The following is a 72,089-nucleotide window of genomic DNA, read 5'->3' on the forward strand; positions in this document are numbered from 1 at the left end:
GGTGCCAGACTGTCGGTGGCCTCCTGGCAGTCAACATATCAAGTATCTAGATATAATGCTGCTAAGCAACATAAAATGGAAGATTGCTTGTATGGAAAGTGAATGGTTGACTTCAGTTGTTTGGAGAATTCTAGAAAGATAGATCTATAAAGAGGAATATGTACAGAACACTTGTGGTACCCATTATTGAATACTGTTGGTGTGTAGGGATACATACAAGACCAGAAGATGCTGAAGCAACTCGCAGCTTGCTGCTAGATTTGTCACCGGGAGATTCGATCAAAATGCAAGTAATACAGAGGTGCTCTGTGAACTCTTTTCATGAATAAATATTCAGATAGTTGAGAGAACCAAAATTTGTTACAGACTGCACAACAGTCCTAGTACCACCACCATCCATCTTGCGTAAGAACCACACAGACAAGAGAAATCAGGGTATGTATGAAGGTGTATTGACTTATTTTTCCCTCACTCCTGCTAATGGAACAGGAAAGGGAAATACTAGAAGTGCTATAAGATACCCTGTTACATGCACCATATGGTGACTCCCAGAATATACACAGAATTATTCTTATTAACATTTAAAATCCCTCAAAGCAACATAGATGATGCTGAGACAATAATTAAATGTAAGACATATGGGGTCAAAAATGCTGGGCAATATCCCAAGAAGGGATGAGACACTGAACATGGGCGTGAAAGGATGATACTTCTATTCGAACAAACTGTGCAAATTTTGAACATGTTTTGTAAATGTGATCTGTTATAAATGTAAAAGTTACAAAACTATTGTCCTCACTGTAACCAAGTAAATGATGTTCTTATTTTGTGTTTCTTTCCTTTTGTCCCTTTTTTTGTTTACAGACACTATTTAGCAAAGAAAATGTAGGTCATGAACAGGTAATGATGCAGTTCGGAAGCTTATACTCATTTACTTGTGACAAATTATGGTAGGCTTTTGTTGTACTGTACTTTGCAGTAAACCAGTGGAGAAAGCGAGACCGGCAAATAAAATAATTAATCTTACTTTACTCTGAACACACAGTTGTCTAATGCAATGAAAAAATACTGCCTGCCAGACACAAGACTCGAACCCTGAGCTCCATCCACTAAAGTCATACATATGATCCTAACTGACATGAATACTTGACTTGGGATGGGATGATCAGCTGCAACAGACCGGTTGACTCAATTGATGCACGCATGGTGACATACATCATCTGCTGCCACATCACATGTTCAACGTTTGTGATCCACTTTCGGGATATTCCCCAACATTTGCGACCCCACGTGTCTTACTTTAAATTACTTCTCTCAGTACTGTCAATGTAGCCTTTGAAGTTTTTAAACATTAATAAGAATTACCCTGTATTTAGATTTTGTTAGATCCATTTAACCAAAAACTGTGCCGATTGGTTGGAACAAAGCAGAGGTCACATCCATCTACAAGAATGGTAGCAGAAATAATCAACAAGGTGACTGTCCAGTCTCCCTGACATCCGTTTGTTGTAAAATCTTACAACACATTGTGACTTCAACTATAACGAGGTATCTAGTTTAGAATGACCACTTCCAACGAAACCACATGGATTCTGAAACTGGAAATTCATGGTAAGTTCCTAAGGGACCAAACTGCTGAGGTCATTGGTCGCTAGGCATGCACACTACTTAATGTAACTTAAACTAAATTAGGACAACACACACATCCATGCCCAAGGGAGGACTCAAACCTCCGACAGGGGGAGTCGCACGAACCGTAGCAAAGCACCTCAGACCGCGCGGCAGGATTCTGAAAAATTGTTCACGTGAAACCATACTCTCTTTTTAAAATGACATTACGAAAACCATGTATCAAGGCAATCAAGTAGATGTAGTATTTACTAACTTCTAAACAGTATTTTACTCAGTACCACAGCAACAGGTAGTAACAGGAGTATGATCACAGAGTGTTTCAAATGTTTGCAGCCGGAGTGAGGAATATTATCCTGGATGGAAAGTCATCGACAGAAGTAGAAGTATCTTCAGCTGTGACTCGGGGAAATATATTGGGACCTTTGCTCTCCATATTGTATATGAATGACCTGACACACAATATAGGTAGTGGTATGTGATCTGAGCTTTCCTGGCATTCATGCTGCTTCCACAGTTCTTGGGTGGTGTACAGCCGTATGCAGTCGTCGAAGGTCCCAATATTTTGGCGAGTGGTGTTGTCATTAGATGGTGTTGGTGGCTTGATGTGTCTTCTGCATGCTGGCAGTCTTTATGCCTGTTGATCCAGAGCCTGGGTCTCACCAGCCCCATTTGCTGCCCATTGTTGGTGAGGAAAGCAGGTGGCATGCAGCTGCAGTAGTGGGACGGAGAATCTCAGTTGGCTTCTGCCTACTGACCCCGTTGCATCACACATCCAGTCACGTTCTGCTTTGATGGAGCTTAGTCCTGTCTCCCATGCCTTGCTCAATGGAGCTTAGTCCTGTCTCCCATGCCTTGCTCAATTTGAAGCCCATGTCATTGTTGGTTAAATTATGAGTCACATGGATTTCAATTGCTTCTTTGAAAATGGGAGTCCCAATGTTTATTCGTGGTAGCCAAGGCTTTCGTTTGCTGGAAATTGATTTTGTGTCCATTTTAAATGCAGTGATCTGCTATTGCAGATTTGATGTGCTGAAGTAAATGGGTGTGCCGCTCATGTTCTGTACACTGATCTTCGATTGTGTGGATCATTTGTCCAATACATGTTTTATTACATTCACATGGAACTTGGTACACCCCCACTTTTTTTGACACCCGTGTTATCTTTCACTGTCCCTAATAAAGCTTGTATTTTGGCTGTTGGGTAGAAAACTGACATTTGGTGTTTTCAAAGTAGTCTGCCAATTTTTGACAATACATTGCCAGAAAATGGTATGAAAGTGCTCTTCCTATTGTCTTCTTCCATGTTTTCAGCCTCTGTGTCATTATTGGGGCTCTTTATCACAGGACATCTGAATCTGTCGGTTGCTGTATCAATTCTTGTGGAGGATGGATGGCAGCTATTGTAGCTCTGCCATCAGACATTGTTCATTCAAAATGTACTTGAGTGTTGAGCACACTGTTCTTCTGTGAGGAATGGTGGCAACTGGAAACACAGAGACATTAATCTGTATGCATTGGCTTGTGGTATGCACTATGGGCATGCAAATCATCGGCCCTACGCTGAACTAGAGCATTGAGAAAAGGAAATTTATCTTCTTCTATGTCCATGGGAAAATGCTTGTTTTCAGGGATGGAACTTGGAAATTTTAAGAATTTCTATTGTTTTTTGGGTCCATATGGTGAGTGCTGTTGACATACCGAAAGAAACTAACAGGTTTTAATTTGGCAGTTTCCAGTGCTCTGTCCTTGAAGTACTCTCTGGACAAATTTGATACACCTGGCAAGAGGGGGCTACCCATGGCTACACCATCTGGCTGCTCATCACATTGTCCACTGAAAATAAAATAAGGCAGTGTCAGAACATACCTATAAAGCTGTATCAGTTCAGGGTTGAACTTCTCATTGAGTAGTTTTATGGAATAAGTGAAAAGTTAGCCAACATCAAAGCTAACCATAATGTTGGACTCTCACAACCTTAGCTCCTTCAGCTGACCAATGAAATCACTCAAGTTTCAAGTGTGATGTGTACACTTGCCAACATGGGGCCCTACAAATATGCCAGATGCTTCACCAGGGGATATATTGATGCCCTAATGTTTTTCGCTAATGATTGAATGCCTTCTTTGTGGGTCTTTGGCAGGTCGTACAGTTTACAGCAGTGCACTGGTGAAGTGATTTGGTGAAGTCATCATTGAATGCCCTGTTCTTTAACAGAATGCAGGTGGTTTTCTGCACTTTCTTAGTTTGATCTGCTGCTGCTGCAAGTTGCTAAGGGCAATGCCACACTTCTCCTTCAAAGTAAGGACTATGAGAAGAAAATGTTAGAAATACTGGACTAGCCAGCACACTGGAAAACAGCAGATCCACCCAAGAAAGTGCAGCAAAGCACCTCCTCTCTGTTAAACAATGGGGCACTCCGTAACATCATTGCCAAAGCACTTCGCCAATGAACTGCTGTACCACATAACCTGTATGGCCTGTCAAAGACCCTAAAAGAGGCATTTGACCACAAGTGGGCAAAATTGGAGCACCAATATATCCCCTGGCAAAGTATCTGGGTTATCTGTTGGACCACCATGCTGGCAAGAGTACACATCACATATGAAACTCAGGTGGTTACCTAAGACTGCAGGAGTCTGACATCACACAGCTCTGATGTCGCCTCACTTTTCACTCAAGTCCCCTTGCCAGACTCCATAAAACTAATTAACAAGAAGTTCAGCCTTAAGCTCACACAGCTTTGTAGAAATGATCTGACACTGACCTATTTTATTTTTAATGGACATTACTATGAATGGACTGCTGGTGTAGTCGTGGATAGCCCCCTCTTGTCAATTGCAGCAAATTTGTTCATGTAGTACTTCGAGGACGGAGCACTGGTAACCACCAAACTAACACCTGTGTGTTTCTTTTGGTATGTCACTGACATTTTTGTCATCTGTTCACATGGACCCAAAAAACTACAGAATTTCTTAGAACCATCTGAATTCCATCCATGAAAACATCCATTTTACCATGGAAATTAAAAAAAAAAAAAAAAAAAAAAAAGAGGCACACTTTCTTTTCTCAACATCCTTGACAACTTACTTGCCCACAGTGTATACTGCAAACCAATGTGTATGGATTTATATGTCCATGCCTCCATCCCTCCAGAAAAGCAGCATAGTCAACACTCTAGTACACAAAGCATGCCCCATTTCTGACAAACAAAGGCAGAGCTGAACCACCTGGAATCTGTCTTCCATGAGAATGGGTACAGCAGTGAACAGATTCAGATGGCCTTGCAATGCGAAAGCCCCAAGAAGGACAAAGAGATCAAAAACACAAGACAATAAGAAGACTGCTTTCATCTGTTTGCTGGCAATGTACTGTCAAAAATTAGCAGACTACTGCGAAAACACTAATTTTCCACCTACCATCGAAAACTGAGCTTTAGAAGGGAAATTGAAAGACTACCTCAGTCTCAAAAATGCGGGGTTGTATCAAATTCCGTGTGAATGTGTGAAAAACTTATGTTGGACAAACGATCCACACAATCAAAGATCGATGTAAAGAACACAATCACCACACCCACTTACTGGAGCCCATCAAGTCTACAATAGCAGAACACTACACTGAATATAGGCATAAAATGAATTACTGGCAAATGAAAGTCATGGCTACCACCAATAAATTTTGGGACTCCATTTTCAAAGAAGCGATTGAAATCCAAGTGATAGGTAATTTAATCAACAGGGGCTAGGGCTTCCAACTGAGCAAGGCATGGGAGCCAATACTACGCCAGAGAACCTTGGAAGCAATATTGATAGTAACCTCAGACTTTATGCAGATGGTGCAGTTACTAGAAACTAAGTACTATCAGTAAAAGAAAACTTTATAGATATCTACTCAAATCTCAACATTTCAAAATGGGAAAAAGATTGGAAATTTCCTTTGAATGTACAAAATTTTTAACCTGGGCACTTCACAAAACAGAATGGTAGTTTCCTGTGATTAAAATATGTCACAACTGGAATCAGACAATTCATACAAAAACCTGCATTACAAAAGACAGTTGGGTTATGAAACACAATGATCACACGGGCTGTCGTTAGTAAAGCATGTATGAAAACATTGGTTCACAGTAGGAAATAGAAAAAGCTGCCACTCAAAAAATGAGGCTGCATACAAAACAGTTACCGTAGTGTCCCGTTAATCCAAACTAATTGGGACCGGACCTTGTTCAGACCACCGATTTGTTCAGATTAGCCGGAATTATGGTGACGAGTTTCTAGAATGAAGTATACCAAGCAGATAAGTAGGTACACCATGGTAACAAATGGGAACAAGTATGGGAACAATGGCTCACTCTCCCTCCCTGCCCTTGTTGAGGCCTCTGTAGTGTCTGAGGTAAGTGCACTGCCAGTCGGCTCGCACAGCGCTTGGTTATGTTACTTATCGATTGCTGGCACGCCTAACAGTTGTATTGTATTCATTCGCATGTAGTGGTGTACGTATTTTCATCATGAGTAAATGGAAACATACAATGTTAACTCTCAAAGAAAAACTGAATGCTTTGAAGCGGATAGACAATGGTGAGAATGTATCTAAACTGGCAATGGAACTGGGTGTTGGTAAAGTAACCATTTGTGATTGGAAGAAGGACCAAGTGAAGCTGGAACAGTTCTGTGCAACACCTTCGGGAAAGACACTAAAAATTCGGCACTTTGAAACAGTCCCGTTCGATAAAGAAGATGAAGCTCTTTTCCTTTGGTTTACACAGGAAAGAGAAAGGGGAACTCCTTGGAGTGGAGCACTGGTTCAGGAGAAGGCCATTTACCTGAACAAGTTAATGAATGGTGATGAATCTCTTAGTGCGAGTATGGGTTGGTTGGACAGATTCATAAAACATCATGGAATCCATCAGCTAACAATTACTGGAGAGAAGCTTTCTTCTGACCATGATGCAGCAAAGGAGTACTTGGGTGAGTTTGAAAAAATGATAAGAGAGGGAAAGTATTCTCCCCAACAAATTTATAATGCTGTCGAGACTGGCCTTAATTTTTGGGCATTGCCAACAAAAAGCCTGGCATCAAAAGCAGAAGACCACGCTCCTGGTTTTAAAATGTGCTAAGATTGTGTGACTTTATTAGTGTGCAGCAATGCTGCTAGTAATCACAAGCTGCCTTTAATGCTGATTGGCAAATCTGCTAGGCCCAGAGCTTTTAAAAACTGCAACATGAAGTCCCTGCCCATATATTATCGCAACCAGAAAAAAATCATGGACGGATGATAAGCTGTTCAAAGAATGGTTTCATGGCCAGTTTGTTCCCTCTGTTCGATGGTTTTCTAAGGAAAATCATTTGTCTCCCCGTGCAGTCCTTTTGGTTGATAAAGCGCCATCTCACCCCAACACTGAAGAATTATGTGATGGAGAAATTGTGGTGAAGTTTTTGGCGCCAAATGTTACATCACTTCTACAGCCAGTGGACGAGAGCTTACTGCAAACATTAAAATTGATTTACAGAAAACAATTTTTAAGAATGCTGATCCAAGATGATACCATTCCTTTAGTGGACAAAATAAAATAGACCAATGTGAAGGATGTTGTTTATTGGGCTGCTGAGGCATGAAAAAATAATTCAGAAAATACTCTGAGAAAATGGTGCAGAAAACTGTGGACATCTCTTGAAATTCAGGACAACCTTGTTGAAAATGAAGAGGAAAATCTACTACAAATGATACAGACAATCCCCGGATGTGAAGGAGACGTAGATGAGTGGATGGCAGCGGATGAGACTTGTGTGGAGAGCCTTACTGACGTTAATTTGGTTGCTGCTGTGACTCAAGACCAGGAAGAAGTGGACTGCTGTGAAGAACGTGACAATGAACTTGAAAGGGACAAAGGAGAGCTGGTACCACACAGTGACGCAGCAGAAGCCCTTCACCTCGCACTATGTTATTTGGAGCAACAGCCCACTGCTACACCTGCTGATTTGATGTTTATGAGATGATGCCACAACTAGGCATCAATAACAGACTCTCTTCATTACGTCAAAAAACAATGACTGAGTTTTTGTCATCTAAAAAGCAGTGATAAAATGTCCGCTGTATTTTAGTAAGTTTGACATCTTTTCTTTCATTGTTATGCATTGTTTAAACCTAATGTTTTCTTGCCAGTTTTTCTAATACATGTTAACTCTACTGTGTAAATTAAAATACTGTGTATGTACAGCACTTTACCGCACAGTTTTTCGTACTTAGACTAACATTTTTCATGTTCAGATTAACAGAATGTTCGGATTACCGGAGTTCAGATTAGCGGGACTCTGCTGTATAGTACTGTTCATTCATATACAAACACCAAAAAAAGTTTTACATCACTTTGGTTCCAAAAGTTCCGGAACCTATACAGAAAATTGGAATGTGTGAAAAACTTGTATTGAACAAATGATCCACACAATCATAGATCGCTGTACATTTCTGCCCTTTTTATTGCTCATGAAAACAACACATTTCATGTTGCACCATCATACAGCGAGACCTTCAGAGGTGGTGGTCCAGATTGCTGTACACACCTACTCACCAGTACCTCTAATACCAAGTAGCACGTCCTCTTGCATTGATGCATGCCCGTATTTGTCATAGCATACTATCCACAAGTTCATCAAGGCACTGTTGGCCAAGATTGTCCCACTCCTCAACAGCGCTTCGGCGTAGATCCCTCAGAGTGGTGGATCGGTCACGTCATCCATAAACCCCAATTTTCAATCTATCCCAGGCATGTTCGATAGGGTTCATGTATGGAGAACATGCTGGCCACTCTAATTGAGGGATGTCATTATCCTGAAGGAAGTCATTCACAAGATGTGCACGATGGGGGCGCAAATTGTCATTTTTTATGCCTCGCCAATATGCTACCTATATGATAGCACTATCGGTCGGAGGATGGCATTCACATATTGTACAGCCATTACGGTGCCTTCCATGGTCACCAGCGGTGAACGTCGGCCCCATGTAATGCCATGCCAAAACAGCAGGGAACCTCCACCTTGCTGCACATGATGGATAGTGTGTCTACGGCATTCAGCCTGATCGGGTTGCCTACAAACACGTCTACAACGATTGTCTGGTTGAAGAAATATGAGAAGAGAACATGATGCCAGTCCTGAGCGGTCCATTCGGCATGTCGTTGGGCCCATCTGTACTGCACTGTACGGTGTCATGGTTGCAAAGATGGACCTCACCCTGGATGCCAGGAGTGAAGTTGTGCATCATGCAGCCTATTGCGCACAGTTTGTGTCGTAACATGAGGTCCTGTGACTGCACAAAAGGCATTAGCCAACATGGTGGCATTGCTGTCAGGGTTCGTCTGAGCCATAATACGTAGGTAGTGGCCGTCCACTGCAGTAGTAGCCCTTGGGAGGCCTGAGCGAGGTGTGTCATCGACAGATCCTGTCTCTCTCTATCTCGTCTATGTCCGAACAACATGGCTTTGGATCTTTCCAAGATGCCTGGACACTTCCCTTGTTGAGAGCCCTTCCTGGCACAAAGTAACAATGCAGATGCAATCAAACTGTGATACTGACTGTCAAGGCATGGCTGGTGTACATCCTTCCTTGTGGAATGACTGGAACTGATTGGCTGTCAGACCTCCTCCATCTAATACGCACTGCTCATGCATGGTTGTTTACATCTTTGGGCAAGTTTAGTGACATCTCTGAACAGTCAAAGGGAGTGTGTTTGTGATACAATATCCACAATCAACATCTGTCTTCAGGAGTTCTGGGAATCGGGGCAATTGCAAAACTTTTTTTGATGTGTGTATGTGAGACAAACAGGAGAAAAAGGGGATATTGAATGTGTACGAAAACAGCGGCACAAATGGTCAAGGCCTATTTGACTCACAAGATAGCATAATGGAAATGCTGAAAAAAAAGGAACTGGCTGTCACTTGAAGAACAGCATCTCTTATCAAGCGAAAGGCTACTTCCAAAGTTACAATAACAAGTATTAAGTAACAAGTATTAAGTGAAGCCTCAATGACTATATACTATCTGATCAAAAGTATCTGGACATTGCTGTGTGATTTGGAATTGACACTAGATGACATGAGAGGTGAATCCGCCAATAAAAAAGGTGGTGGTAAGTATTGTGTTGCCAGGGCAGAAGTGCTAACAGCAGAATGGTTTGGTCAGGAGAGCTCAGTGACTTTGAATATGAATTAGTCACTGGGATTCATCTGAATAACAAATAATCAGGGTCATTTCTATCGTTGTAAACCTGCCTAAATCAACTGTTGATGATTTGATTGTGAAGTGGTAGTGCAAAGGAAAAACCGCAGCTAAACCAAGACCAGGCAGAATTCATATACTGAGAAACAGTGACCATGGTGCATTACAGAGCATGTCTGTAATAAATCGCATCAAAACAGTAGAAGGTATTACTCGAGTGCTACCAGCAGTCCAGCTAGCATAATGACTATGCATAAAGAGTTGAAAAAGAATGGGATGCAAGGACGAAGCACCTCCTCAGAAGCCACACATTTCTGCAGCCACTGCTATGTGACACACTGAAGAGTGAATGAATGGAAACAGGTGATTTCGAATGATGAATAACACAATGCCCTGTGGGAATCTGGTGTAAGGATTTGGATTTGGTAAAGGCCTGGATAACTAATCTGCCATCGTGTTTAGTATCAACCAGTGAAGAACAGCAAAGATGGTGTTAAGGTATGTGGGTGTTCTTTGTGGTTAGAGTGATTGCGCTTAAGAGAGATATTTAAGCAGACATTTTTCTCTCTCTCCATACATGAATGGAATGAGATGAAGCCATAACGTGTCTTAGAATGCTTAGTACCCTCAGCCATGTGCTCCATAGAATATGTATAAATGTATGTAATTGTAATTTAGCAGTTCTCTCATGATTACAAACACAAACCATTACCAGAGGTGAAAGAAAATCTCTGAGGACAATATGGAGACTCAATGTCAAATTTTTAGGTTTGTAGTCTAGCACTTACCCAATGAGCTACCAAGCCACAGCACAGATGTTTATGAAATGCCATGTTTTCAGAGTGCTCTTGTTTGTAGCACTTTATATCAAAAAAATAGAAAAGCAGCAACTGTTCAAAGGTCATTAACCAGACAGACTGACAGAAGAATAGTGTCATTTACGAACAAGCTATCTGTCCTTTACTGTGTCCTCCTAGGTACTTCCTTGTAACACACGATGTATTCCTTTAGCACAGGTACGTCAGCAATATTCTTCTCAGCAAACTTAATCACAGTAAACTTCCCTTTTCCATGAATTTAAGTTCCTTCATATGTGTTTTGAAATGAGTAATATTTTATTGCCACATGGACACTATCCTATTCACGACACAGTGTGGGTTAATTTTTGTCTTTCAAACATCCACTATTGGTGTCACAAAAACGAACAGGACAACTAGTGACTTGTGTGTGCAAAATCCACCAACGCATCATATTTTTGAGGGAGAGGGAGGGGAAGGGGGCAGTCCTGGGGCAACATAGCTACATGTGGGTATATTATTGTTATTGTTATTATTATTATTATTATTTTGACTCTGAGGGACAACATCAGTCAACAACTTGGTTTAATATGTTCAGTAATGATAACGACTTCAGCTGTATATGTTAGCTTATATTTACACTACAGCATTTGACAAGTTTTATGTGATTGACACAAGAGGAACACAGTTCTCAGCAACCCTCCGGCGAAATGTACACAAACTGGTCACAAATAAATACAAACTAATACATACAGCTAAAGGTATTATCATTACTGCACATAAACATAGCACCTGTTGTACCAATACCCACCAGAAGATGGATGAACATAAATAGGGCCAGTATTTTTTATGTGCCTGTAAACTACTCAATTATATGGTGTGATGTTACCTTTACTCATTCCATTGTGTTCCACCCAGGTTTTTCTAGTACATACTCATAACTGTATAATTACTAGAATATAGGATGGCTAGCTTGTACTTATGATCACTATGCAAAATTATTAGTGCTGCCCATAAAACTGAATAGAAAATGATAATCCTAGCTTTTGGAACATATATATTACTTCTTCAGGGACGAAAAATGCATCAGTTGCAGTAGGTGGAAGTAGGGCAGAGAGGACGGTACAGGTACACCAAAGACCGATTTGTGTAAATTGTGTTTATTTGATTGTAAACCTCTTTCACAATAAACTTTTGACCACAAGAAATGGCTACATGCAGCTATCAGAGAAGAGGTGTGTGTGTGTGTGTGTGTGTGTGTGTGTGTGTGTGTGTGTGTGTGTGTCAAATGTTCACTTTATAGGAAGGATTTTTGTTCTGTGAACCAGTGTATGTACTATGTAAATAACTATTTAAAATATTAAATACTGAAGTGAGAGGTCATTCCAACTGATGACCATAAAATGATGGTGATTTACTGACTTTTAAGACTGACTTATACCTGCTCACTGCAGTGACAAATTTCATTTGTAACACAAAATGTCTATTAAAAACCAACTTTATAAGTATTTCAATTTGATTTGAAACTAAATAAACTGTTTGATGGTGCTTTAATTTAGTGATGCTATGCCACAAATAAAAGTTAATTTTGACTAATTTCTTCTCCAATAACTTAATTCTGACTTTGTTAAAGACTGACTACCACTATATTTGGTGATCACAGGGAACAAGAACAGGTGGGAAAAAACCCTCCTTAGTTGCAAAAACAATAAAAGCCAACATGTCTGCAAGGTAGTCACACATGTTTTATCATGTTTGCTGATGACACATGCATACTAATCCTGAGTCCAAACTCTACCTTACCAGACAGATCAGGTGGCCTATAAGTGGTGTTCAGCAGTTGTCTAAAGCTGACAAAGATGTCACATAATTTTAAACATGCAGTAGACACTAACAGTCACACAACAAATGAAACACGGGTCAAAGAAGGTAAAAAGTTGAGAAGGGGACAACACATACATAAGCTAATTAAAGATTCTGTTGAGTGTGTCTTGTCTGTGGAAGTGTCATCTCCCCTTGCACTGACCTAAAGAAAAGATTGTTGGCTTATTCTGAATATTATCATACCCTCCCATCTGTGGAATTATTTTTTGAACGGCAGTGCACAAAAAGTATTTATTCAGTAAAAGCAAGCAGTAAGACTACTGAAGTCAAGCAGAATATTCAGGACTAATTGTCAGCTTTGATTAGCGACATAATATTTATGGCTGCTGTGATATCTTTCTGTGCATGTTTTCACACTTTGGTTGTTAGTTGGTGAAGCTGACCTTGTAACAGCCAGGATGTTTACAACGTTTGTCGCATGTTTCCTAAGTAACTTGACAAAGCCAAATAGTAGTACTGAACATCCCTCTTTATCAAAATATTGTGTACAGAAGATAACCTGATGTCTTATAAAGGCTTCATATGGACCTCGGAATTCTTCCATTCACTTTGCAGTACATTTACTATCTAATGGTTTTTGTTGCTGATAATAAAAAATCAGTTTCAGATTAACTGTGATCTGCACAATCACAATCACAACAAAGCAAAAATTATTTACATGTAAACTGCCTCATTGCCTATGCTCCTGAGTTGAGTTATTTACTCTGGCAGAAAGGTATCAGACAAACTCCCATCTAACAAAAAGAAATAAATTTGGAATCCCAACCAATGCAAAAGTAAATTAAAAAAACATACCTCATTAGCCACTTTTATGCATTATCTGAATATCTAGATTCAAGAATTGAAATGATCTGTTAGCTACATGGCAAGTAGCAGTGTTCAATGTATAGCTGCTCGGTATGTAGTCCTATACTGTAAATAGGGTGTTATATTTACAGATGTAGGTAACTATCTCCTTTGAAAGTGATTGTGTAACCAATTAAGTATTAAGCTTCCAATATGACAGAAATTAAGCTATTTAATATAACTGAGGAACCAGCAGGTTTTCAGCTTTCCTTGTAATTTACAAGGGCATATTTTGTTGCTATGAATATAAATAGCACACCACAGTTATTGCTAGTACAGTGTACAAATGGAAACCTTATCAGATTCTACATGGAATTTGTGGCTGAGTTAGCCCCTCTTCTAACTATAATCTACTGTAGATCTCTCAAACAAAAAACCCTGCCCAGTTCCTTGCAAAAAGTACAGGTCACAACTGTCTAGAAGCAAGGTAGTAGAAGTGACCCACAAAACTACAGTAAAATGTCCTTGATAACAATTTGCTGTAGAATCTTAGTACATATTCTGAGCTCAAATAAAATGAGGTTTCTTGAACAGAATGACATCGTCCTTGTCAACCAGCATGGATTCAGAAAACATTGATCATGTGAAATCCAACTCACACCTCTCTCACATAACATACTGAAAGCTTTGGATCGAGGCGGTCAGGTAGATGCAGTATTTTTTAATTTCCGTACAGTGTTTGACTCAGTACCATTCCTATATTTACTGTCAAAACTTCAGTCATATGCAGTGTCAAGTGAAATTTGTGTTTGGATTGAGCGCCTTTTAGTACGGAGGACACAGCATGTTACCTTGGATGGAAGCCGTTGTTGATGTAGAAGTAGCTTTGGGTGTGCCAAAGGGAAGTTTTTTGGGGCTCTTACGTTAATGACCTGGCGGATAATATTAATGGTAACCTCAGAGTTTTTGCAAATGATGCAGTTATCTATAATGAAGCACTGTCATGAAAAACTTGCATAAATATTCAGTCAGTTGATAAGATTTCAAAGTGGTACAAAGATTGGCAACTTGGTTTAAATTTTCAGAAATGTAGAATTGTGCATTTCACAAAATGAAAAAAAAATGTAGCATCCTATGACTATAATATCAATGAGTAACTGTTGGAATCAGCTACCTCTTACAAATACCTTGCTATAACACTTGGCAGGGATATGAAGTGAAATGATCACAGTTCAGTTGTACATAAAGTGGGTGGTACGCCCCAGTTTATTGATAGAATACTGGGGAAGTGAATTCAGTCTACAAAGAAGATTGCTTACAAACCACCTGTGCAACCGATTCTAGATTACTGCTCAAATGTGTGAGACCTGTATGAAATGGGACCAACAGGGGATATTGAACGTATACTGATAAGGGCAACACAAATGATCACAGGTTTGTTTGATCCATCACACTGTGTTACAGAGGTACTGATGGATCTGAACTGGCAGACTCTTGAAGTTACACAGAAGCTGTCCCGACAGAGGCTATTAACGTTTTAAGAACAGGCTTTAAACGGCAACTCTAGAAATATACCACAGCCCCTTACGTATCGCTCACATGGGGATTGTGAGGATAAGATCAGAATAGTTGCTGCATGCACAGAGGCATTCAATCAATCATTCTTCCTGCACTCCTTATGTAGATGGAACAGGAACTAATAACTGGTACAGCGGGATGTACCTTCTGCCACGCACCTCACAGTGGTTCGCAGAGCACAGATGTAAATTATGTCCTGCAATTTCCACATTCATGAAGGTTCTCCTTGATGGTAGCTGTGGAACATGACGATTAAATGAATGTATATTTGACTATGTAGATTGAAATATGAAACTCCCATCTGTTCCCATTTTTACTTTCTTTGCACCTAAAAATTATTTAAATAGTCCTACTTTTTCAGCCTGCATAAAAGGCTGTGCCTCAACAAATAAAGAAAATATTAATCCTGCTATCCACTAATATAAATAATATTGATCATTTTAATTTACATAATCTCACAAACATAATTACAAAACTACTATTGGTGTCCTTGTTCTCTGCATTAGATCACATCATAAAAATGTTCACCTTGACTCTGTCACCATGCAGGATAGTGTGGTCTCTGTTCTCCACCAGATACTTCCCTCTCACACTCAGACATCAAAATCTTCTAATAAACTAAATTCCAAAGAAATAAATCACACAAATGAAAAAAACAGTTTCAGTGGGGAAATTTATGGAAAAGTGTCATCTATTATACTGAATTGTGCTAAAAACAAAGGCCTACATTTCATTACCTTGCAACTACATAAACTATATATCAGACACAAGTAATTACAGTTTGTGTCCATTTATTTGTAGTATCTGTTAACGCTGACAAAGCACCGCATACATGTAATGTCTTGTCTTTACACAAACACAACCAATATAATTACTTACTGGACCAGAATTCAATAATTAGTTGATGCTACAGGTGGCATTAAAAAAAATGTTTATTCTAGACAGTTTCTATACCATTGCTGAAATTTTATTTAGAAACTTTTAGATAAATCTGGTAGTAAATGATAATCTACTTATTGATGTTGTGACGCTATTTTTGACTACTGTGAAGAGCCCTTGTCAGTAAACAACATACACCCCTATATAAGGTTGAATTGTTAATCATCATTTAAATTTGTTTACATTAGTCATGTAAAGTGAGCTAATGGTGTAGGTGACCTACAATATTCTTACTGAAAGTACAGACAGAAGAAATTAGATACAAATAAATGATGAAGATAAGTATACTTAATTCAATTTTCTTGTTAAAGAGAGGCACAAAGGTGACTGGCCGGAGAACAAACATCATTGGAGGGGCAGATGGCTATTTTTATGAGAACAGTTCACCCAGACCTCCTTCCTGCTGACAGAAGGAGCAGATTCCTTAACAGAGCTGCAGCAGCGTTCTGTGTAGCTTCTTCTGTTGTACATCCTTTTCCGTACTGAACAAGTGTAATATCCAGTTCCATTTTCAGAACTATAAGGTGTTTCTCCTCTTCACCCTTCTTCTGTATGGATTTCAATGTTGTTGTTGTTTGCAGCTTTGTGTTCAGTTCTTTTGCTATGGCTTCCGTTAATGTTAGTGCACTGCTATCAATTTCAACTTTACCACTTCTAAGCTTTTCTAGAGTCTCACTGCGCAGTTCCTTCAGCAAATGTATTACCTCTGGGAGCTTGTAACCGTAACTTTTATTGCTACTAGAATAGTTGCTGGCAAATGGCGATTTCCCAAGAAGATCTAACTTTTTCTGTAACTCTTCTTCCGAGATTTGGCGACTACTATTGGTTGCTTCAACCGGTGGAATATCTCCCAGAGACTCCCTCAATTTTTGATACAGCTTTTGAGCTGCGAGCTGTTTGGCTTGCTTTTTCGTTCGGCCTGTTGCAATCTTTTGATTCTTTGAAACGGTACACGACATGGTAAACTGCTTGGCGTGAGCTGGTCCTTCGTCTTTAAGAAGATCAAACTCAGGCGGCGGTAAGTTATGTCCAGCACACAAATCAATTAGCAAGCCAACAGAATTTTCCTGAGTTTTATCCTTGTATGGTGATTCAACCTCAGCAACATTTACAGCAGGATCTGGTTGGTTGAGTCGTAACAACGCCTTCCTTGCAGCTTCATGTTTCGCTTCCTTCTTAGCTCTACCATCACCGATTGCTGTAATATCAGCAGCTGTAACTTTGTATTTAAATATTGGATCGTGAGTTCCTGTACCATCCACAATAAGTTCGTATTGCGGAGTGTATCCTCTTCTCATCATTAGCTCTTGTAACACTGACACAGGCGTCTTCTGATTCATTTTGGTCTACCTATTTCAACAAACATTCGCCCTTCACTTTATCTGCAAAGACAAGCGCACTTTTCTTCACACAATTGACAGGGCGCGGCGAGCGGGAGGAAATGCAAGTGGCGCAAATAGATAAACAACATTGCGGTATGTTTACATGGGATTCCCAAAACCGCCTTTCGTTACTGGTGAAAAGACTTCGAAAACCTATTCTGCAAATGCTGTTTAGCTGCCAGATTTTCACTTCTACAATCGATTTTCGCTCCCATGTAAACACGGTTTTTGAAACATCCTTGGGTTTCTGGTTACATATGGAAGTTTCCAGCTAGTCTGAATGCAGTGACTTTTTATGCGGTGAAGGACAATTGGAAATATTTAACAGAATTGTCTACCTCTAATCTGTAATTAAATAGAAGTAGCAATTGTGCTGACTAAATTAGAAGCTGGAACAGCTGATTTCCAGACGCCATATTCGATCGCTCTAGCAAACCCATTTCAGGCGAAATACCGTATCCGAAATTCGATTTTTTTTCTTTTTAACTCCGGAAATTGTGTCGCATGAGAAAATGAGAGAACGGCGGTGTTTTCCTCACGCAGACTCTTTTTATTTTGTTTCACAATGTTATTTTTTGGAACGTTTAGTTTTTTCTACAACACGATCCTCTCTGTGGAAGTAAAATAGCGTAAAGACATTTATAAACTGGCGCATTGGTAATATATTAAAACATTATTAAGTTGTCAGAAATATATCCATGTATTGTGCAAAACTATGGCCACCTGTGCGTTAAATGACTGAGCAGTTGTCATTTCTTTCCGCGGAAATTCATTGTATTCATGACATCAACTGGCTGTGTTTGCATGGCCAAGGGCACAATGAAAACAATATGTTTGACATCTTTGGGCAAACACGATATAAAAAGCTTTATTAACTCATTTGATACTATTTTGACAGACTGTGATGGTAAAATCTAAACACGTTTGACAAATCACTATACCCTACAGCATTTCGATGACTTCATAACCACAGTCTCGTGTTTCAGGTGTGCTGTGGCTCGGCTCTGAGCTTATACCAGGTGCTAACATCGCTTTGAACACGTTTAGGAACCTCGGGAAAAAAATTTTCTACGTTACAAACAACAGCACAAAGAGTAGAGAGGAGTATATAGATAAGTTTAGAAAGCTAGGCTTCGTAGCATCAGAAGTAAGTTTGTTGTTAAAATTTAAATGTATAGCATGTTCTTACTTTCAGCCTGAAGGTTGGTTTGATATCTCTCTCCACATTACTCGATGCTACACAGTTTTCTCCCTCTCGGAATAACTTTGAACCTGCTTACTGTATGCATCTCATAGTCCCCTTCAACAACTTTCGCAACCTACACGTCTCCTGCTATACTAAACTGGCGATCTTTTGTCTCTTTCAGTCAAGTGATGCCAGAAATTTCTTTACACCACATTTGTATTCAGTACCTCACCTTACTCACAGTGGGTGCTGAGAATAAGAAATATACCAAATCTCAATTTTTTAATCTGAAAATGGTTTGTGAAATATGGCTATGTAAAATTTTCAAAAACTTGCCCAAACACCGTGAATGGACTCCTATTTAAACAGCTCTAGCAGCTGTCCTGATTGAACTGGAGAGCTGGGTAAGGTGTAAATCTGCATCATTTTTATGCTTTTTCCAGTCATATACACTACACCATAAGTTGTAATAACAAATGGTTTTTTTTTTTTTTTTTCAAAATACAAATTGAAATTTTAATTTTTCACGTAAAAACATAATTTTAAGTTTTCAAAATATTTTCATAAATACTTAGTGCTGCTGTAAATCGCATGCCAAATATGATTATGAGAAGCTGATGTGGTCGTGTTAAACACAATTATTCCTGACTCTTGTGTTTAACTATAGCCCCAGTCTGACCAAAACTATCTTTATCCGTTAACTCTCGAGGTGTGGTCTCTCAGGCAGCGCCAGAATTTTCCAAGTCGCACTCGTAGGTCGTTCACGTCGGAACGTTTTTATACATCACCTGTCCTCATTTAATCACCAACCCTACAAATAATTATTATTGTCAGTTGCGTTATTGCCTTATTTGATTTTTGTTTACATGTGTTGTTGACATGTGATGTGGTCTCCTAGACCGCGCCTTGTGAACTGAGCTTCTGCTTTCATCAGTTCAGTACAAAATGTGTTTGTGTTATCAAGAATGCGACAGTTTTACACACTCCAAGTTCGATGAAATTTTTAGTCAATGGATGGAGAATGATGTTAATGATAGAACAAGAAGTAGATGAAAAAGACAGTGGTTTTTCAATAGCCAGTGACCACAGTTCTGTTAGCGAACAAGAGGACCTTTCAGCGGAAGAACTTCGGGACAATGGAGATGAGGACCTTTCTGTTTCTCCAACAATATATGAAGTGTTAGTTAAAATTAAATGTGTTCTGAATGGTGTCAAAGAAAGATGTAGATCTCAGTACTGAATATTAATTTTGCAGTCTTTCTCTGGTTATTGAGTTCAGTTTTTATATGCAAGTTTAATCCCGGGAAATTAGTTTTGTGCGAAAATTTGCATTCTACAGAGATACCATAATTTTTCAGAAGGTAAAATTCAGTTCTCTAACAGTTCATTTTGTGTACTATTGAAAAAACTTAAAAGTATGCGATTTTTGCTTGAAAAAAAAAAAAAAAAAAAAAAAAAAAAAAAAAAAAAAATACTGTTGGCTGTATTTAGTGCAGTAAAGTCAACAAGGAGTATTTAAACAACAGTTATATAGTTGTAACTATAAATCTTATATAACAAATTAAATTTTCAAATGATTTACATCTTAAATCTTGGTTTAAAGATAGGGGTCTCAGAGACCACACCTCGTAGTATGTGTTACAGAAAAGTCACCATGTGAGTTAAGGATTAACAAAGAGAAAAGTGTAAGTATTGATGTGGTAATTCTGGTCCAAACAGATTAATCAAAATGCACATTCCATTTATACATATCAGGCTAGTGTATGCAGGCTGAGCAGGTTGATTTCTGCCTGTGCGTGCAGACTGTGAAGAAGTTGAAACAAGCACAGCCTGCTTCCAGCCATGCACTTACTGTCTGTCTAATGATTCAGTGGCTAAGAGTCTTTGCTGAGTGGATGTGCTCTGTATTTCTTCCTTCTGTGGTTGGTAATTGAACTTTAATATTAGTGTTTCTAAGTCATTATAGTGCACCATTGTATTAGCATAAACATTGAACCATTTTTTATCAAATATATTTTAGTGGAACTTTGTATTGAACCCTACAGTTATGGCTAAAGGGATGCAAGGTGAAAGGTTAGGGCCCATGTACCATCATGTGCCCTACTTTATTGACTTAAATACCTCTGAAACAGGTAGGCCTTTGGGAATCAAAATTTCAGTTAATTACAACACAGATTGAGAAAGATATCAGATCTCAATAATATGGCAATAACATCAGGTGGGCCTTGATTAACAAAAGTTTCAGCTAACCCAAATTATGGATAGTTGGGTTGACAGAAGCATCCGATCCCACACGCCGCCTTTGACCCATTACGTAAGGGTGTTTTCGTGTCGGACGTCATGACGGTGCAGAGTTTGGTTTGTGAGTGTGGCGTGTTTGTAGATGTCGTCGTGTTGTGGTTTGTTGTGCTCTCTGGTGGTGTGTTCAGGGTTTTCGTTTGTGTGGTGTAATGGGATCAGTTTCCTTTTGCTCATTATCCAGAATTGTTCAAGTGTCGGCTGTGTTTGTAGTGGAAATCGTTTCAGTGAGTTAATGATTTTGTGTAAAGGTTAATTTAGTGTTGTTCGCTGTACATTGTGTGATAATTCTAGTAAAATTAATTGGTTGTTGTTTTTGTTCAGGAATGTATATGACAGATAAAATTAACAGTGCGCGGGTCAAGGGAGATGTTCGATCCCAATGTGTGGCTGTGTATGTTGATATTGGTATCGGGAGATGTTTTTGAGCTATACAGGCCAAGGGAAGTGTTTGATCCTAATTTATGGGATCGGGAGCTGCTGTTGAGCTATATAGGTCAAGGGAAGTGTCCGATTCCAGATGATATTGTGTTTAGTGGTATTTGGGGAGTTTTGTGATGTCGGTTTTTTTCGTTGTTTTGTGTGGTTTTGTATGGGGGTGGATGTCTAAATTTGTTTATATTTATTTGCCCCCCACCCAGAAACACCCCATTTCCCGTGCTTTTCCTGTTAGTGTCATTAGGCCTTTTGTGGAAAGTGTGTGTGTGTTTGTTTTTCGAAGTATTTTTGTCCTCATAATGTGTACGTACCAATTTTATATGCGCCATATTGGAATCGTGGTTTATGGTCGTTTTCCCCATATTTGTGACGTCATGGGTCAAAGCAGACAGGCGGGATCGGACGCTTCCATATTTCCAATTACCAAATAGAGAACAAATCAAACAATGGAAAATCCATGATAGAATATAACAATATTCCAATATCAGTGACTGAGCATCTCTGCTGTATGTTGAGTACCAAATAGAGAACAGGCAGGTGTTCAATAATAACAGCTTCAGTTAAGTAAAATTGCCAAATACCAACAGGCAGGCCTTTTTTAGTAACAACTTAAGTTGAGTAAGGCTACCAAATAGAGAACAGGCAGATTTCCAATGACAACAGCTTCAGTTAAGTGAAAGTAACAAGTAAATAACAGGCAAGCCTTCTTTAATAACAGCTTCACCAATAGGTGGTGAAGCAGTATTTTCAATAGTTCATTTACAAGTGAAACTATTAATTGATGGAGTGTCTTAAGTGATTTTTGTATCAGGGTGTTAAACTTGTAGAAAGTACAGTGCTGTAATCCGTTGAAGAAATCAAATTATTTCATTAGAGATTGGGGGGGGGGGGGGGGGGAGAGAGAGAGAGAGAGAGAGAGAGAGAGAGAGAGAGAGAGAGAGAAATATCAAAGCATGAATGCCTAATGGCGCCATGATTTGTGATGAATGTGGGAAAGATATAACTCAGGTAAAAATACAGAGCCAATCATTGATAAAGATGCTGAAGATTCTTCAGGTCAAGAGAAATATTCAGTACGAGTCATCGGGTTTGGCCAGTGACTTATGTTAATGGCTGCTGTCATGTCACCTTTTGGTGCATGCATTCTCTCTTTTTTTCTCCAAACTGGTCTTGATGACACTGATCTGTAAATTAGCTCGAGGTATAGGACAGATTGGAATAGGACAATTTGGTTGTGAGTTGGTGAAGCCAACAAAGGTGATATTCAAAAAGTTTTGTTGTGGGGAGACAGACAGATCTGTACCTTAGTCCGTTTGAAAAAATTGCCAATAAACATCACATTGTAGTCTCCATATTGTTTACTTTAAGAACTGGGCTAGTCCTGAATTGATAAGAAAAAAAAAATAACATCTAAGCACTGTGCCAAAGCAAAAGTTAAAGATATCTCGTCATCAGTGAAATGTAAACTTTCTATTGCTGCTGAAATTTCTTCTTCAGAAAATGGTATTGATATTGAGAATCTGTTCTCCAAAATCTCAAAACTAACTTTTAAATTATACAAACAGAGCAAAAAAACTTGAATCTTACAAGGTTACCTAAAAAGTAGAGTATCAGGAAGATAATGAGTGAATTTAATGCTGCTAATTACACTGTTCGGGAATCCGAAAAAATTTTGGAACAAAAATGGTCCAGATCTAAAACCAGGGGAATGTTTACCGGTAGAAACTGTAAAATTGTACATCCATTTTATGAAAAAGTTGGAATAAGCTGGTCAGTGCTAAATATCAAAGATCGTATGACAATTACTGGACCAAATAAAAGTAAAACAAAAATATCATCAATACTTAATTTGTGTAACCTTAAAGAAGCTTACAAATTTAAAAATAGGTTTCTCTAAATTTGCTGAGTTACGGCTAAAACATTGTGTATTAGTTGGACAGAATGGCACACACACAGTTTGTGTGTGCGCATCTCTTCAAAACACAGAATTACTGATAGAAAATGCCAAACTAAATGCAGTACAGTAAAATGCCAACGTAAACAACATGGTAAATTGCAAATATAGCCCAGGGGAAAATGTAATACGTAAAATTTTACAAGACTTCTGGATGAAAATTTAATTGAACAAGTTCAGTTCTGCCATTGGGCCTCAGTTGATTACAATAACTTGGAAATCGTACAGAAAACTTCCATGGAATTTATAGGTTTATTCCATAGCAAGATGTTCTTTTTATTTTGGCATGTCTTCATTGCCAAGCAGCAAAGAGCAATCCTTAATGCCACAAAAGAAAATAATTAATCAAAATTTGTTGTTAAAAGATATTTCAGAAAATTATAATATAATTATACAGGATGAAGCTCGGAGTTACCACTGGATAAGCCAACAGATTACTATACATACGTTTTGTTAGTTTGTTACTTGTTACAAACAGCAGACAGAATTGAACATGGGAGCTTTGTCATAGTTTCTGATTGCCTCGAGTGCAATACAACTATTGTTTACACCTTTCAAAATAATCTAATTTTGTATGTAACAAATAAATTTCAAAAGCTTCCTCAAAAGTAGTAATGTTTTTCAGATGGCTCTGCTGCTCAATATAAAAATAAGAAATACTTTCTGAAACTTTATGTACATAGGAAAACTTTCATGTAAAAGTTGAGCCCCACTTTTCAGCCACGGCACATGGGGAAGGGCCTTGTTATGGCGTAGGGGGTTCCATTAAGAGAATCGCAGCTTGTGCAAGTTTGCTAAGGCCATACCACAACCAGATCCAAATCACACAAGATCTGTTTGAATGGGCAGCAGCTAACATAATACAAATAGATCTTGCCTGTTCCACTAAAGATTATGTGGCTTCAGAAATATTCTTAAAAAAGTGGCTTGATCAAGCATCGACAATCAAAGGGGCACAGCAGTTTCGTGCATTCATTCCCAACAATACATCAAAATTACTAGTGAAGTTTCAGACAGAGGCAATTAAAAACACAAAAGAAGATAGCACACCTCACGCACACATGCCTGGTGAAGGATGTGGTTCAGTTGTTCCTGTGTGGGGTGGTGCTGAGTGGTTAAGGGGGGACTGCTTTGTGGCTGGTTCATGGGGGTGTGAGGGAAAATGGCTCTGGAGATCTTTATGTGGACTATGTTGGGGGGACAGTGACTGTCTGTGAAGGCCTTTGTGAGACGCTCGGCATACTGAGCATGGCATGCTGAGCAAGGAAGTTTTTGTCACTGCAGATAGGCAGCCCGCAGGTGGCCAGGCTGTAGGGGAGGGATTCTTTGGTGTGAAAGGGATGATAGCTGTCAAAATGAAGATACTGTTGGTGTTCGGTGGGTTTAATGTGAACAGAGGTGCAGATGGAGCCACCAGAGAGAAGGAGGTCAATATCTAGGAAAGTGGCACACTGGGTTGTGGAGGACCACAGGAAGCGGATGGGAGAAGGTGTTGAAGTTATGAAGAAACAAAGATGGGGTGTCTTGGGCCTGAATGGATGTCGTGAAGATATCATCAATGAACTCTCCACCAGACAGCATTTTTCTCCCCCCTCAAATTTTACACTATCATCCCTTCCACTTCCACACCTTCTCTCTAGGTTGCTGCTTGCATCCCACCCTGAGATGCTGTGATGGACGATTTTTTTGTTGTGTGTGTGATTGTGTGTGCGTGTGTGTGTTTTTTTTTTTTACTGATTGAGGCTGTGGTCAAAAGCTTTATATAATTGTCTTTTAATTGTGTGTGTCTGCGACTTGATGTGTCTTTTTTACGGTAAGTAACAATCTGTCTTTTCCTACACTGTTGATGTTCCTACCTATAGTTTCCATTGTTTGAAAACTACTAGTGAAGCACTTTTCAGACGATGTGCAGGCTTGGAAGGGGAGGTAACATCCACATCGGACAAACTGAAGTTACAAGGCATATCAGTCTACATTACCACTGTGTATGACAAAAACTGGTGGCTTTGGTACATTTTAGAAAAAAAAGGAAGAACTTGATGAAGTGAAAATAATTTTTTTTTCATCCATGTGGACCAGCTACATCAGTCTCATGTCATACATATGCAGATGTCCTGTGGATGTCAGTTTTTGGTTAACTGGTTTCAACTCAAAACTTAATTTTTCCTAAGGTTAGTGTTAACTTATATTTTATAGATAGCAGTTTAAAAAATTATCATTAGTACCGGCTGTACTACATTTATGTGTATATAGATATCTATTATTCAAAAACAAGCATCATGTATTTAATTCTTTTGTATTTGATAGTTGTAGGTCCAAACATTATGAGCCAGAGCTATTATAGCAATTCTTTTTTCATATCTTATTTCAATTTGTAGTTGTAGGTCCCTTGTTCAGTATTTTTTGTTTTATCAATTAATTGTTTTAGTTTAAATTGTATATAATTAAGATAAGTGGTCAGCTTAAATCAATTATAGAATATTCTGATTGGTTTTAAGATGGTGATATTTTTATATTTACGATTTTTTTAGTTACCTTTCTGTATATTTTAACTAAATTCCTATTTGTTAATGGTTGGTTTGTTCAAAATGGGTATGTTAGTGAAAAACAAGGTAAGGAATAATCTTTTTAACAATGAACCCATCATCAACCAATAATTATATTTTGCCATGTGATTTATAACAGTCTGAGTATTTATGGAAATATTTGAAAAATTTTAAATTATGCACTTCTTGGAAATAAATTAAATCAAAATTTCAGTTTGTATTTTGAAAAACAAAACTTAATTAGAACCTGTGTTGTGTTGTATATCACTGGAAAGAGCATTAAAAAAGTGCAAAATGACACCTTTCCCAACTAGAAATAGTTTAGTTAGGACTGCTCTGGAGTGATTTAAAAAGAGTTTGTTCATGCTTTTTTTGGTAAGTTTTAAACTTTATGTAGACATAATTCAGAAAAGGTTTGAGATAAAAAATTAAAATTTGGTATTTTTATTAGTCTCAGTTCCCACTATGAGTATTTCAAAGTTTAGCCAAATCTAAACTGGTGAGGTAGATGAGTGTGTTGATTTGACATGGTACAGCCCTTCCTAATACTTTGAAATATCCAATGTTAACAATTCCCTTTTCTTCAGAAATACTTTTATTGTCATTGCCAGTATACATTTTATTTCCTCTCTTATTCTGTCTCATCAGTTATTTTATTCCCCAAATAGCAAAACTCATATACTACTTTAAGTGCCTTGTTTTCTCATCTAATTCTCTCAGGATTACTTATTAATTAGACTACTTTGCATTATCCTTATCTTGCTTTTGTAGGTGTTTTATTTTATAAATTATCAGCTTTATTGCTGATTTATTATTATTTCTTTTTTTCTTTTTAAGATGCTGTCCATTCCGTTCAACTGCTCTTCCAAGTCCTTAGCTGTCTCTGGCAGAACTACAATGTCACATTTATTGACTGTTCTGTTGATTCTTGGTAGAATATTTTATACATTATGAATGAAACACACACAACACTGGTGTAATGTGTAATATTTAAAACATTTATTATTTGTTGCACAAACCAGTTTTCGGCTGTTACGCCATCATCAGGTACGAAGACAAGTATGTGGTGCAGTGAAATTTTGCTGGATCAAAGATGTTAAAGTATTGCCTGTACATATTATCTCCCTTTCCAGAGAGCAAAAATGTTAATGTTAGATTTAGGAATAAAACAAGTGGGATTAGTTCAGTGTAAATGCAATGTGAGATTATTTAACTAAGATAAAACACGTGACGCATTAACTAATGAACTATAGACAATTTACAACAGTTTTACATAGAACAACATAACTGAACAACAAACTTTTTCTCGTTGCTACAATTTCTCTCATTGTGTTAAAAAAATTTACTCTTTTCCAAAGCAGAGAACTGACTTATGATACTTGTAGTTTTACTGTGATGCAGACTGGGCCAGAAATTGTGAGGGTGGAAACTAGACAGCTTAATACCTGTTTAAATCTCAGGTAGCAGTGGTATCCTGGCATAGTTGTAACAAATTTCTAATTAACTTCAAAATATAAGTGGGCACTCATGGTGAGATAGGGAAAAAAGTGCAAGATTATTGACTTGTAGAATTGGCAATGGGTCTTTGGTTCCAGGCACATAAAAAAGGATATCTAACAGTAATCTTACAAAGTGATTCCAATTACAGTGAACAACCAAAATCAGTTGCAGCAAATATGAATAAATGACCACAATTTAACTAAGTTCTGGGAAAGTTTTGTACCTGTTAAGAAGCCTGTGTACATCTCTCATTTAACATATTCTAAAATACTTGTCAAGTATTTATAATTCCCATCAAGGTTGAGTGCTGGAAAATGTTGAAGAAATTCCAGCTTAATGTTGTTAAGTAGGAGAGAATGTTCATGCTCAGAAAACACTAAGAAATTGTTAAAAAAGGCAAGTTTGTTTGTGTGTTTTTTTTAATTTTTATCTTTTTATTTTTTTAAAAGCTGATGGTGAATTTAGAGGACCAGTATTTGACACAAGAATGAGTCTGTTGTCTGCACAGGGAATTTCTTTTAAGTCGTAAATACAAGGAAAGAAGAAAAGGTCATGAACAGTGCAGTATAATTAGTTATTCTCTCTTGGTTATTTGCCAGTGAACAGAAAAGATACCTCTTGTAGTATTATGTATTCTTAAATTTATGCTGAACAAGGACTTGCAGATTACATTCATAATCGTACATACAAATGATATACAGATTTGACAATTTATTTCCAACAGATGAAAATGTGTTGTAATAGGCTAGGTACATGTTAGTTATTTAAAAATGTAATGACTTATTGTTGATCATTTTTGCAGGAGGAAATTCTGTCGTCTTCATATCTATCAGCACGTTATTTAAATGACATAGGATTTAAGAAGAAGGTGTATGTATTTGGCACAAGTGGCATAACCAAGGAGTTGGATAAAGTGGGAATTCATCATACTGAAGTTGGGGTAATTATTAATTAAAGATGTCTTTTTAGTTAGTCAGTTGAATATTAAAAATGTGGTATTCGTGTTTGTTTGTTTGTTTTTTTGCACAAGGAACTGAATGCCATAAAAGTTTTTTTTTCTGTATTAGTTTTTTAAGACCATGGAAAGTCCAGGTTTGAATATCAACAATTACGGAAAGGATAGGTCGCTATTCACTGTAAAAATGATACATTGAGTAGCAGACAGGCACAATGAAAAGACGTGCACATTAATCTTTTGGCCAAAGCCTTCATCAGAAAAGAAAAACACACGTGAATTCACATGAACAAGCACATGTCACACACACATGACCATTATCTCTGGCTACTCAGGCCAGACTGAACTGAAATGATGAGTAGCCAGAGATAGTGGTCATGTGTGTATGCAGGATATACTTGTGTGTGTGTGTGTGTGTGTGTGTGTGTGTGTGTGTGTGTTTTTATTTTCTGATAAAGGCTTTGGCCGAACGCTTAATATTAACAGTTTTTCCATTGTTCCTGTGTGCAACTCAGCAAGTCATTTTTATGGCAATTAGCATATAGCCTTTCTATAATTGTTAATTTTTTAAAAATAGTTTATAATCTGATAAGTTACTTTATGAAATAGTTATTGATAACCACAGAGTAATTTTAGGTAAAGCTATGGAGATATTACTCATACAGTGTATTTTTGTAATTTGTGTAGAATAAGATAGAAGAAAAATGTATTCTTACCACCATTGCAACTATTCCTGGTCTGATAAAACTGCAAGGCTGTAATATTGAGCTTTTAAACATAACAGTTCCTTAACTGGAAGAGAATTATGATTGTTGGAGACGAGAAGAAAGGTAGAGAAATGTCACTGCAAGATATTTTAGGATAGGCTGATCATGAGACTTCAGCAGGAGCAAAAGAAGAGGGTGAAATACAACTACTCTAGAATTATTATAATGAGCTCTAGTCAAAGATAGATCAGAAATGGCAGCTGTTATGTCTCAAAAAGTAGGTTGAGAATAAAAATATATCTAAATGAATTTCTCTGCAGTTAATTTAGATTTATTGTTTGAGAGCTCCACATTGAAAATCTCCAAATGTATTCATATATATAAAACATGCATAATAGGAAAGCTGGCCTTTAAAATTCAAATGCAGCATATTTGTACTGTATTTCATCTCTGAAGCAAAGTTCACAGAGTTTAAGTTAATGAAATTAGGAAACACGAAGCTAGTTAAATTGTCCAATCAGAACCCGTGAAAGGAATAGAAAAAAGCATGAGCAACAAGCAGTAGTGTGGTCATCTGTTGTGGTAAGATAAATGTATAAATAGAGCAGAGGGGAATGGGAAATCATTCTAAGGACAATACAAACTATAAATGGGGAAATGCACTAACATCGACAAAGGGCGGATCGCTATGACCCAGTGCCTAAGAATGGCCATTTTGGAAATGGCAAAGCTGGTTGGCTGTTCTCATGCCACTGTCGTAAACACCAATGGAAAGTGGTTGAATGATGGTGAAAGCACGAGTAGGTGACAAGGTGTTGTATGTCCGTGCCTCATAACAGCATGTTGTCAGAGGCTTGCCCCCTCTGTAAAGTGGGATAGGCAACTACCTCTGGCGGATCTAACAGCAGGGTATGATGCTAGTGAAAGTGCAAGTGTTTTAGAGCATACTGATTATCGCACAGCATTGAATATGAGGCTGTACATGTTGACCCAACATCATCAATAATTACAGCTACAGTAAGCAAAGGGTCATCAAGATGCACTACACCACAGACACAGGTCAGTGAAGGCAGTACTTTGCTGTAGGGGAAATTGACTTGGGCATTTGTGGGAAATTGACTTGGGCATCTGTGGGATGTGGAAGTACTTTAAGGCACCATGACAACTGTGGCTGCTGCTGCTCTCAAGGTGGATGCCATTTCCTTAAAGGCAGAGTGGGTGAATTTTTCTGGTCTAAGACATTTGCTTCAGACTAACTGGGTGAAATGGGTTTTGGTACTGTCATTACATGAATCTCATATTCTGAGATGGAAAGGATAATGAATTTACTATGGTTGATTGATGGATGGTTGATGTTTGCTACATACACTGGTGGGCAGTGGTGCTGGTGTGTGGTTGTTGCTGATGTGACAGTTCACCACTCCATACACTAGCTCACCAATTTTGTTAGCTAGTGTATGCATGGTGTCTTGAGCAGTTCGCTCCAGAGCCTGTCTGGGGCAAGGAATTGTAGTCTCTTGGTACATTTCCGCAATTTCTTCTCAGTTGGCTGCAGTCAATTTTGCACTGTCGCAGTGTGCTGCAGCCCTGGTCCTCCTGCAGTCCTGATGGTGCAGCTGGCAGTCTGCGCTACATAGTGCACTACCCCTACTCTCATTGGAAGATGGTGTGATCTAACCACTGCTGCCGGCCAGTGTCTGCTGCTGTTGCATGACATGGTCTTGACGGCCACCTGTTGCTGTGTTGCTGGCTTCCTATCGAGGTTTCTACTGCTTGCTGGTGTTCATACTCTTCAAGCTTGTTGCCAACTGGCCCTGGTGCATCTCCAGGAAGGATTTGCACCTTTTTTCGGTAAAGTGTGATGGATGTGCTTTTGTTATGATGTGTTCCACTCCATGCATGATCTGGTTGTTAGGTGCCATCTTTTAACTTACAGATGTCTTGCAGTCTCTGTTCTTAAAAGTTACTTGTAGTAATGAACCTGCTATGCAGTGCTGCTAGACCGTGATGTGAGGCTTCTTCACCTTTTGCAGTGGGACTTGCTGAAAGAGATATGTGATCTATACAAGCTACTAAAATGACCTGGCCACCTTTGAGGTAACTCTTCTGTATTATAAGCCTAAAATTTCCACTCTACAATTTTGTTTGCAATTAAAGGTAAAACAGGTCTATCTTAACTGGTAGCTCAAAATAGATCACAACATGCATTCATGTACTGACTGGACATTACAGAATGACAGTTTTCATATATTCTTCAATTGTTCTGCCATTTATCATCCACATTTTTTGCTCCATGACTTATGAGGCATTACCAAGCTTCAATCCCAAAGTATAAGCAGCCCTCCACAGCAGATGCAGATATGCTCTCACCATTGTAACTTGTTGATATTCTGAGCTGACTTCTTTTGCACCCAATCTGCACATATGGAAAACCAGAGAATGCATAGTGGGAAGTTTCACTCGTAACAACTACCTAAACATCACTTCCAGTTTTCATCTACATCTTTTATCAACTATCCTTCCCATCCCTCCCACATTGGTATTCCGCCGCCCACCGAACCTACACAATACCCTTGTCCTTTCCTAGACAACCCCTACTCCCAACCCCGTTGCCTCATGGCACATATCCCTGTAATAGACCTAGATGCAAGACCTGTCCCATACATCCTCCCACCAACACCGACTCCAGTCCAGTCACGAACATTACCTATCCCTTCAAAGGCAGGGCTACCTGTGAAACTAGTCATGTAATCTATCTACATGCTAAGTTGCAACCAATGTGCAGCATTCTATGTGGGCATGGCAACCAACAAGCTGTCTGTCCACATGAATGACCACCAACAAACTGTGGCCAAGAAACAGCTGGACCACCCCATTGCCGAGCACACTGTTGAACACAGCATCCTTCATTTGAATGATTGCTTCACAGCCTGTGCCATGTGCATCCTTCCCACCAACCCTAGCTTTTCTGAAACTGCACAGATGGGAGCTCACCCTACGATACATCCTACATCCTCGTAACCATCCTGGCCTCAACCTTCATTAGTCATTGTCGTTACCCACCTATCCCCTTTCCTTTCCAGCACTACACAGCTCTCTATTCCACCAACTCACCCACAGTCTTTTTACTTGTCTACTTTTCTGCTGCCCCCCCCCCCCCCCAACCCCGCCCTCCGTCTAACATCCTGACTGCACCTAGCTGCCCCACCCTCACCCCACCTCGTCTGTATGATCCCGCAAGCAGCACTTTACCATCCCCCAGCCCTACCTTGCTGTCTCTCTCCCTCTGTGGCCTCGCTTCCTCCTCCTCACCACACCACCGAATTGTTTGTCCCATGATGCACTGCTGCTCACAGTCCAGCGTTGATAGCCAGAGACTGTGGTCTCGTGTGTGTGTGTGTGTGTGTGTGTGTGTGTGTGTGTGTGTGTGTGTGTGTGTGTGTGTGTCTATTCTGACTAAGGCCTGTTGGCCTAAAGATTTCTTTGACAGTGTTTTTCTTGTGCCTATCTGCGATTCAGCACTCTGCCTTATGGTGAGTAGCAACTACTCTTTTCATAATATTGTTATTATTTCACCCTGGATTTTTCATTGTTTGCTTTTACCTCAGGTAAGTGATAAAGTAAATAAATAAAATCATAAAAATTCAACCCACAACTTTAAAATAAACCTCTCACATTTGGGAGAACAGAGGTTCAAACTCGTGTCTGGCCATCCAGATTTAGATTTTCCATGATTTTCCTAAATCATTTAAGGCAAATGCTGGGGTAGTTCCTTTGAAAGCGCACAGCCAATTTCCTTTTCCGCTCATCCTTAATCTGAGCTTGTGCTCTGTCCCTAATGATCTCATTGTCGATGGGATGTTAAACTGTAACCTCCCTCCCCACCTTTTAAAATAAACCTTAGGGTTTTCTGCAGTTTGATGACTGTTGAACTTGAGACACATTGCGTCTGTAATGATTTTTAGCTGCACCTACACAGTATACAATAGTCTCCACCAGGGTCAGGAATGTAAATGCTACTTAAGTCTTTACTTTCTTCCTTTCTGTTAAATATTCCACTTCTTATTAGCCAGTATTGTGCATCTCTGGATTGTAGCATGCCTTCCAGAAGGCAGTAGTTCACATAATACAAGGGCTGTTCATAAAGTAGGGAACGTTTTGGCATTAAAAAAGAAAACTAAGTATAAGAAATACATTTTATTATATACATCTGAAAGAGCAACTGACATACTACTTTTCCACGTAGGCACCAAACACATTGAGACACTTATCATAACGGTGGACAAGCTTTGAAAGACCTTCATCGTAAAATTCTGCCACCTGAGACTTCAGCCAGTGAGTCACGCTCGCCTGGAGTTCAGCATCGTCATGAAAGCGCTGTGTTGCAAGCCAGTTCTTCATCCTGGGAAACAAGTGGAAGTCGCTTGGTTCAAGATTGGGGCTGTAGAGTGGATGAGGGAAAATTTCCCATTTAAAAAAAGTTAAGGAGTTCTTTAGTGCAGTTTCCCATGTAAGGTCGGGCACAGTCGCGCAGAAACAAAATTTCGAACATCAGCTTTCCTCGGCGTTTGTTTTGAACTGCTATTCTAAGGCTGTGCAAAGTTTGACAGTACCGGGCAGAATTTATAGTAGCTCCACATTTGAGAAAATCAATAAGAAGCACACCTTGCCTGTCCCAAAACATTGTCACCATCAACTTCCTTGCTGACAAGGTTTGCAAACATTTTCTTGGTTTTGGGGGGACCTTGTGTGCCCCCACTCCATGGACTGTAATTTTGTCTCATAATTGACGTGTTTCGCCCAAGTCCCATCACCAGTTACGATTCGATCCAGTAATGAATTTTCGATCCAGTAATGAATCACCATGTTTGTGGTAGGCCTCCAAAAATGTCAATGTTTCCCCCATTCGCTGTTCTTTTTTGGAGCTCTTTAAGCATTTTGGGCACCCGTTGTGCACAAAATTTGTGGTAGCCTAGCTTTTGAGTGACAATTTCAAACAAAAAAGTCCGTGAAGCTTGTGGAAAAGAAAGCAAAAGTTCCGTTATTGTGAAGCGATGGTTTTCACGAATCGTTTCATCAACTTTAGTGAGTAGATCATCAGTCACAATGTCGGGCGTCCACTCTTCTCTTCATCATGAATGTTGGTTCGGCCATTTTTAAACCGAATGCACCATTTCCGTACGGAAGTTGTTTCCGTACACTTGGCACAGTTCACGATAAATTTCTATAGGTTTCAGGTTTTTTGCCCACAAAAACTGTATCACAGACCGCACCTCACAACTGGTGGGATTTTCGATTGCAGCTCACGTTTAAATTCGAATGTCGAAAAAACTAGACATGCAGAGATGTTCCCACTGTCACGGATGGATGCCGACTGAGCTGCTGAGCATGCACACTTCAAAATATACCTGATCAGCAGCGCCTAGTGGCGTCAGACAGAAATGTTCCCTACTTCCTGAATAGCCCTCGCATATTACGACATACATGTTCTCAGATCAGAGCTTTTTTTTTTTTCATATTCATTGATGTTCACACACTTATTGCCATAAAAATAAACCCATTACATACATAACTATCTCCACTAGTAAGCTTCGTTCTTGACATGTAGTGAAATCAAAATTCAATTTCTCATTCACATATTAATTATGAAAAAAAATATGTTTTATCCTGGGCTTATGAGCATCATACATTTTAGTATATTCACTAGGACATATAAATTCTCTCCTAAAGGCTCCGTTCAACTGACAATCATCTTAAAATTGTTCTGGTGTTTGGAATCCCATTCTAATTCTTCCACAACTTTTGAAACTCCCTCTGGTGATCTGCAGTATCACTTGAAAAATTGGTGGCAGTGCTAGTACACTCAACCTGCTCTTTGTACTGTTTGTTCAGCTAGCTCCTGCAGATGCTCCTCCAAACTAATCAAAGTGCTTGGAATACTAATTACTTCACCAAATTCTTTGTTTTGTTCTAATGCCTCTACCCGGCCTCGCGTATTTGAGATTTGATTATGTATACTTCCGAATTCGTGGGTCAACAATTCCTTTATTGGTTGGATCTTGTTGTTTACCTGTTTAAAACTGTTCTTGAACTTCATTCATGAAGTCACGTTGTTTAATTATCTCTGTAACTCCTGTCTTTATTCCCTACCCTTGTGTTTTTAAACTTGAGAAGTTCGTGTTAAAGTTTTTTAATTCCTCCCTTTTAGCCCTAATGAGAGCTATTAATTCCTTTCTCTTCCTAGTACAACCTGTGTACAACATTAAGAATAATAAGTATATCCTCATTTTTAAAACACTGTCAATAGATTCTGACCTAACTACCCAAAGCCAGTGAAATGTTTCTTTTCAACTATTCACAGAATGAACAACTAATAATAATAATAATAATAATAATAATAAAAGAAATCAGGTCAGTGCTGTTTACAGCTCACCTAATCATCCATGCTACAGCTAACTGCATGAGGATGCTTATGCGTCTTGCATGGTCTAGGTAGTAATGGGCTGATTGGCTGTTGCACTGTGAAGTGGAGCTGTGCTGTTGACTTACTGGCCAGCCACCGCAGGGATGCTGTAGCAGATTGCTGCTGCAGCTGTAATCTAGAATCACAACTTGGAATTCGTTGTACCACTCATGAAATTCTTCTTCACTCATGTGCCAAAGGTTACTTAAGCACGTGAATATCTTTCACTATTGACCTCATTCCTATGGTCAACGAACATCCTCTGCCTGACTCTTTATTATAATGAACTCTTCTGCTGTCGTAACCAAACTTAACTTCTTTGTTTTTAAACATTCAAATTAGTTCAGGCAACGTCACGGCATGTGACCGGTTGTATTTCCTCAGTTATTGGGTTGCTTTGGACAGTGTCATATCTTCTTCCATTGTTTTAGTCAAAATTCTTCAAAATTCTTTTTATTATTATTATTATTATTATTATTATTATTATTAAAGCTCTCTTCTTTTAGCACTTCTGATTTGCATCTTGCACTAGGATGCCAAATGAAGTGTGATGGATGTGGTTTAGCTATGGCGGTTCCACTCCATGCACTAGACTGTGATGAGACACTTCACCGTTTGTAGTGGGTGGATGCTGAAAGAGCGCTAAAATCTGTTCAGATAGTCACTTTTGCAGAACCTCTTCTGTTTTATAAGCCTAACGTTTCCACCGCACAACGTCATTTACAGCTGAGGGTGAAACAAGTCTCTGAACTGCTAGCTCAACATAGATTGCAACGTGTATTCTTGTTCTTTATTTGACATTACAGAATGACAGTTTCCATATATTCTTCAATTGTTCTGGCACATGCTTTATTGTCCGCAGCCTTTGCTCCATGACTTTCAAGGCACCGCAAAGCCATGACACTAAATCATAAGTGGCTCTCCGTAGCAGGTTTAGACATGCACCAGCTGTTGTACTTTCTCAATTTTCTGAACTAATTTTTTTTTTTTTTTTTTTTTTTTTTTTCCAATCTGCACATATGGAAAACCAGAGCACACACAGTGGGATGTTCCACACTTAACACTACCTATACAATTATTCCAGTTTCTATGAACATCTTTCATCAGCCTGAGTGGTTAGAAGTGGAATATGTTAGTCTATAGAATAAACATGCTACTCCATATCAGCTGGCCACATGCATGCCCCTGCAGTTCGAGCACTGTGGCAATATCATCTTTTTCCACCTACCTTTTTGTGAGGTGTGGGGTGCTGCACATTCCCCACAAAGAGGGTTCCTGTTGAAGTACTTGGCCACATGGTTACACTGCTAGTATGTGAAATATTGAGAAGAGATGTCGAATTCTGGTGGCATCAGCCCGACCAATATTTCCATGAGTTCCATCAGGCCGAATATGTTGATATTCTCGTGCCAGTGCAGTTCCACAAATAGCCCCACTGTCACCCACTTTTGATTGGACTTCCACCACCTATGGTACAGCAGACTTTATCGTTGAGGCACACAAGCCTCTCACCAACGGCAAGGTCCATGGTTCATGGGGAGGATGAAGGGGGGGGGGGGGGGGGGATTCTTAGATATAATCAACATAAAGTATGCCTTGTTGGTCTCAAACTGATGCAGGCAGGCGAAGTTGCAGCAAAGTTTTATGTATCGTGACCATACACTTGTTCTCAAAGATAATGAAAGCCTTGTTGATAATGTTTGATTGGAGTTTAATTTCCAGTATCAGACTTTCTCTATGGACTTCGGCAGGTATGTCCTCACCTGGGGCTTACTTATATTTCTCCCATAGAGACTTTGGATTTGCTGCACTGCTTATTTTTGGTAGTACAGCAATTGCTCTGAAAGGGAGACCAGCTTGACTTCTAGCAATAAGCCATCCCAGTGCTATTCTCCTTCCAATAAACCAAACTCCTGATAGGCCTCTCTAAATGCTAGGCATACTTTGCCTTTAACTTGGTCCTGGTCCTCAAACTGAGTTTAGAAACATCTGAAGGGTGTAATATTTGGCATTACTGGAAAGAACTGTTACACTCAGACCAAGGCATCACTTGTGTCTGCATCACGTTTGGGAAATTTCTCACATTTTGTGCAGACAAGTATTGCCCATTCTGATTGTACACTTCCTAAGTACAATGATCAACTAACGTACCATGAAATTTTTAGAACATTTAGGATGAGGGTTTTGGAGAAAATAATTTCTAAATAACCAAAAAATTTCAGATTCTTTCATCTTTATGTACACACATTTTGACAGTTTAAGAATTTCTTGCATTAATGTCATAGCTGACAGTTAGGAGTCCTTCCACTGTATCATTTCTCAAGACAGTTAACATCCTGTGACTATTCATATTTTCAAAATGTAATTTTGAAATTTGTAGAAAGTTACAGTTTATTTAAAAAAAAAAAAAAAAAAGCTCAATAGTGCATATGTATTAATCATGTCTCACCCATAGTATTACGAACAAACTATTTATTGGAAATGAATTCAGATCTCTCTCATGTTTGGTTTTTTTATTACAATTTTTCCTTTTGTTATGACATTTTCACAAATATTCTCATTTATAGAGGTCTGTAGCATTTTAACAAATCATCAGCAAATCAAAATATTGTTGTTGTGGAGGAGTATCATGTGGAACTTCAACATATTTTCAACTTTATGAGTCAGTGCATGTATTGAAGAAGGAACTTACCCACATGTTCATAATTTTAGACAAGAAGTGAGAAATTATACTCTATGTAGTGGAGGAGTTTACAGTTCATTTTACTCATTGTGATTCCATGAACATGTGAAATCATTGTATTGAGTAATATGCTGTAAGCAAGCATTACTGTTCTCTGAACAGCTGACCACATGTGGGTTTTCTGTGGTGTGCTTAAAGCAAAATAGAAAAATGCTAGATCAGTTCTTGTAACAGTCCTTGGTCAAAAGCTGCCTCCCTTCTCTAGCTGAGCCATCTGTAATGACCCTTACATCAGTTTGATGTTAAATCCTGATCTTCTTCCTTTTCATTAACATACATAAACCCTTTGATTTCTGTCAAAGTTGTAAATATTTGATAATTGATTGTACTCACATTTTTTTAAGTATTTCCCAGGGGTCAAGTTTTTTTTCCCCCATTTACTGTTATAGTATTTGTGTAGCCAGGGCCAGTTTAAAGCCCAAGTGACACGAGCTGCCACTTTGGATGCCCTAAGCTGAGAGAGGCACCAAAGGTGCCTAAACAGTAAGATTTCTATGCTGGATGTATCAAAATTAGTAGCAGTCACTTGGGGTTGCCAAGCTGATAGTGGCACCCAAGTGCATGATTTGTGTACAGTGCATATCACAATTTCTAGTGAAAACTCACATAGACAAAAGCATACATGGGAGTGTCTCTTGGGTGAAAAAATTTTCTCGAACTGGTCCCGTGTTTAGCATTTGTATGACAGTTTGATGGCTTGTACTTAATACAGTTTATGTAACAGTGTGACATGATATCTACCACAGTATTGAAAGATGTGATAGCGTATTACAATTTTTTGGTTCTGTTTATGATTCTAAATTTATTTTATTAGGGAAGTCAGCACCCCTCCCCCCCCCCCCCCCTCCCCCCCATGAACCATGGACCTTGCCGTTGGTGGGGAGGCTTGCGTGCCTCAGCGATACAGATAGCCGTACCTTAGGTGCAACCACAACGGAGGGGTATCTGTTGAGAGGCCAGACAAACGTGTGGTTCCTGAAGAGGGGCAGCAGCCTTTTCAGTAGTTGCAAGGGCAACAGTCTGGATGATTGACTGATCTGCTGGTACTGCGAACAGCTGAAAGCAAGGGGAAACTACAGCCGTAATTTTTCCCGAGGGCATGCAGCTTTACTGTATGATTAAATGATGATGGCGTCCTCTTGGGTAAAATATTCCGGAGGTAAAATAGTCACCCATTCGGATCTCCGGGCGGGGACTACTCAAGAGGATGTCGTTATCAGGAGAAAGAAAACTGGTGTTCTACGGATCGGAGCGTGGAATGTCAGATCCCTTAATCGGGCAGGTAGGTTAGAAAATTTAAAAAGGGAAATGGATAGGTTGAAGTTACATATAGTGGGAATTAGTGAAGTTCGGTGGCAGGAGGAACAAGACTTCTGGTCAGGTGACTACTGGGTTATAAATACAAAATCAAATAGGGGTAATGCAGGAGTAGGTTTAATAATGAATAGGAAAATAGGAATGCGGGTAAGCTTCTACAAACAGCATAGTGAACGCATTATTGTGGCCAAGATAGGTACGAAGCCCACACCTACTACAGTAGTACAAGTTTATATGCCAACTAGCTCTGCAGATGACGAAGAAATTGAAGAAATGTATGATGAAATAAAAGAAATTATTCAGTTTGTGAAGGGAGATGAAAATTTAATAGTCATGGGTGACTGGAATTCGAGTGTAGGAAAAGGGAGAGAAGGAAACATAGTAGGTGAATGTGGATTGGGGCTAAGAAATGAAAGAGGAAGCCACCTGGTAGAATTTTGCACAGAGCACAACATAATCATAACTAACACTTGGTTTAAGAATCATGAAAGAAGGTTGTATACATGGAAGAACCCTGGAGATACTAAAAGGTATCAGATAGATTATATAATGGTAAGACAGAGATTTAGGAACCAGGTTTTAAATTGTAAGACATTTCCAGGGGCAGATGTGGACTCTGACCACAATCTATTGGTTATGACCTGTAGATTAAAACTGAAGAAACTGCAAAAAGGTGGGAATTTAAGGAGATGGAACCTGGATAAACTGAAAGAACCAGAGGTTGTACAGAGTTTCAGGGAGAGCATAAGGGAACAATTGACAGGAATGGGGGAAAGAAATACAGTAGAAGAAGAATGGGTAGCTTTGAGGGACGAAGTAGCGAAGGCAGCAGAGGACCAAGTAGGTAAAAAGACGAGGGCTAGTAAAAATCCTTGGGTAACAGAAGAAATATTGAATTTAATTGATGAAAGGAGAAAATACAAAAACGCAGTAAATGAAGCAGGCAAAAAGGAATACAAACGTCTCAAAAATGAGATCGACAGGAAGTGCAAAATGGCTAAGCAGGGATGGCTAGAGGACAAATGTAAGGATGTAAAGGCCTATCTCACTATGGGTAAGATAGATACTGCCTACAGGAAAATTAAAGAGACCTTTGGAGATAAGAGAACGACTTGTATGAATATCAAGAGCTCAGATGGAAACCCAGTTCTAAGCAAAGAAGGGAAAGCAAAAAGGTGGAAGGAGTATATAGTGGGTCTATACAAGGGCGATGTACTTGAGGACAATATTATGGAAATGGAAGAGGATGTAGATGAAGATGAAATGGGAGATACGATACTGCGTGAAGAGTTTGACAGAGCACTGAAAGACCTGAGTCGAAACAAGGCCCCCGGAGTAGACAACATTCCATTGGAACTACTGACGGCCTTGGGAGAGCCAGTCCTGACAAAACTCTACCATCTGGTGAGCAAGATGTATGAAACAGGCGAAATACCCTCAGACTTCAAGAAGAATATAATAATTCCAATCCCAAAGAAAGCAGGTGTTGACAGATGTGAAAATTACCGAACTATAAGTTTAATAAGTCACAGCTGCAAAATACTAACACGAATTCTTTACAGACGAATGGAAAAACTAGTAGAAGCCAACCTCGGGGAAGATCAGTTTGGATTCCGTAGAAACACTGGAACACGTGAGGCAATACTGACCTTACGACTTATCTTAGAAGAAAGATTAAGAAAAGGCAAACCTACGTTTCTAGTATTTGTAGACTTAGAGAAAGCTTTTGACAATGTTGACTGGAACACTCTCTTTCAAATTCTAAAGGTGGCAGGGGTAAAATACAGGGAGCGAAAGGCTATTTACAATTTGTACAGAAACCAGATGGCAGTTATAAGAGTCGAGGGGCATGAAAGGGAAACAGTGGTTGGGAAGGGAGTAAGACAGGGTTGTAGCCTCTCCCCCATGTTGTTCAATCTGTATATTGAGCAAGCAGTAAAGGAAACAAAAGAAAAATTCGGAGTAGGTATTAAAATTCAGGGAGAAGAAATAAAAACTTTGAGGTTCGCCGATGACATTGTAATTCTGTCAGAGACAGAAAAGGACTTGGAAGAGCAGTTGAATGGAATGGACAGTGTCTTGAAAGGAGGATATAAGATGAACATCAACAAAAGCAAAACAAGGATAATGGAATGTAGTCTAATTAAGTCGGGTGATGCTGAGGGAATTAGATTAGGAAATGAGGCACTTAAAGTAGTAAAGGAGTTTTGCTATTTGGGGAGCAAAATAACTGATGATGGTCGAAGTAGAGAGGATATAAAATGTAGGCTGGCAATGGCAAGGAAAGCGTTTCTGAAGAAGAGAAATTTGTTAACATCCAGTATTGATATAAGTGTCAGGAAGTCATTTCTCAGAGTATTCGTATGGAGTGTAGCCGTGTATGGAAGTGAAACATGGACGATAAATAGTTTGGACAAGAAGAGAATAGAAGCTTTTGAAATGTGGTGCTACAGAAGAATGCTGAAGATTAGATGGGTAGATCACATAACTAATGAGGAAGTATTGAATAGGATTGGGGAGAAGAGAAGTTTGTGGCACAACTTGACCAGAAGAAGGGATCGGTTGGTAGGACATGCTCTGAGGCATCAAGGGATCACCAATTTAGTATTGGAGGGCAGCGTGGAGGGTAAAAATCGTAGAGGGAGACCAAGAGATGAATACACTAAGCAGATTCAGAAGGATGTAGGTTGCAGTAGGTACTGGGAGATGAAAAAGCTTGCACAGGATAGAGTAGCATGGAAAGCTGCATCAAGCCAGTCTCAGGACTGAAGACCACAACAACAACAACAACAACAACAGGGAAGTCAGCTAGAAATAAGAATTTTTAATAATCCTGCATACAGATTTTCTGTTTGTCCATGACGAGAGTGAGACAGAAATTACTTAACACTATTCCCACTGCACATGAGTGGGTTTGGGACAGATTAATTTTAAGCCAATGTGTTCAAAGTGTAATTATTGATGGCCACTGAGAGGGTGGTGACTGTGTGAGAAGCTCATTGGTTTTAAGGAGAACACAAGGAGTTCAGGCATATGCCATTCCTGGGAGGTAGTTGGGGTTAGGACCAGCCAGGTAATGGCAATCTAACAGATCTGTAGAGCTCCCTCAGGACTCACTGGTAAGAAAGAGGTAGCTAATTGTGGGTATGGACATTAGGGTGGCAGTGAATCTGCTGTTTTCTTGCTGGGATCAAGTAGTTTAAATGGAATCCAGCAGGTTCACTCAACCATACTTTTGTCGATATCCTGGAGCGGTCGACAAGTAGTATCTGTGTTCATCGCAGAAGAGCTTGTGGACAACCAGCACCCTCCATCGGCACAACACATTGGACTTCTATGAACTAGAGGCTAAGTAAAGTGTCATCGTGCTCCACTGTTGCCCCTCATTGCTAGCACTTCTTTCTTGCACTTATCACAACTTTATAGCATCTTCATTAATTAAATTTTTATAACTTGTAATTGGTGCTTGATAGCTTGTGAACTTTACTCTTTCTTCTCAGTTTCAGTGATTAATATTCAGTTTGTATTGCTTTGTAAATGTTGTTGCAGTTAAGAAATTGAATTTGAGCTCTTTCCCTTGTTGTGATTGTAATACTGCTCTAACTGCTCATTTACAATCCCATGATTTGTTACTTTAAGTAATGTTCAAAATCACTTCTTGATTCATACCTGCAACTAGGACTGAGCCAGATGCTTCTGAGGCCTTATGATATGGTGTCACCTTCTTTGGGTTTCGCTTGTTAGTGGGATCGGTGGGCAGCAAAGGATAATACATGTTGGGTAAACTCCAAGAATGACTTATATTTCTTAATGTCTATAAGTTTTCATCAGTCTTTCCAGTTTCATTGTCATTAACAGTTTTTTCTGACTAACATATTTATATTTTATCTATTAAATATTTGTGCGGAAGATCTGTCTTCAGTCTCAGTGAAATTAATTTCACAAATGTTCCCAATCAAAAGATCTGTCAATAAAAGTAGACTTTCCAGGCAGTTCTTGAGCAACAACATAGGAAAGACTTTAATATTGTGAAAGTTTTTGATTCCACGAACACTAAAGATGTGTGTCTATATCTCTTTGTTTTTTTCATTTTATACATATGTGACTAAATCTGTGCTTTGCAGCCTGATCCTATGGTGTGTGATATGGGAACACTAGTTAGCTCCAAAACAAAGCTGGATCCAGAAATAGGAGCTGTAATTGTAGGATTTGATGAACAGATCAGCTATCCCAAAATACTAAAAGCAGGCTCATATCTCAAAAATCCAGACTGTCTTTTTCTAGCTACAAATACAGATCAGCAATTTCCTTCAAAAAGCAATATAGTAATACCAGGTTGGTCTCTCATATCTTATAACTAAAAAAAATATATTATGCTTGACATTACTCAATTTCTCATCTCGCAAGTGTTCAAATGAATTCTATATTTTGTGATTTTCAGCATAACTTATTAGAATATCATTAAGTTCTGTGACAGTTTAAACAATATTTTACTAAAGATTAAGATTGCTTTAGAAACTCTTAAAAATAAATCATCAATATTTCTTACCCACGTATCAGTGAAGTAATGTTACTGCTAACTGTCGTTTACTACTTGCTTGTATCATGGACTAGTTACTGTACCCTGTGTTCCCCTTGCTTTTTAGTGCATTCAGCATTCAGCATTCTTAATAAATACTTTTCGCTCTTTCCTCCTTATGTAACAATAGATCTTCATTCATTCCTTAAGAGGCTTTGTAAAATGATCATCATCTCCATCCAAAAATTAAACTATCTCTTGTTATTGATGTTGCAATTATTTGTTCATGTTTCAGTTTTTCCACCCCAATATTACTTTTCTGCTCCTTACTCTTGAATGAGCAGAATTGATTTGGTTTAATTGTATGTGGGCTATTTGAATGATATATTGTATTGAAGTGGTGCGAGTCAGTTTATCTATTGTGTAACATAACTTAATGCTTGTTATGGAATTTTGCTGTGTTACCTGTGAGGCATTTTATGCCATTAGGTAAGTGAGCAAAGATTTTTTCAGAATAACATATTTCCCAGTATCTGAGATTCAATTATTCCATTTTTCTTCTCTTATTTTAGCTGTAGCGATCACTGTTTGTTTTCATTTGTGATGGATTGTTCATAACAAATTGTATGAGACATTACATACAGATATATTCCAGTTAAAATACCTAACTAGTTAAACATAGCTCTTAGTGATCTTGAGCAAGCACCATGTATTATTTTTATTGGGGATGAAAGCTTCCTTTCTTGAAGATGAATTATACTAAATTATAACTCCATAGCACATCATAGTTGGACCTGGTGGTCTAATGGTAAAGCACGTGCCTGGAAAATAAGAAATTTGGGATTGAATCCCGGTCAGTCCATGGATTTTTCAGTGTGTGCCTTTTTTTTAAACTAACCATCACCCCTCAATGATATGAGGATCCACCAAAAATGACATATATTATATGGTTTGGATTCCACTTCAAAGTGTAGATTACCTTTTCACAGTTGGATAATTGGGGTAGTTAAGGGACACACAAGTTGCTGAAGTGGTGTCCAACTCAAACAATTGCACTAGACCATTGAGCCACATGTATATTATTAATTATTATAACTGAAAAAAATAAGCAAAGCGTGTTAACTGTTCTCTTTTTCTCTTAGACTTTAATTATGTGTGTTCTGAAAATGGTAGAAATAAATTGTTTAAGAAGCTCCAGGATATACATTTCACAAATTTAAATTCTTAAGAACTTGTATATCTAAGAAGTTGACACTAAAAGTGCAGAAAGGGTCAAAATGATCCCTCCTTCATTTCTGTTCTGGATACTGTACTATACAATATTGTTTTGTGATAAATACACTAAAAATGAATTGTCAGCTACACTGAATAACACAACAACATGGCACCAATGCTTAGTTAAGTTTCAATGAAAAATTAAAGTTAGTTGACACCTGTTTACCAATAAGTTTGATGTTTGAAATGTAAAAAATAATACAGGTTCACCCAATTCGTTCCCAGTAACCCAGAGAAGAGTTGTCAGTTTCTGAATTGTTGTTGAGATAGAGGCTAAGTGTGTATGAAGTGATTCCCATACCTCAGTAAGAACACGGATCCTGGAATTCGCCCTGTAGGAGAGGAAATTCTCCTACACCAGATAGAGCCTTGTCTAAACCAAGGAAGAAATGTGATGATAGACAACTTCTTTATGTCTCGTCATCCAGCTAACAAGATACAGGAGAAGGAAGACAGTAAACCAGATCTGTTAAAAGACCTCTGAAGAACTCTGATGAGGTGAAGAAGTGCAGCACCAAAATATATTTCACCAGTGTCCTGTCACTGATGGGCAACAGGGACTGCACCTTGCCTGTACATCATGGAAAGAAAACAAAAGTTTTATTCTTCTAAGCACTTTGCATCGTGAAGTGAAAGCAAACAAAGAAGTTGTTACTGTGTGTGACAGGGCAAAGTAAAGATTTAATGATCGATCAAATGACATCTTGGATGAGGTAAGCGGCACAGTTACAGAGCTTTTGATAGAAAGGAAATACTTCAAGGAAGAAACATTGTGGGAGCACAGCTGGCAGAACATGAAGTTGGGGCACAAAAGCTGAGAAAGAAGTGCCATATAGGTCTCTGCAGAAACAGTACCATCAATGACCTCTATAAAAGTATAGAAAATGTGCACATAGAATAGGAATCTTGTGTGCAAAATGTGATTAGCAACAAAGTGCTGTAAAGCTAAAAGATGACTACAAAGAGAAAAAACCGCTCCAAAATATATTTTGTACTATTAACCAAAAAAAAATTACGTTAAAAATCTGTAATTTGTAAAATTTCAAATATAATACTAAGCTGAATAGTGGATAAAGTGTAGTAAGGGAACATATAAACATATTATAATATAATATCACTGACACCAACAAAATAAAATTGAATAATATATTCATTCTTGTAACAGCTTTATTTACATTATTTGCTAGTCACTCTATTGCTGTATGTCAATTTAGATCTATAGAAATAGCTATTTCCGCTTCATTTATGTATGGGAACCACTGTTTTCATAATTTGGCAGATTTATTTGATTTTAAATTTGTGACCAGAGGCTCCTCCTTTCTGTACAATTGTTGCTTAGCCTACGGAAGAAAAGTTATGTGCCTCATCAGTTTATAAATTATGTAAATTTGGTTCTATATGTCCTCAGGAATGAAAGAGGAAGCCGCCTGGTAGAATTTTCCACAGAGCATAACTTAACACTTGGTTCAAGAATCATGAAAGAAGGTTGTATACCTGGAAGAATCCTGGAGATACGAAAAGGTATCAGATAGATTACATAATGGTAAGACAGAGATTTAGGAACCAGGTTTTAAATTGTAAGACATTTCCAGGGGCAGAAGTGGATTCTGACCGCAATCTATTGGTTATGAACTGCAGATTGAAACTGAAGAAACTGCAAAAAGGCGGGAATTTAAGGAGATGGGACTTGGATAAACTGAAAGAACCAGAGGTTGTAGAGAGTTTCAGGGAGAGCATAAGGGAACAATTGACAGGAATGGGGGAAAGAAATACAGTAGAAGAAGAATGGGTCGTTCTGAGGGATGAAGTAGTGAAGGCAGCAGAGGATCAAGTAGGTAAAAAGACGAGGGCTAGTAGAAATCCTTGGGTAACAGAAGAAATATTGAATTTAATTGATGAAAGGAGAAAATATAAAAATGCAGTAAATGAAGCAGGCAAAAAGGAATACAAACGTCTCAAAAATGAGATTAACAGGAAGTGCAAAATGGCTAAGCAGGGATGGCTAGAGTACAAATGTAAGGATGTAGAGGCTTGTCTCACTAGGGGTAAGATAGATACTGCCTACAGGAAAATTAAAGAGGCCTTTGGAGAGAAGAGAACCACTTGTATGAATATCAAGAGCTCAGATGGCAACCCAGTTCTAAGCAAAGAAAGGAAGGCAGAAAGGTGGAAGGAGTATATAGAGGGTTTATACAAGGGCGATGTACTTGAGGACAATATTATGGAAATGGAAGAGGATGTAGATGAAGATGAAATGGGAGATAAGATACTGCGTGAAGAGTTTGACAGAGCACTGAAAGACCTGAGTCGAAACAAGGCCCCGGGAGTAGACGAATGGAAAAACTGGTAGAAGCGGACCTCGGGGAGGATCAGTTTGGATTCCGTAGAAATGTTGGAACACGTGAGGCAATACTAACCTTACGACTTATCTTAGAAGAAAGAAAAGGCAAACCTACGTTTCTAGCATTTGTAGACTTGGAGAAAGCTTTTGACAACGTTAACTGGAATACTCTCTTTCAAATTCTGAAGGTGGCAGGGGTAAAATACAGGGAGCGAAAGGCTATTTACAATTTGTACAGAAACCAGATGGCAGTTATAAGAGTCGAGGGGCATGAAAGGGAAGCAGTGGTTGGGAAAGGAGTGAGACAGGGTTGTAGCCTCTCCCCGATGTTATTCAATCTGTATATTGAGCAAGCAGTAAAGGAAACAAAAGAAAAATTCGGAGTAGGTATTAAAATTCATGGAGAAGAAGTAAAAACTTTGAGGTTTGCCGATGACATTGTAATTCTGTCAGAGACAGCAAAGGACTTGGAAGAGCAGTTGAACGGAATGGACCGTGTCTTGAAAGGAGGATATAAGAGCAACAGGATTCTTCCAGGTATACAACCTTCTTTCATGATTCTTGAACCAAGTGTTAGCTATGATTAAGTTATGCTCTGTGCAAAATTCTACAAGGCGGCTTCCTCTTTCATTTCTTCCTCCCAATCCATATTCACCTACTATGTTTCCTTCTCTCCCTCTTCCTACTGACGAATCCCAGTCTCCCATGACTATTAAATTTTCGTCTCCCTTCACTACCTGAATAATTTCTTTTATCTCGTCATACATTTCATCAATTTCTTCATCATCTGCAGAGCTAGTTGGCATATAAACTTGTACTACTGTAGTAGGCATGGGCTTTGTGTCTATCTTGGCCACAATAATACGTTCACTATGCTATTTGTAGTAGCTAACCCGCACTCCTATTTTTTTATTCATTATTAAACCTACTCCTGCATTACCCTTATTTGATTTTGTATTTATAACCCTGTAATCACCGACCAAAAGTCTTGTTCCTCCTGCCACCGAAATTCACTAATTCCCACTATATCTAACTTTAACCTATCCATTTCCCTTTTTAAATTTTCTAACCTACCTGCCCGATTAAGGGATCTGACATTCCACGCTCTGATCCGTAGAATGCCAGTTTTCTTTCTCCTGATTACGACGTCCTCTTGAGTAGTCCCCACCCGGAGATCCGAATGGGGGACTATTTTACCTCTGGAATATTTTACCCAAGAGGACGCCATCATCATTTAATCATACAGTAAAGCTGCATGTCCTCGGGAAAAATTACGGCTGTAGTTTCCCCTTGCTTTCAGACATTCGCAGTACCAGCACAGCAAGGCCGTTTTGGTTAATGTTACAAGGCCAGATCAGGCAATCATCCAGACTGTTGCCCCTGCAACTACTGAAACGGCTGCTGCCCCTCTTCAGGAACCACATGTTTGTCTGGCCTCTCAACAGATACCCCTCCATTGTGGTTGCACCTACGGTACGGCCATCTGTATCGCTGAGGCACGCAAGCCTCCCCACCAACGACAAGGTCCATGGTTCATGGGGGATGTTGTCCTAATGAACTACTAAATGTGTGCAATTTTTAAAATAAATCTATGATCCGAATGTTGTGGCCTCCCCTCGCAAGTCAACATTCTTTCACTGAGACAGTAGTGTGAACTACCATCTTGGTGAAACAAATGCACTTACTTACATCCGAAAAAGGCATATATAGGTTAATGAAGGAGCTAGAGGTCTTTGCAATTGGACATAAAGGTGCTCCACCATTTCAAAACATCTTCAACAAGCAGCAAAGCCATAACTTGGATTGCATCCCTAATGTGTGCAAAATGTCCATGATTTGAAAGTAGATTATTGTACAAGACAAACAATATTTTGGTTGCATGTTAAAGCTCATGCTCCTATTCCAGTAGTCTGAATGTCCCCCTACTTGCTCAGATTTTCATTATAATATAAGAAGTCTTCACAACTGCCACCAGCGGGAATTTGAAGACCTTCATTTTGGTCAAGTGTATTGTCACCAGAAAAGATTTGTTGTAAAGTGTCATCAGTGACAACATGGTTGGATCTGCCTATTGCATGGGCAGAATTATGTACTTTGTTTTACAAGAAAATGCAGGAAGAAGTTGCTCTTCGCAAAGGTTAAATGATGTGCCAGGTCAACAGTGCCCATTGCACTATGCTCTCACAGAGAAATTTTGAATGGTGTTGTGGTCCCAATATTTGATGCAGGGAAGAAATTGTGTCTGATTGTACAACCTCTTGGCTAGGTTGCAACATATGAAGTTGGACAAATATAAGGAGCATTCAAAAAGAAATGAGCCGGAGACATAACTACAGAAACCAGTACTGTGACACAAGGCTGTGAATGGCTGTCTCATAAAGTTCGTGAGGCTGCGATGTTAACCAGTTCCGCACGTACAGCAGGACGTCATCATCCGTATGAGTGCAGGAAAGGTTATGCTGATGTTCTTCTTTAACCCACATGGCCCCCTTCTGATTCACTTCCGCAGCATGGGACAACACTGAATGCCCAGCATTACTCACAAACATTGACCACCCCTTTGTCAAGCGATTCAATCAGAACTTCCAGGCAATCTCACCCATGGGGTCATTCTGCTTCACGACGATGCAAAGTCTCATATGGCCAACACAGTCGTGGCACTCCTGCATAAATTCAAATTGGAGGTTCTCAGCCACCCTCCACACAGTCCGGACCTCTCTCCCTGTGATTACGCCATTTTTGGTCCCCTTAAAAAGGCTCGGAGGGGCAAACGATTCATCTCGGATGACAACGTCCAGCTGTACATGCAGAAGTGGTTAACATCGCAGCCTCGGGAATTTTATGAGACAGCCATTCACTGCCTTGTATCAAGTGTCTCAATAGCCAGGGTCAATACTTCCAACATACAGGTAATGGTTTCTGTAATTATGCCTCCTGCTTGTTTCTTTTTGAATGCCCCTTATAAATTTCAAGTACTTTGTCATGGTCACAAAGGAAGTTCCAAAGATTGTTTGACAGTATGAGTACAGTTCATTGTGTCTACAAGAGCTGTACTTTCTGGAGGAAAGATCCTAGTATACCTTTAACCATGCAAGTGGTAGGAGATGTAAATCATATTACTATCTTTGATGTACTTAACAGTAAATATGTGCTTTCTAAGTCCACTCAGTGGTGTAGTGTTTGTGTGTGTTGATTGGAGCAGGGGTAAGTTTATACGTTCTGAGTTCATTTATGGATGTGTGTTGCTGATACTAGTCTTCTGCTATGCTTTCTTTATAAGTTGCGTAAAATGCTCAATGCTTAAAGGTTTCAGATGCTTATTTAAAAGGAGCAGGGTTCCAATCATTGTCTGGTGAAATTGGTTCAGTTCTTCTGGGGTTTCTCTAAAATATTAAATTTAAATATTTTTGCTGGTTTTCCCCTCAATGCTTTAGAACTGAGCTAGTGCCTTACTTGTATTCTTTCTATGCACGATATATTAAATATCAGTTCAGCTCATTTTGTGGTTTCCTTGTTCACTTTGTTGTTTCAGTTGCAGCATTTACAGTATATCTTCGCAGTTCTAGCAGATATTTTGTTATGGTAGTGTAACTGAGTTGGACAAAAGAACTGTTTTATAAGTATTAAGAAAAAAAAAACTAGCATCCCTTATTAAAAGTGGCTGTAATTCGTAGGTGCTGGCTGTATAGTAGCAGCAGTAGAATGCTGCGCAGGACGTAAACCAAAAGTCATTGGAAAGCCTGGAGACTACATCAGAGATTATCTTATCAAGAAGCACAACATAAATCCTCAAAGAACGCTAATGATTGGTGACAGGTAAGTGCTTCTTAACGAAACTCCCTGTATCTGTCATTAGTTCTAAAGGAGGCAGAGGTTTGTTTAGTTGATATAACACACTCTCTGAGTAAAGTGTGTGGACACTTGTATGTAATGCAAAATTGACAAGATGTCATGAGAGGCAGACCCACCAATATAAAAGGAGGTGGAGTATATTGTGTTGTCAGTAGAGAACCAGTAACAGCAGAATGGTTGGTCAGGAGAGCTAAGTGACTTCAGACGTCAACTAGACATTGGGTATCACCTGAGTAACAGATCCATCAGGGACATTAAAATCATATGAAATCAGCAGAAGGAATTCCAAAGTGTTACCAGGAGTCCAGCTGAACACTGGGGAGCTCCTCATAAGTCACACCTTTCTGTAGTCTATGCTAAGCACTGCTTGATATGGTGCACAGATAGATGCCACTGGACAGTGGATGACTGGAAACAAGTGATTTGTGTTTGGGTGATGCTTGGAAAACACCATCATGTTTAGTGCCAATAAAGACGTAGCTACAAGGTTGTGTTACAATATGGGGGGTGTTTTCCATGGCTAGGGTGTATACCCCTTATTGTGTTTAAGAAAATCCTAAATATAGGAGCATTGTGTGCTGCATATAGTTAAGGAACAGTTCACAGATAACTGTATCGGCATGACAGTGCACCCTATCAAGAAGCAGCAGATCTGTGAGACAGTGGTTTGTGGACGGTCACATTCATTAAATGGACTGGCATGCCCAGGATCTCAATCTGAACTCAGTGAAACTTTTTTGGGGGTGAGTTAGAATTTTGACATCAATTTGGATTCCAGTGTCTAACATCACTAGCTACCTTCTCTGGTTACAGCTCTTTAGGAAGGATGGACTGCCATTTCTCCACAGACATTCAGACACCTTATTGAAAGTGTCTCCAACAGAGTTTAAGCCATCATAAAGGCAAAGAGTGGACACACCCCATATTAATGTCCACTAATAGGTGTCCGGATACTTTTAATCACATAGTGAATGGTTATGAATTTTGATGAAAGTGTTACGGATTTTTTCCACAGTATCACAAGAAAAACCCAGTTTTTGCACCCTGTAATCATTAAGATTCAGCTGTACAGAAGTAGACCACTGTAGAGAAAATGGATGTCAGAGGGTGGCAGTTTGGCAACATTGTAATCACATCCACAAAATGTATCATTGTTCAATGCTGTGTTGATTTGTTGGCCTGTAATTGAAGTGGACAGGGTTTTGCATCAGAATACTCAAATTCACAAGTTTGATTCCAGCTCTAGGTGTAGCTTTTTCTATTTGTTAAAATAATGCACTACATTTCATTAATTTTGAAGTAAAATTGAATTTCATGGATTGTTTTAACAAGTTAACTAAACACTTCAGTTCCTCCAAGTGGGAAAACAGCGACAAACACGCCTACAAACTTCCAAAATATGTTTTATTCCAGCATAACAACCTCATACATTGTTGTTTCAATGTGTTTTCAGTAATTAGATATAGCAACACATAAAAAGTAGCAGAAAAATAATATGGGGTAAGTAACAGTTTCTAACAACACAGATGATTTATTGTCAGTACGCAGAGAGTGAAGAACAAGTTTCTGTCTGAATGTGGCCATGGGTTTCAACAGTGTCATCGTGTATATTTGGAGCACTATTTTTTTTTCTTAGTTCCCCAAAGTAAAAACCTCAATTGATATGGCATCAAGAAACCATTTTGGGCACATAATAATGCCACAATGACCTGTCTGTCCCTCTATAAAATTAATTTATTATTAATTTTTCTAATATAAGCTGGAGAGAGAGAGAGAGAGAGAGAGAGAGAGAGAGAGAGAGACTAGTATCGACACCTGTTCAACAATATTTACAGCTTCAGTGGAAAAGAGAAAAAGAGTTTTGTGACCTGCCTTGACATTTGTATTAGAAAATTTTTTCAAATGTTGCACTGCAAATCCTTGAAAATATTATATCACTGAACTTTATCCAACAGGTTTTGAAAGTCATTAAAAATTATGTATCATTCCAGGAGGGGGGGGGGAAAAAAAAAAAAAAAAAAAAAAAAAAAAAAAAAACATTTATTCCAATATTCCCAAACCTAGAAATATTGCTGATGTTCCCAATACTGCACTGCTTACTCCTTCATGTGCTGTCATTTTCCTAAAACTTCGTTTTGATAGTGTCTTCTTATTTAGGGCACTTTAAGACAACAGCTGGACGATCAGTAAAAGAAATAAATAGCAAAGTAAAATTTTCTTGGGATGCTTATGGAAAACTAAATAGGTTTTTTAAAATAAAGCTTCCTATCTTCCTAAAAAAGAAAGCTTACAATTAGTTTATATTACCAGTTCTGACTTTAACAGTGGCATGATGTGGACATTTGGTGCAAAAGCTGAGGACTGCTCAGTGGTGTCGATATTGAGTAGGTGGGATGTAACTTCATGCCAGGCATATTGAGCATGCTGCTTATTATCAGCAGCTTGTTACAGCTTTATTGCTGCCACCACAGGGACAGGGGAATGTCATGATGAGTTTTGAGTGTCATACTGCTGATGAACTTGTAATACACTATGTCACTATCCTTTTCAATTTGTGTTTAATCTCATCCTCCAACATCAGCACTACAAGAACTGGTTACATGGCTTGAGGATGGCATGCAGGTCAACACTCTACTTGACAGCCACAAAATACACATTGCTAGTCCTTGAAATTGCAATACCACAAAGGATAACGGTTAACAAAATTGCACTTATATACACAGACTTTCAGAAGATGACTGTGCCCCTTTAGAAATTGTCATATTGTCTGTGTGGATACTTGTGTTGCAGTAAACATGTCCATTTCCTGACTCAAGGTCCTTGACGTGGATGTAAAGTCATGCACAGCCAAGCAAATATGTCTGTCGTCTTGAATGCCAGTTGTGTGGGCCATTGATGTCCTGCATGTGAGCAGCAATATTGTGAAATGATAAAGCACCATATCTACAGGCCACAATCCTACTGCTGTTAAATTCCAGTGTATGCCAGTAAAAGTTTCTTCGTACCTGAGGCAAAACTTAATCTTATCGAAAGCAATCCACACTCTAATCCAAATTATGAATGAGAAACCCACTGTTTACTTTCCTTGTACCAGGCATCCCCCCTAAGAGTTGCGAGGCATATTTTCTTTGATATTTTGGCACATATTTACAATTTAGTGTTTGCAGTGTGTAGTTAGTCAGCTCAAACAAATGTGATTCATCACATCATTCAAACAACACCCAATGTGAGTGGGAAGCATCTATTTGTTTCCTGTTGCAAACAAAATTATTTTTAAAGTGCAATTTTACAGGCCCATTTATTAGAGGAGTCCCATATTTGTTTTATCAGTGTATATTAACAGGGGGACTAAAATGTAGAGAATAACCAGTACTACATCAGTGACTGAACAGCGCTGTTGCGTGGTTGTAGCAGTCAGGACGCTACTGTCATTGGAGGAGTACTGGTTATTTGTCATGTTCTACTGCCCCTGATAATACATACCAATAAAGCAGGTGTCATATTAGACTCATTTGGGACTGCTGTATCGAATGGTCATTTGAAATTCCACTTTCAAAGTAATTTCATTTGCAACAGGAAACAAACTGATGCTTTCTGTCAACACTGGGTGTTGCATGAAAGACATGATGAGAAGTATTTGTATGGGGTAAGTCCAGTTACACATTGCAAATATCTGTCCAAACATGAGAGAAAATGTGTTCGAGAACTCATAGGAGGGACACCTTGTATATTGAATGTTGATGGCTTTACTTCTACCCACTTTCTGCGTTAGTGGTCAGATGTAAAACATTTGCATATTCAATATATAGTTCACTTATGCAGTTTCACATTTGTTGCATGCCATCTTCATGGGGTTGCAGTTTTAATGTCTGGTAATGTATTTGGATGATTTTGTAGCTTTTTTTTGTGACGACGGTCAGGTCAACATGACGTGATGAGCTAACCGTTCTGATGACTTTTGACTTCAATCAGACACACACACATTCTTGTTATTTATTGGAAGATTGAGGGAGTATACTTTATTCTACCCCAAGAAAATGTGATTCTCCCATCATGTATTTGCCAATTTCTGCACAACATTGTTGTCCCATTGACATTGCAAATCAGTGGTCATCATATTTTTGAGACACTGTGGGAAGGCATAGCCTTCACTTACATAGAGCCTAGAAGTAAAAGACTTTATAAGTCTTCTGCTATAATTTTGAATGGCTACATAACACCGTTATTCCTCTTTAGGCACGAAACCTGTAATACTGTTAGTATTCATGTGGTAAACAGCAAGGTAGACTGGCTCAAAAGTTACTCTGCCATTGCCAAAATTACTGGCAGAACTTGATGCAATGCTGCTCACTACTATCAGGCTACCAATTCAGTCATTTGATGGGTGACTGCATGAAGTGATTCAGCCATTATTCTGAATTGGCTCCAAAGTGACCTGAACCACCAGAAAAACTTTGCCGCAATAGAATAAGAGAAATCACAGACAACAGATCATTATGTCTGTGGATCGACTTTTGCAAGAAAACTAGAATCACTTACTGTATTGTAGCATTTTGCTCCATGGTAAATCAATCTTCTTGGCCCTTAGCTTAGAAAGATCATACCTATGCAACACTTCCAAGCACTCGAAAAGTGCATCACCAAATACTACACCTACAGCATAAAATTTACCATTTTTTTACTGAACTTTCTACATTTTGTTGAAAGTATGAAACATAAGAATAGAATTAGCATCGTTCTAACAGGTAACTGACTGTTGGAATCTTAACTACTAATACAAAGCTCACACATTTTAGCGCTCACATGCTACAGTTTACAGGTATATGTCAACTTTGCTAGCATTTTGTAGGCTAGCTTCCTTCATTGTAAACTACTTTCATTCCTATGATTTTTGCCTGGAAATAAAGACAAATGACAGTCTTTCTTCAGTTATGCATCTATCCATATTAATTTGTTAAAAAATATGTAATTTTAACTGTAATAATCTAAAGGGACAAAGCGTGTTTCTTTCTTGGTAATTATGTGAACTTCTTAATATCACCTTGTTTGCGGGTAGAAGGAAGTCTGTGTCATACGAAGTGTGAGGCATTTGACTGTAAAATTCATCTTTTTGTGTCTAATAGTTTTGTGCCTTATAGTTTTGTTTAATAAATCATAGTATAGTAATGAATTGGTAAAATATTAACACAAAAAAGCAGGATTATATGAGCAATGGAATTAAGCCTACATCAAGGCTGACAAAGTGATGTGCCTTGAAAGTTGGGTCAGAATGTATCCTAGCTCAACGTTGAGATGACACTCTCATTAATTAATGTAGGAGTAATGAAAGTCAAATACTCTCAACTTTTAGAATTAAGAATAACAGTCCTGATAGGAATTCAAAATTTGATGTGAACCCCAGTTGTCATTTAGTCTGAAAGCAAGTTACCTAATTAAATCATGAGTGGCCCTATGGCACTTTACAAACATATTGCTCCACTACATGTGTTGCCATCTGTGATAAATATTTTTTGCTCCAGTGTGTGTGTCATCATCTGCGATAAAATACTTCACTTTATGTTTAAAAAACACCACAATTTCGGGACGTGTAAAATTGTAAATCATCATAGACTATCTTTGAAGCTGCACAGGGAAACTATTTAATTGTGTGGGTTCTTGTAGTACTCGTTAATGCTTATGAAGTAAAGCTTATGGAGTAAACTTGTTGGTGTGTAATGATATCATTATCATTAATGTGAAAGGAGAGAGAGCTATTATTTCTTTATGTTGTTTAGATTATACAAAAAAAGTATCATTGTAAACATTATTTGAGTTATGAAACCTGTTACAGAGGAAACACAGACATTCTTCTTGGAACACGCTGTGGCTTCAAAACTTTAATGGTACTGACAGGAGTGTCATCCCTAGTGGACATTGAGCAATGGGAGAAGTCTGATGACAAAGAAATTTTGGGCTGTGTTCCCAATTATTATGTAAACACGCTGGCTGATGTTGTGCCTCTATTACCAAAGTAGGCAATATGTTCAGTTATTAATTTAAAAAAATGTTATTATCAATAAATTAACGTTAAAGCAATATTAGCATTATTTTATTTTCCAAGTATTGTGTCCCTTACCCATTTAGCACAGATGACATTCTGCAAGTAAATGAGTAACTAATGTGAATTGTGCTAGACAGATAATGCAGCAAATAATGTAGAATAAGAGCTCATGTAAGTAAGGTGCAAGAGCATTCATCTCGGAGTACTCAGCAAGCAGATTCCCACTATATCTGATTCCGCATGTGGCCGCTGGTAGCAAATAAAAGCTGTCCATGTTGAATCAAAGCTGTCTGTTGTGTTGTTGTCACCACCAGTGACGTCAGTGCCATATTCTAGTTGGCAGGCAGCCAAAACCTTGACCCCTTTTGTGTATGTATATATCACGGTAAGAATAATGTCATGTTGAATTAACTTGACTATTGCTATTAGCATCAATCACTTGCTCACCTTTTATGACCCCACACTCCACTACCGCTCATCCTAAATGAGATCTCTTATAAAATGTTGTCAGGTATGGGGTCCTCAGTGCTCCTTTACAAATCACTACTTCTGAAGAGGGAAGAAAATGTACAGTCTTCCAAGAGGTATAGCAGTTGTCAGTACTATTTGCAGAAGTCCGTGTATGACATCCAAATGTTGAACTAGCACAGAGGTGATGCAAACATCTTTCAAAAGTATTTTAATGAACTGGAGAATGCAGCAGCTTCGGAATCCTGGAGAGCAACTCAGACAAAATAGATGTGGGAAATCTGCAAATCCAAGATGATGCACTCTATTTCATCATGCGTGATGCCACTTGCAGTGATTGCAACTACCTACAATGAACTTAAACAGTCGCTTGCACAACAGTACATTGTTTTACAGGGAGAAATTCCACAGCATGTGTATTTTGGATAGAGACTCCACTGAGCATTTTGCAGATTGCATTAGAAGAGTTATTACTAACTTTTTCTCATCCACACAGTAAGGCAGAGTTATTTGAAGGTAGGCAAAAAAATTACATACATTTCTCAATGGGCTGCAGGTTGAATTGGGCCAGGCAGTTAGACTGATACATTACAAGACCTTTGAAGAAGCAATACAAATGATAGTTTGATTTATTGAAGAGCTGTGGAGATTTCAAATCAATTACAACCCGGATTGTGATTTGTTCAGAGTTTACTCGGGAACCAGCTATCATGAGAACATGCAACTAAGAAAAACTTCTTGTAGGAGAGGGTCAATGTTTCTCCTGTGGAATGGAAGGACTCAGTGTGAAACTGTTAGAGCAACATAAGGACAAGAGCAGCGAGCTTTGAGAGGAGTATGTTAAAATGACAGGGGATGGAAGAGCCACCACTACTTATGCCCCCAAGAAGCTATAGTTACTGTGAGTTCTCCTGTTGACAGTTTCAAAGGTATGCTCATTAACATGATTTACCATGGGCAACATATATGTTTCCTAATCGACACAGGTGATCAGATTTCTTGGATGTGGGTTCCATGTAGTCTTGGAAGAAAGCTAATGGCAGTTATGCTGTACAATTAAAGGGTTAAATGACATCCAGGTACATAGTTATGGAGAAGTTATGATTGATTTCGTGATAGACCAAGATGAATACGGTGAAAAAATATGGATGACAGGAACAAAGAAAAAAAAACTATGAAGGTATGTTTGGGTTAGATTTCCTGGCAGCTAAACACACTCATATCAGTTCAGCAAAAAAGAGAAATCCAATTTAGTGATAATTTATGGCTGCAATAGACACTAAAGATCAGGCTCAAAGGAACAATAGTGCAACTGAGGTAATGCGCAAACCAAGTAGCAATGGAGTTATGCTGTTCCAAGTTGATGTTCGTTTGACAGTGTGAACACTAAAAACTCTGTATGTTGACATAAATATGCCAAAGTGCAGCAGAAGTAATTTGTTAACAGAGCCATCACCAAACAGTGACTTGCTAGACCATAGACACTGCTATATAGCAATAATGCTACTGTCTGTACAGGAGGGCCAAGTGGGGATGTTTATGATTGAAACTTCATGAAAAGGCCTCACCACTATGAAAAATGCCTTTGTTTTAATGATTGCCACCCCAACTCACGTATCATATCTGTGACACTCTCTCCTGTATTTCGAGGTAATATAAAACGAGCCGTCCTACACTGGAATTTTTCGATGTCCTCTGTTAATCCTATGTGGTAAGGATCAAGTTTTGTGCCAATAAAACACATTATTCGGTTTGCCTTCACAATGTTATTTATGTCATTGTTCCAATTAATGTTGTTTGTAATTGTAATTCCCAGGTATTTATTTGAATTGATGGCATTTAGATTTGTGTGATTTATTGTGTAACCAAAATGTAACAGATTCATTTTGGTACTCATGTGGATGACCTCACACTTTTCATTATTTAGAATCAATTACCAATTTTTACACCATAAAGATATTAAATCTGAAACATTTTGCAATTGGTTTTGATCTTCCGATAACTTTACCAGACAGCAAATGACAGCATCACCTGCAAACAATATAAGATAGCCACTCTGATTCTCTCTTAAATCATTTATGTAGCTTAGGAACAGCAGAGGGCCTCTCACACTTCCTTGGGAAATGCCAGATATCACTTATGTTTACTCACAGTGATCTTCTGTCACTATGAATTATGGCATTTCTGACAGGAAATCACGAATCCAGTCGCATGATGGAGATTACTCTGTAGGCACGCAATTTCATTATAATTCACTTGTGAGGAACAGTGTTAAAGGCCTTCAGGAAATCTAGAAATACGGAAACAATTTGAGGTCCCATGTCAATAGCACTCATTACTTCATTTGAGTAAAGAGCTAGTTGTGTTTCACAAGAACAATATTTTCTGAATCCATGCTATGTGTCAGTAGATCATTTTCTTTGTGGTAATTCATAATGTACAAACACAATAGATCTTACAAAATCATACTACAAAGCGATGTCAATGGTACAGATCTGTAATTTGGTGGATTACTCCTATTTCCTTTCTTGAGTATTTGCGTGACCTGTGTAATTTTCCAGTCTTTAGGTACAGATCTTTCATCGAGCAAGCAGATGTGTATGATTGCTTAGCACGGAGCTATTATATCAGCACATTCTGAAATGAACTGAAGTGGTATACAATCTAGACCAGAATACTTGCCTTTTTTTAAGTGTTTTAAGCTACTTCACTACCTCGAGGATTCTACATCCAAGCTACATGTGTTGGGAGCTGTTCTTGATTGAATTCTGGAATATTTACTTCACTGTCTTCGGTGAAGGAATTTCAAAAAAACCATGTTTAGTATCTCCTCATTACTGTCACTGTCACATGTGACATCACCATTACCATTGCTACGGCTCAGTGAAATTATAAGCTGCATCTAGCTGCTGGTGTACTTTACACAAAACCAGAACGTCTTTAGATTTTCTGCCAGATTTTGAGACAGAGTTTTGTAGTGGAAACTATTAAATGCGTTTCATGTTCAAGACCGCATTTAATTCTAAGCTTTACTAATAACATCACCAATCTTTGAAATTTGGCATGCTCGTTTTGTTGCTGTTGTGCCAGTCTTCTGATCTGTTTTTGTACAATGGGGTATCAGTTCTCCCTCTTATTAATTTATTTGGTATAGATCTTGTGACGGCTTTCCCTGCTTTGTTTCTTTGTTTGTTGTCCTCGGTGTCAACGTACTGCGTTGCTACATTGGCTGAAAAATGGGTTGTGGAAGTGGAACACTGATTACTTTAAATGATGTAGCCAACAGATGCACATTTTCATTTCATAGTACTTTACTTTCCCTGTTCACCCCCCCCTCCCCCCCCCAATAATACACAGTTATATGGCCAGTGCACTATTGTTTAACTTTTGATAAACCTTATTAATAGTTTACTATTGAACATCAATGAGTAACCACACAGTTCTTGAAGAATAACAGTCACTGTCCTTGTTATACACATGGCCTAATTGTGTTACACTTATTTCATGGATGCATTGTTGTTGATCTAATCAATACAGGTTCCTCGTTTGAAACTTGGCCGTGGACTGACTGTCTCGGAACCTAAAATCGGGCCCTTGTATATCATCACAATAATAGGTGCTGAAACTACACATTGTACGAAGTTAAATTTACGTAAATTACAATTAAAACTTAACTCATTAAATTAACTGAATACATTGAGAAGTTGGTTCTTTTTAACAGTTTCTTCTACTGCAAGAATTAGGCTGAATTATTTGTTTAAATCATGATATTAATAAAAATAGTTATGCAAACAATACTTTTGACAAAACTGATAATTACTTTGGAATTAATTAAGGGCTGACTTTGCTTACATGTTTTCGAATAGGGCCAAAGAAATACTTAAATATTACCAGTATTTATAATTACTACAGAATTTTATATTTGCTTATAAGTCAACAACAGAATTTAAGTTGTGAAACAATTACTGATTTTGCCCTGTAATGAAAGATACTAACAAGGAATAGTCAAAATAAATTAGAAAGTCAATTACATACATAAAACTAAGCCAAAAAGTAGATCTGGTGTTGTATTCTTTAAAACTGAGGGCCAACCTTTCTCTTTTATGAAAATGCAGATTACACTCACTTATGTTAACGGTAATTAGTAAAAAGTGAAAAAATGAATTTTAAGGAGGCAAAACAAGAGGGGAAGTAAAAATATCCCAGCTTAGTTCTTCACAATCTCACGAATGTCATTGGTTTTACTTCTCTGTATTGAAGCCACATCTGGTCTACACTTATATAACTGGTTTGGAAGGAATGGAGACTGTCTCTTAGGTGCACACCAAGCAAATTTTTATTTGCTTTTAGATTTATTTTCCATTAATTTTGGTGAATTTGGATGTTACAGTATTCAGTCTCACTTGAGTGATGTGGCAGTCACTAATACCTGTATCCATCATGATGCTCCCTGTTTGCCAAGGACTATTTGTTGTTGAAAGTTCAAGTGTGTTTTCACAACCATTTACAGAGCTCCTGAACTAATTGATTGAAGTAATTTTCAGAGAAAGCACTTAGTTAAATTTTGGATGATGTTTTATACTTGCCACCAATTTTCAACATGTATTTTCACCAACACATCAAGGGTACTTTGAAGCCAGTACCAACTGTAAGTTGTATGAGTGTAGTACATATTTTCTTTCTTTAACCCTCTCATTACCAAGTTTTTTCACACCTCTATTTTACCAAGCAGGGTATTTGGACTATCCTAAAAGAGTTTTGTGTTTTATAGTAATATTTGTTCTCAGATTTCATCCCCCCCCCCCCTCTCCCCTCCCCATGAACCATGGACCTTGCAGTTGGTGGGGAGGCTTGCATGCCTCAACGTACAGATAGCCGTGCTGTAGGTGCAACCACAACGGAGGGGTATCTGTTGGGAGGCCAGACAAACGTGTGGTTCCTGAAGAGGGGCAGCAGCCTTTTCAGTAGTTGCAGGGGCAACAGTCTGGATGATTGACTGATCTGGCCTTGTAACACTAACCAAAACGACCTTGCTGTTGTGGTACTGCGAACGGCTGAAAGCAAGGGGAAACTACAGCCATAATTTTTCCCAAGGGCATGCAGCTTTACTGTATGATTAAATGATGATGGCGTCCTCTTGGGTAAAATATTCCGGAGGTAAAATAGTCCCCCATTCTGATCTCGGGGTGGGGACGTCGTTATCAGGAGAAAGAAAACTGGCGTTCTACGGATCGGAGCGTGGAATGTCAGATCCCTTAATCAGGCAGGTAGGTTAGAAAATTTAAAAAGGGAAATGGACAGGTGAAAGTTAGGAATTAGTGAAGTTTGGTGGCAGGAGGAACAACACTTTTGCTCAGGTGAATACAGGGTTATAAATACAAAATCAAATAGGGGTAATGCAGGAGTAGCTTTAATAATGAATAGGAAAATAGGAGTGCGGGTAAGCTACTACAAACAGCATACTGAAAGCATTATTGTGGCCAAGATAGACACGAAGCCCACACCTACTACAGTAGTACAAGTTTATATGCCAACTAGCTCTGCAGATGATGAAGAAATTGATGAAATATATGATGAGATAAAAGAAATTATTCAGGTAATGAAGGGAGACAAAAATTTAATAGTCTTGGGTGACTGGAATTCAACAGTAGGAAAAGGAAGAGAAGGAAACGTAGTAGGTGAATATGGATTGGGGCTAAGAAGTGAAAGAGGAAGCCGCCTGGTAGAATTTTGCACAGAGCGTACCATAACTTGATAATAGCTAACACTTGGTTCAAGAATCATGAAAGGTTGTATACATGGAAGAACCCTGGAGATACTAGAAGGTTTCAGATAGATTATATAATGGTAAGACAGAGAACCAGGTTTTAAATTGTAAGACATTTCCATGGGCAGATGTGGACTCTGACCACAATCTATTGGTTATCAACTGTAGATTAAAACTGAAGAAACTGCAAAAAGGTGGGAATTTGAGGAGATGGGATCTGGATAAACTGAAAGAACCAGAGGTTGTACAGAGTTTCAGGGAGAGCATAAGGGAACAATTGACAGGAATGGGGGAAAGAAATACAGTAGAAGAAGAATGGGTAGCTTTGAGGGATGAAATAGTGAAGGCAGCAGAGGATCAAGTAGGTAAAAAGATGAGGACTAGTAGAAATCCTTCGGTAACAGAAGAGATACTGAATTTAATTGATGAAAGGAGAAAATATAAAAATACAGTAAATGAAGGAGGCAAAAAGGAATACAAACGTCTCAAAAATGAGATCGACAGGAAGTGCAAAATGGCTAAGCAGGGATGGCTAGAAGACAAATGTAAGGATGTAGAGGCTTATCTCATGAGGGGTAATACAGATACTGCCTACAGGAAAGTTAAAGATACATTTGGAGTAAAGAGAACCACTTGCATGAATATCAAGAGCTCAGATGGAAACCCAGTTCTAAGCAAAGAAGGGAAAGGAGAAAAGTGGAAGGAGTATATAGAGGGTCTATACAAGGGCAATGTTCTTGAGGACAATATTATGGAAATGAAAGAGGATGAAGATGAAATGGGAGATATGATACTGCATGATGAGTTTGACAGAGCACTGAAAGACCTAGGTCGAAACAATGCCCCGGGAGTAGGCAACATTCCATTAGAACTACTGTCGGCCTTGGGAGAGCCAGTCCTGACAAAACTCTACCATCTGGTCAGCAAGATGTATAAGACAGGCGAAATTCCCTCAGACTTCAAGAAGAATATAATAATTCCAATCCCAAAGAAAGCAGGTGTTGACAGATGTGAAAATTACCGAACTATCAGTTTAATAAGTCACAGCTGCAAAATACTAATGCGAATTCTTTACAGATGAGTGGAAAGACTGGTAGAAGCTGACCTCAGGGAAGATCAGTTTGGATTCCGTAGAAATGTTGGAACACGTGAGGCAATACTGACCCTATGACTTATCTTAGAAGATAGATTAAGGAAAGGCAAACTTACGTTTCTAGCATTTCTAGACTTAGAGACAGCTTTTGACCATGTTGACTGGAATACTCTCTTTCAAATTCTGAAGGTGACAGGGGTAAAATACAGGGAGTGAAAGGCTATTTACAATTTGTACAGAAAGCCGATGGCAGTTATAAGAGTCAAGGGACATGAAAGGGAAGCAGTGGTTGGGAAGGGAGTAAGACAGGGTTGTAGCCTCTCCCTGATGCTATTCAATCTGTATATTGAGCAAGCACTAAAGAAAACAAAAGAAAAATTCGGAGTAGGTATTAAAATCCATGGAGAAGAAATAAAAACTTTGAGGTTCGCTGATGACATTGTAATTCTGTCAGAGACAGCAAAGGACTTGGAAGAGCAGTTGAACAGAATGGATAGAGTCTTGAAAGGAGGATATAAGATGAGTATCAACAAAAGCAAAACGACAATAATGGAATCTAGTCGAATTAAGCCGGCTGATGCCGAGGGAATTACATTAGGAAATGAGACACTTAAAGTAGTAAAGGAGTTTTGCTATTTGGGGAGCAAAATAACTCATCATGGTTGAAGTAGAGAGGATATAAAATGTAGACTGGCAATGGGAAGGAAAGCGTTTCTGAAGAAGAGAAATTTGTTAACATCGAGTATTGATTTAAGTGTCAGGAAGTCATTTCTGAAAGTATTTGTATGGAGTGTAGCCATGTGTGGAAGTGAAACATGAACTATAAATAGTTTGGAAAAGAAGAGGGTAGAAGCTTTAGAAATGTGGTGCTACAGAAGAATGCTGAAGATTAAATGGGTAGATTACATAACTAATGATGAGGTATTGAATAGAATTGGGGAGAAGAGGAGTTTGTGGCACAACTTGACTAGAAGAAGGGACCGGTTGGTAGGACATGTTCTGAGGCATCAAGGGATCACCAATTTAGTACTGGAGGGCAGGGTGGAGGGTAAAATTCATAGAGGGAGACCAAGAGAGGAATACACTAAGCAGATTCAGAAGGATGTAGGCTGCAGTAGGTACTGGGAGCTGAAGAAGCTTGCACAGGATCGAGTAGCATGGAGAGCTGCATCAAACCAGTCTCAAGACTGAAGACCACAACAACAACAACAACAACAACAACAGATTTCGTTATATCCATTGAATGGATTTATTTTGTGTTGAAAAACAGCTTTTCTGGTTATTAGAAGTATTTAATCAGATCACAGGTACAAAGTACAAAATTTTTTTTATATCTTTCGCTTAATTCAGTAGTCAACGAACAGAAAATTAATAATCTTTGTACCTCAACAGTCACTGCAGTAAAATAACAAAAGACTTTTTTCAACTTTTCTGTCAAGTACATTTTGCACTGCATGCACTTCACAGTAACAGTTTCTTCTCTGTATATATTACAAACAGGTTTCTTGCATGTTACACAACAAAAACTTGTTTTCCGATCTTCGTTTTTCTTGCAATCTTGACATCGTAACTTGGAACACTGGGTCTGGATCACTGCTGTAGGAATTTCAATACCTTAAGCTTTCAGTGCATCTTGTACATCTTTATGAAAACCATTGATATTTTTGGCTCTTTCTTCCATGTTGCCTTTGCTGAGTCCAAATGCCAGTTCAGTCATGAAGAGTTTACGTCGGCTTTGGTTATTCTTCTGCCATTCAGGAAATCTTTGAGTGTACAGAATATATGCATTCAGTGCTACAATATCTATCATTTCCATGAAGATTCTTAGTAGCCACCACCTCGTTCCTCTAACACAACTTTATTCTCTTGTCATTTTGTCCCCATTATCTACAACACCTTTGGTTTTGTTGTAGTGCAGTGTGATTTCGGGTTGGTGTTCACTTTCTTCACCATTCACTCGTCTCTCATTGTGGTGAGTAGAGAGTAGTATTGCTGCCTTTCCCTTCTTTGGAACATAGGAAACTAGGGTCAAGTCATTTGTGAAACCCAGCATTGAAGAATGAACTTCTGTTTGGCAAGAATTCCTTCGCAGTCTCTTTCTTATTGGAACACAAGGTACCAACCAATGTCGTGTTTCGTTTTATTGGTTCAGCAGCCACTGGAAAACTGGTGAAAAAATTAATAGTTGTTACACCATGACCGTTATTCAGAAATGGTTCCATCAGATCCAAAACGACTCTCTGTCCTTGATTCACTTCCTGAGTAGTGTCCACCATTCCTGTGTAAATTTGGATCTGTAATAAATAAGATGTCTTCACATCAGCACAATCCCAAATTTTAATGCCATACTTGCCAGGCTTGCTTTTCATATAAACCCTAAAAGAGCAGGTTCCTCAGTATGTTGCTAATCGTTCATCAATAGTCACATATTCATAAGGATAGAAGTTCTTGCAGAAGTTAGATTGAAATTTGCCGAACACTACCCTGATGGCTTGTAGCTTGTCTTTGGTTTCTTCAATTCTCTGTGCTCTTGTGTCTCTGTTATCAAATCACAAGAATTTCAGTATAGACAAAAATCGGTTTCTTGACATGGCAGCAGAAAAGAATGGTTGCCGAAAGGCAGCATTATCTCCCCACAGATCGGAGGCGCTTGTGTGATGTCCTTAAGTTCAACCAGCTCTTAGTAGAATTGCTAATACACTTCAGTTGTGTTTATATCTCTCCATGTTCGTTTTGTTCGAAGAATGAGCTGCATTCCACAAAGAAATTACTCGTTTGGCTTCCCTGTTCGTTTCTTCTTCAATGATGCTCACGATTTCCGGTGAGATAAATAATAAAAATGACTCTGTTATTGTTTTGATTGTTTTTGGTTCAAATGGCTCTGAGCACTATGGGACTTAACTTCTGAGGTCATCAGTCCCCTAGAACTTAGAACTACTTAAACTAACTAACCTAAGGACATCACACACATCCGTGCCCGTGGCAGGATTCGAACCTGCAACCGTAGTGGTTGCGCGGTTCCAGACTGTAGTGCCTAGAACCGCTCGGCCCCCCAGCCGGCTTGATTGTTTTTCCATCATTCACTGGGCCAGGTGTTATGTTAAAAATGTTGCGACGTCGACGGCGCCCACTTTTTGGTGGTTCACTAGAAAATTGTAGGTCACTTCTAGAAACAAACAAATCTCCAGTGTCTTCGCCTTCTTCTTCTTCTTCTTCATCATCCTCTTCTTGTTCTTCTTCTTCTTCTTCTTCTTCTACTCGTTCACGTGAATATGTAGTGTCTTCTGATATTTCATCATCAGCTTCATCTGATGTTATGATATGGTCTTTGTCAAAAGCTTCCATATATTCATTCAGTTCATTATCAATGTTTCATTCATTTTCATCGTCACTGACATCAGAATTTTATAGAATTTCCATGATCTCTTCACTAGAAAGTCATTATGGACTTCCTTACTTGCAGATGAAATGCTGACTCGTGTAATGTCAGCTCAACCCTGAACGTCAAATTCAACTCAGTAATACTAACCAGCAACAATAACAAACATTGGATCTATGGCAAAACTCAACAAAGAAGATGAATGACAGATATATTTCCCAAAACCTTCTTTTTCTACAAATAAGAAAATAAGACATTTCATACCAAGTGGGGTAGTCTCACAATCCCACCAGTAAATGACTTGAATAACAATGATAAAGCCAAGAGAATCGGACAGTCATGAGTGTGAATTCAATGTCAATCATTTTAGTACAAAGTCATGAAACCACAGGCATGTGGCCCTTCAGATAACATTATTATAGGGAAAAAAATCAACCTGAGGTAGTCAGAATACCCCGCTTGGTAATGCGAGGGTTAAACCTTTCAGCAACTGTGCCAGCTGAATTGGGTGGGGGGGGGGGGGGCAGTGGCAGTTACAGGAACTGATATCAATTTATTTTGGTTATCAAGTATAACTTAACCTATACTCATAATAATTCACTGGAACTCTATGTACTTCAATTTCATGTCAGGATAAAATACTTCCAGCAGCAACAAACTTGTCTCCCTCAATTGTATTTAATCTGTATTTTCTGAACACCATTAGGTCTTACGTAAAAATTTCTGCTGAACTCATCTCTGGCTTCAGCGAGCTTTCAGTCTCTGTTTATTTATTTACATAGTTTACACCCACATTGGAGCACTAAAATCAAACATAATACAATAGAGTCCACAATGATTAAGTTTAGAGCTTAGCAGTCAGCAATTTCTTAATTTTTCAAAATTTCTTCATTCACTGTGATCTGGCTGCTCGTTCTTCTGCAGATATGACATACTTCTTCTGTTCTGATAGTTTGAATGTCAGCCATGTGTATTTGTTCTTCAGAAGCAGTTTCTCTTCTCTGTGTTTAATTTGGTGTATGGTGATGTTCAATTCATCCAGATCACTTTGTACTTCTGTAAACCAGATGTTTTTGGTTTTACTGTTCCAGAAGTAGTCAAAAAGTTGCTTCAGGATTCTAGTATTTTGTAGGCGAAATATGTGACCAAAAAATGCAATCCTTCTTTTCCGCATTGTATCAGTAATGGATTCACTTTCTTTATACACTACATAATTGGGCAAAAATCTCCACTGCCCATTAACTTGATGTTTATTTCCTGATAATTGTTCGGAGTATTCTTCTATCAACTTTCTGTAGTTTGTCAGTTGTTGCTTGAGTGTTTAGTTTGAGTAGTGTTTCACTTACATATGTTTCTTCTGGTTTAATGACAGAGGAGTATTGTCGAAATTTAGCATTTATTGAGAGAGATCGTTTTTTTGTAGGTTGGCCGTGTGGTTCTCTGTGCTCGCTGTAGTTTTAATGTTCTACTCTCCATTGATACTCTTTCATTAGCATTCCAGGTAATAATCTCACCAAGATATTTAAACTTTTTACTACTTTAATTTTTTGATCATTAAGAAGTATAATATGGGATGTGTCAACTTGGAAGCGGGGCATCATTTCTGTTTTCTCAAACGAAATTTGCAATCCAACCTTCGCCGTTAATCATTCTAGTTGTTCTATCTGAACCTTTGCTTCATCAGTATTGTTTGCTAACAGCGCCAAATCATCTGTAAGTGCAAAACAGTTAAGTCGAATCTTTCTTCCAATCTGAACAGATGGTGGGTATATCTTGTTCCATTCATGCATGCTTTTCTCCAGCACACAATTTAACAATAATGGAGACAATCCATCGCCTTGTCAAAGGCCAATATGAATCTCAAAATGTTCAGAGAATTCATTTCTGAACCTTACTCTAGCTTTGGTATTTCTAAGGGTGACTGCAACGAGGTTGACAATTTTCTAATGTGAACCAAACTCTTTAAGAATTGACAGTAGAGATTCACGATGGATACTATCGTAGGCTTTTTTAAAATCGACAAAGGTGATCACTAGCTCCTTGTTCCTGACCCTTTGATGTTTCATTATCCATTTGAGACTAATAAATAATTTGATAAGGACAGCTTCTTCCTGGACAAAAGCCTCCTTAATATTCACCCAGTTTACCGTCAAACTGTTCATGAATTCTGATGCACCTTGGAAAATTTTTTATAAGTAATATCCAGCAGGGACGACCCCTATAATTATTTGGATCTGATCTATCTCCTTTTTTGTGTAGTGGATGGATTATTGCAACATTCTATTCTTCTGGTAACTTCTCAATATTCCAAATGTCAGTAAGCTGTTTGTGTAAGTTCCGAATAGTTTGTACATTTGCATATTTCCAACATTCTGCCACTAGTTGGTTCTCACCTGCTGCTTCATAATTCTGAAGTGAGTTAATCGCTGCTTGAACTTCATCTGGATGTGGTGGTATAACTCTTTCTAAATGTGTTTTGTTTCCTAGATAGGGGTCAAATTCCAAATGATGTTCAGGTTCCTCACTATTTAGTAACTGTTTGAAATATTTAGCCAATATCATTGAAGTGTCGTAATTGTTATGTGCTACCTTTCCATTTGTGTCCTTCATCATAAGAGTAGGTGGAGTGTATTTCAACTGGTACTGTTTGAATGCCTGATAGTAATCTCTTGTCTTGTGGCGATTGAAATCATCCTCGATAGATTTTAGCGAGTCCTTATGAAATTACCTTTTGACCCTTTTAATTTCTTTGGCGGTTGATCGTCTAGCATTTTATAATTCTTCCCTTGAGCTTTCAGTTCTCTTTTGTTGGTCATTTAACCAGGCCTTATCTTTATGTTGAATCGCTACATCGCATTCCTCATTCCGCCAAGCATATTTCTTGTGTTTCCGTACAGGAGCTACTTCTTCAGCCAAGGCTTTTAATTGATTGACAGTGGCTTCTAGATTGTCACTTAAAGGTATTCTTGATCTCTTGTAATATATCTGATTATTAATAATATAACTAGGATGATATGTTCTATTTGTATCCAACATTTGAGGTTTGCTTTTTCTTTTAGGTGTCAGTTGCATTTTAATTCTTGAAATGTAGTGGTCTGAATCAACAGCAACGCCACACAGCACTGTAACATTATAGATTTCCTTGTGGAATTTCTGATCTATGGCCACATGATCCATCTGGAACTCTCCTAGCTTGACGTTAGGGCATTTCCATGTCATTAACTTATGTGGTCTTATCTTAAACCTTGTTGTCTTCAAAACCAATCCATTTGTAGTACAAAATTCAATTAACTGTTCCCCGTTTTTGTTTGTAATTTTATATGCTAGCCATTGCCCCACCATACCTCAAAATTTCTTGTCCTATCTTCACATTACAGTCTCCAAGCAGAATTTTAATGTTACTATCCAGTATGGTCCTTACTAGTTGATCAAGCCCATGCCAGAATTTTTCCGTTCCACCCTTGTCAGTTCTATTTTTAACATTTGTTGGAGCATGAATATTTATCAGTGTATATATTTTGCTTTTCCCCCCTAATTGTTAACAATGCCATTCTTGAGAAATTGGATGAAAAATCCTCCAATATTCTATTATGTACCAAGAAACCCACACCAAATTGAGGAACATGTTCTATTACCCTTTCTCCTGGTGGTCCCTTACAAAGTCGATATTCTCCCGATTTGATTGGGTCCTGGGCAGTATTGCGTAACTCTTGAAGGGCTGTGATAACTATGTTCTGTTGATCTAAGACGTCTATTAAATGTTTCAATTTACCAACTTTCCTCAAAGAATTAATATTTACTGTTGCAAAATACGAAAATCTTACTGGTTTGTTAACTTTTAGCACCATCTTATCTGGAATATGTTGTATGTATGTTTGTTCATTCAGTGCATCACTAGGTACTCCGACTTGCATTTGTCCTCTGTGTGACACCCCACCATATCTGAATGGTGTCTTCGCCTGGATAATTTCGTCGTGACTGTCAAAACTGGTGGATTCTTTCAATACAAGACTGCTCATATTTGCTTGATTGTCTGA

General features: G+C 38.6%; 2 protein-coding genes and 1 long non-coding RNA gene across 3 annotated transcripts; 2 read left to right on the forward strand and 1 right to left on the reverse strand.

Annotated features, from left to right (window-relative positions):
• Positions 1-15,297: 15,297 nt before the first annotated feature.
• LOC126475327 (RISC-loading complex subunit tarbp2-like) lies at positions 15,298-17,607 on the reverse strand. Its single transcript, XM_050103114.1, has one exon. The coding sequence runs from the start codon at positions 17,167-17,169 to the stop codon at positions 16,213-16,215; it is 957 nt and encodes a 318-aa protein (XP_049959071.1). The 5' UTR covers positions 17,170-17,607; the 3' UTR covers positions 15,298-16,212.
• Positions 17,608-17,962: 355 nt separating this feature from the next.
• Positions 17,963-57,380, forward strand: LOC126475326 (glycerol-3-phosphate phosphatase). The gene is made up of 6 exons (XM_050103113.1): positions 17,963-18,118; positions 18,198-18,358; positions 27,936-28,073; positions 43,443-43,653; positions 51,128-51,269; positions 57,136-57,380. Exons 1-6 carry the CDS (start codon positions 17,992-17,994, stop codon positions 57,317-57,319), a joined length of 963 nt encoding a protein of 320 aa, XP_049959070.1. The 5' UTR covers positions 17,963-17,991; the 3' UTR covers positions 57,320-57,380.
• Positions 18,435-26,594, forward strand: LOC126475328 (uncharacterized). The gene is made up of 3 exons (XR_007586702.1): positions 18,435-18,801; positions 24,989-25,258; positions 26,471-26,594. It is a non-coding gene; the product is annotated as an uncharacterized LOC126475328 (long non-coding RNA).
• Positions 57,381-72,089: the final 14,709 nt, after the last annotated feature.

The sequence above is a fragment of the Schistocerca serialis genome, chromosome 4, assembly GCF_023864345.2.
Source record: "Schistocerca serialis cubense isolate TAMUIC-IGC-003099 chromosome 4, iqSchSeri2.2, whole genome shotgun sequence".
NCBI classification, from domain to species: domain Eukaryota; kingdom Metazoa; phylum Arthropoda; class Insecta; order Orthoptera; family Acrididae; genus Schistocerca; species Schistocerca serialis.

Excerpts from the sequence above, each read along its gene's own strand:
- LOC126475327 (XM_050103114.1), bottom strand. The coding sequence starts at position 17,169 with ATGAATCAGAAGACGCCTGTGTCAGTGTTACAAGAGCTAATGATGAGA.
- LOC126475326 (XM_050103113.1), top strand. The coding sequence starts at position 17,992 with ATGACATCAACTGGCTGTGTTTGCATGGCCAAGGGCACAATGAAAACA. Across the intron at positions 18,359-27,935 it reads TAGGCTTCGTAGCATCAGAA|GAGGAAATTCTGTCGTCTTC; the intron begins GTAAGTTTGTTG and ends TCATTTTTGCAG. Across the intron at positions 28,074-43,442 it reads TTCATCATACTGAAGTTGGG|CCTGATCCTATGGTGTGTGA; the intron begins GTAATTATTAAT and ends TGTGCTTTGCAG.